This window comes from Prionailurus viverrinus, chromosome B2 (assembly GCF_022837055.1).
Source record: "Prionailurus viverrinus isolate Anna chromosome B2, UM_Priviv_1.0, whole genome shotgun sequence".
In the NCBI taxonomy this organism is placed as follows: domain Eukaryota; kingdom Metazoa; phylum Chordata; class Mammalia; order Carnivora; family Felidae; genus Prionailurus; species Prionailurus viverrinus.
In genome coordinates this window covers 41,747,877-41,819,021 of record NC_062565.1, presented here as the reverse complement: position 1 = coordinate 41,819,021, position 71,145 = coordinate 41,747,877, and the positions used below count along the sequence as shown (strand labels likewise).

Here is a 71,145-nt window from a genome sequence, read left to right as displayed (position 1 = left end):
CGCATGAGTGGGGGAGGAGGAGAGAGAGGGAGAAAGAGAATCCCAAGCTGGCTCTCCCCTGTCAGCGCGAAGCCAGATGCAGGGCTCGAACTCACGAAACCATGAGATCATGACCTGAGCCGAAACCAAGAGTCGGATGCTTAACCGACTGAGCCCCCCGGGCACCCCTACACTGGTTGCCTTTGAGGAGGGCATCTAGGGGACTAGAAGGCAGGGGTGAGAGGGGGACTTTTCACTGTATACTCTTTGGTACTTTTTGAATTTTATTCTACGGATATTTCTCATCTATTTCACAACACTCTTGTCTTTAATTGGCCTGACATACTAGTTCTGGTGAGCCCGTGCTGACCCCTGGGCACCCCCTCCTTTTCTAAGCTCATGAACCATTCCTTTCCCAGTCTGCAAGGATCCTGGCCCAGGACTGCCCTCAGCTGTGTGGTTACAGATTCCAAACTCCTCCTCTTTGTGAAACTCAGAGGCACATTTCCCTGCACCCAGCCCTGTGCTCTGAGAATCCTCAGAAGACCCAGCGGTCTTGTCCAGAAGCTTCTCTTGTACCTGAAATGTGGTTTTATGGGGAGAGGCTCCCTGCACACCCCAGGAGCAGCTGGTGGGGAGGGGCTCCTCCCACCTCCAGGGGCCCCTGGGCTTCTCTTGCCTCTCCCAGTGTGGCCCCATCTCTGGTCTCTGGCAGACTAACAATACAGCCCCGGGAGCACCATTACGTAGGCCCAGCCACAGCCCCTTCCTGCCCTGGTCTCCACGGGCTCTGATCTTGGCCAAACAAGCTTGGGTTGCCCCTCGTATCTTTCACAAAGTTCTGCCTATCTTTATCTACCAGGCACCATGGTTATAGGCTCACAGCCCTGTCTCGTATTTGGCCTTCCCTTCTCTCTGTTCGGACCTTCTTAAAACAGCAGCCCAGCAAAGAGCCGACACGCCGCCCACTGATCTCCTTAGCCACCTCCCTTCTTTCTTCATCCCTGGGACACAGACAACCCTGTGTGTGATTGCACAATCTGATGTACATTTTGGGGAGCTTCCCAGCCCTCTTGAGACATCTGTCCCTCCAGAGATTCATGCCATGGAATCCTTCCTATCTTGTCGCTGAAATATTGGCAGACCGGTTTGGAAAATCTTACTACGGGCCCGTCTGGATGGTGCAAAAACCTCCCGGCTTCAGTCTGAGCATCTCTCAGCCTCTTCCATCCATTTTCCACACCAGAACCTTTCTAAAATCACAGCTAACCATGCTCCTCCACGGCCGAGAGCCGCTCAAGACTCTACAGGGTAGAATCCAAGTCTGCGGCCGGACTTGCAAAGCCCACCATGGTCTGGTCTCTTACCACGTCTCCACCTGCACCCACCTCTACCTCCCTAACTTCATCCTTTAACTAAATATCTACCTGTGCACACTTCCCTGGACACACTATACTATTCACATCTCTGTGCTTCTGTTCCTGCTGTTCCTTCTACCGAGGTTGACCTTCCAACGGGTGTTGATCGGGGTGTTCAAGACCTCGTTCAGGGATCACCTTTTCCAGGAAACTTCTCTGACCCCTCAGGTAGGGCTAACTCTGCTCCTCCTGTGGCTTGTTGCATCCCAGGCCCGATCTTAGCTCTTACTAAAATGAACTGTATTTTAGCCAACTGTCATTCCACTCCACCCCTTCCTCCAGAAACCCCACCTTTCAGGTGGCAATGTATCCAGGCCCCAGGGGTGAATCAAGGCTCATCTAAGCTATCGCGAGCACCCTGTTCCCCCACCCCCATCTGACCCTCACCTTCCCCATCCCCTTTGCAGCGTTTCCTTTTAGTCCTGGCCAATGAGACACAAGAGGTCATTTTCTGAGGGGGGTTCTGGCAAGCACTTTTCTTCCCGGATAAAAATACAGCCCTTTCTCCTTGGCCTTTTTCTTTTCTCCCTTGAATATAACTGTAGGAGGTTCCGTAACCGCCATCTTGCGACTGTGAGGCTACAAGCGCGTGGACAATAAATGTGTTGAGGAGAGCAGAGCAGAAAGCTAGAAAAAGCCTGAGCTTTTGATAACATCACTGAGTCCTTTCACCAAACCTGGAGCCACAGCATGTTATGGGGGATGCTCTAGCCGGAGTCTGTCTCCATGGCTATATGATAGGTTCTGGAGGTCAAGAACGGCGTCTTATTCCTCTTGGTGTTCCCAGAAACTAACACAATGACTCAAAAAATGATGGTCCAGGGGCGCCTGGGTGGCTTGGTCGGTTAAGCGTCCGACTTCGGCTCAGGTCATGATCTCACGGTCCGTGGGTTCGAGCCCCGCGTCGGGCTCTGTGCTGACCGCTCAGAGCCTGGAGCCTGTTTCCGATTCTGTGTCTCCCTCTCTCTCTGCCCCTCCCCTGTTCATGCTCTGTCTCTCTCTGTCTCAAAAATAAATAAACGTTAAAAAAAAAAAAATGCTGGTCCAACTGAACTGGACCAAATTCTGTTCCTTGACTATTCTGAATAAGGGGAGGTTCACTTTTATCCCATGTTTCCTCAATCACTGCCACTCTGCCAATGCAATCCTTTTTCCTTCATTCACTTCCCTCAATCCTCTGAGAGATGAAGTGATCCCCAGCACCAGTCAAAACCTAGTCAGATACCTGGCAAGGCTTCACAGATAAGGTGCCCACCTACTGTGTCCTGCCCTGGGCCAGGTGGGCACTGTGTAGCAAGAAAGCACCAATCCCTGCCCTTCTGCTGTCCCTACAGGTAGGGGACAGGGCACCCTGTCAGCACTGACCAGAAGGTCACTCCTTTCTGGAGTCTGGACCCGATCCAGACGGCTTCAGGGAAGCTCATCTTCACTTTCTTTAGGAACAGAAGTTCTTTGAAGGCAGAAACCTGGCTTTCAGGATGGACCCCAGCCTACCCAGTTGCAGACCCCTAAGTAACAAAGAGGGCACTGCCTCAGCCACCCCCAACTACACTACCTACTACTCTGCCTCTCACTGTGTTTGGCTCAGGAAAATGTGAAGTTCCAGAATGGACTGCCAGCCCTGTGCCTCAGTCCGGCTCGTTATCAATGGAATCAATTGTTTAAGGTATAAAGCATAGTTTTTAATTTTTTTTTTAATTTTAATTTTTTTTTCAACGTTTATTTATTTTTGGGACAGAGAGAGACAGAGCATGAACGGGGGAGGGGCAGAGAGAGAGGGAGACACAGAATCGGAAACAGGCTCCAGGCTCTGAGCCATCAGCCCAGAGCCCGACGCGGGGTTCGAACTCCCGCACCGCGAGATCGTGACCTGGCTGAAGTCGGACGCTTAACCGACTGCGCCACCCAGGCGCCCCTTTTTTTTTAATTTTAAAGAGAGAGAGTGTGTGCGTGTGCGTGTGTGTATGTGTGTGCAAGCTGGGGGGAGGGGCAGAGGGGGAGAGAGAGAATCCCAAGCAGGCTCCACACCCAGTGTGGAGCCCTCCATGGGGCTCGATCTCATGATCATGAGATCATGATCTGAACCAAAATCAAGAGTTGGATGCTCAACTGACTGAGCTACCCAGGTGCCCCACAAAGCATAGATTGTTTTTTTTAAACATTTTATTTTTATTTTTGAGAGACAGAGAGAGACAGAGACAGAGAGAGAGAGAGAGAGAGAGTGCAAGTGGGGGAGGGGCAGAGAGAGAGAGAGGGAAACACAGAATCCAAAGCAAGCTCTAGCCTCCGAGCTGTCAGCACAGAGCCCGATTTGGGGCTTGAACCCACAAACCTTAAGATCATGAACCAAAGCCAGATACTTAACCAACTGAGACATGCAGGTGCCCCAAGCATAGTTTTTAAAACTAATTGGGGATGCCTGAGTGGCTCAGTCGGTGAAGCGTCCAACTTCAGCTCAGGTCACGATCTTGTGGTTCGTGGATTCGAGCCCCGCATCGGGCTCTGTGCTGACAGCTCAGAGCCTGGAGCCTGCTTCGGATTCTGTGTCTCCCTCTCTCTCTGCCCCTTCCCCACTTGTGCTCTCTCTCTGTCTCTCAAAAATACATAAATGTAAAAAAAAAAAAATTAAACTAATCGACGCCGAGCATTTAAACCACTGATAGCATTTCACATTGATCTCCGAGGGCTCCAAATACGTGTACTAAATACTAAACACGGACTTCGTCTTCTGGTAAAACATAGCAGAGAATGTCACCCCAGGACAGCTCTCTACCTTTCCCGCCCAGGGGATCGCCAGCGTGCCTGTCCACTTCTGTTCCCACAGCCAAGCCATGTGTGTCCCAAGAGCCACTGTGTTTGTCCCCAAACCTGTTTGCCAGTTGCTCTTGTTACTGTAATTACATAATTTGGTTTAAATACAACACAAAACAATGAAAGAGGACTGTGAAAAGAAAGAACTTTCTTGCTTTCTCAGAAATCCAAGTTGAACGCTTAGGAAAAGTCTGCTAACACGAACCGCTGAAAACATTACCATCGAGTCAGACGTGAGAAAGTCAGGCCATAAAGAGTGGGGCTGGCAGGCCAAGCGGTTGGGGGTGCTGAAAAGCTGGAAGAATCCTGCCCTTGATCGGTTCTTAAGAGGTGCGAAGTTCTTGCACTATTTTAGATCAAAACTGGAACCCAAAGAAGACAGAGTGTCACCAGGTGGTTTATACAGAAAGAACATTCAAGGCTCAGGAAGGCCTGTGCCCAGGGGAGGCCTCAGCCACACATCCAAAGGCTAGCAAATGTTAGCACATCCGTAAGTCTCCAGTGAAAATGAAATATTTACCCTGTACATGTCTATGATCCCTGTTCTTTTTTAAAATTTTATTTTTATTTATTTTTGAGAGAGAGAGAGACAGACCAGGAGCAGAGGAGAGGTAGAGAGAGAGGGAGACACAGGATCCGAAGCAGGCTCCAGGCTCTAAGCTGTCAGCACAGAGCCCAACGTGGGGCTCGAACTCACGGACTGACTGCGAGAACACGACCGGAGCCAAAGTCAGACTGAGCCACCCGGGCACCCCACTATGATCCCCGTTCTCACAAGCCAACTACAAGCCTTGATGGTATTAGGTGTTAGGAGGGCTTCACTGTGCCAAGTGTAAATCCTATAGCACAGGACTTAGCACTCTGAGCCTCTGTTTCCTCATGGATGACATCCGACCTGCCTCAGACGGCTGTGAAGATTAACTAGGAGAGTGATGTGGTTAGCCAAGCACCCAGCACATAGTAAGCACTCAATGCCAACCAATGAAGCAAGCAAGAAATCTCGGAACCACTCCAGGCAGCTCCCTCTCCGACACCTCCCAATGCCACCCAGCTGAGCCCCGGAGAGCCCGCTCTGTCTGCTCCTGAAAACCCCCTGACTCTGTCCTAGGGGCTCCATCCCCACAACAGCTACCTACACCACATCCTCACCATCTCTCTCCTGGTAGACAGCACCAGGTCCCCACCTAGTCCTGCTGCTTTCATTCTCCCCACCTCAGAGTCCAGCCTCCTCCAGCAACAAGAGGGATGTTTTTAAAACACAAATCTGGGATGCCTGGGTGGCTCAGGTGGTTAGGCGTATGACTCTTGATTTCGGCTCCGGTCATGATTTCACGGTTGTGAGTTCAAGCCCCGCATCAGGCTCCACGCTGAGTGCTTGAGATGGAGCCCGCGTGAGATTCTCTCTCTTTCTCTCTCTCTTTCAAAATAGAATTAAAAAAAAAAAAAAACCGACAAATCTGATCATGTCACTCCTTTATGTAAAACTCTCCAGGGGCACCTGAGTGGCTCAATTGATTAAACGTCCCACTTCGGCTCAGGTCATGATCTCGTGGTCTGTGGGTTCGAGCCCTGTGTCGGGCTCTGTGCTGACAGCTCAGAGCCCGGATCCTACTTCAGATTCTATGTCACCCTCTCTCTCTGCCCCTCCCCCACTCATGCTCTGTCTCTCTCTGTCTCAAAAATAAATAAAACATTTAAAAAATTAAAAATAAAAAAAAAACCTCTCTAGCAGTTTTCCAAACTCCTTAAAACAGCTGAGAAAGCCCTATATGGATGCCTGCATGTACACACGCACTCAAGCACACACAGAGCACTCCAGCTGCAGCAGTCACCTGTCGACGCCTCAAAAATGCACTCTGCCCCCTCCTGCCTCAGGACCTTTGTACATACTGCCTGCCACCTAGAACAGTCCTTACCCCTCTTGACCTGGTAAATGCCTCCTCATCCTCCGGGCCTCTACTTAAATGCCATTTTCTCAGGAATAGTTTCTCTTTCAGTTATACAAAAAAAAAAAAAAAAAAATGTTTATTCAGCACCTTCTACATGCCGGGCACTATTCTAGCCATTGGAAATATAACATATGCAAGACAGACAAAATCCCCGCCCTCATAAAGATTATTTTCTAGTGAGAAAGAAAGATAATAATTAAATAAATAATATTTTCAGACAGTGGTAATAAAAGCATCTGTTCAAAATAGGATTCATTTTATCATCAGAAGAATAAATTATTAGAAAAAATGATTTATATTTGGGGCACGTGGGTGGCTCAGTCAGTTAAACACCCGACTTTGGCTCAGGTCATGATCTCATGGTTCGTGGGTTCGAGCCCCGCGTCGGGCTCTGTGCTGACAGCTCGGAGCCTGGAGCCTGCTTCTGATTCTGTGCCTCCCTCTCTCTCTGACCCTCCCCTGCTTGAGCCCTATCTCTCTCTCTCTCTTAAAAAATAAATAATAAACATTAAAAAAAAAGAAAAAGAAAAGATGATTGATATTTTTATTTGTTTAAGAAAATTAAGTTTCAACAATATATCAAAGGCATTTATTTTGATATCTGTCAAATACACGGTATAAAAATATGCACACATACATGTGCATGTAGTAATGTCACAATGACTGTCAAAATTTAGTTCTAGAATGTTGTTTCTGTTCGTGTAATTGTGAAAATGTGACTGCTGTGTTCCCCCAATCAAAAAGTAAAATCAGGGGCACCTGGGTGGCTCAGTCGGTTAAGCGTCTTCAGCTCAGGTCATGATCTCACGGTCCGTGGGTTCGAGCCCCGCATCAGGCTCTGTGCTGACAGCTCAGAGCCTGGAACCTACTTCAGATTCTGTGTCTCCCTCTCTCTCTTTGCCCCTCCCCTGCTCATGCTCTGTCTCTCAAAAATAAATCAACATTAAAAAAAATGTTTTTAAGTAAAATCAAATACAATGGCACTGCTCGTGGGTATACACACGTGAACGCACATCCCTCAAAACCGAAATGCAGAGCCCATCATAGGCCACAGGCCACAGAAAGGTACGCCAGACTTAAAACCTCACACACACGCAGCCACAAACGCACAGAGGCCAGGGGCCAGGGTGTGAGCATTCCCCAAAAAAGGCTGGCCCTCCCTGCCCGAGTTATGGTCGCCAAGGGGGGCAAATCTCTCTTCTCCTAAGACATCATCATTCAGATGATAAGCAGCAGCTGGCCCTAAGTTCTCCCCCCACTCCCGACAGTTACCCAGCAACCTGACCCCTGGCAGAGGCTGAGGTTAAATTAAAATAAAGAGAGATCAAGGTACATTGTAATTTTGTGGTCACTCTCCGCTCTGGCCTCCACGCAGCCCCCAAGCCCAGCAGCCCGCTCCGTACCCACCCCATCACCAACACAGCCCGCCTCACCCACCACACTCGCGCGTACACACGCTACATGCTGAACACACGCCTCGTGTAATCCCCCTCCTCCCCTCCCTGCACTCACACTCGCGAACCACACTCTCTTACACAAGCCCATCTCACACACGTAGAGATGCAGTGCAGCTACCAGGCATCGTGAGAGACGGGAATAACCCGGGCTCCCCACCCTCCTCACCACTCTCTGAGTGCTCTCTCTCCTCACCACTGCCTGAAAGATGTGACTCACTGCTCTTACAACCAGAGCCAGCTGTGCAGGGCGCCCCGGCCCCAAGCCAGCCTCCAAGTCTCCCCACTGTTGTCCACTGGCACCTGACCTACCTGCCACACTGCCCATCAACATCCAAAGAAAGGCCAAAGTCTTCAGGGACAAGGTCCCTCTTGAGCGAGGCAGGGCAAGTCACAGGATCTGAAGTGACGTCAGGGGACTTGAGACATCAGGAACCCAGGGAGGATTGAACCCTGGGCCGAGTGCACAGCTGACTGCCCGGGTCCATGGGGGCCTGGCACCCCTCGGGCACAGCTGACCGTGGCATCGGTGCCTAGGAATGGAGGGCAGTGGGACAGGCCACAGAGGAGCCTGCCTCATGGCCACTGGACTGAGGGATGGGTCCCAGGTATCAGGGATGGTTCTCCACCCTCCCTCCAAGGCTTGGCTTCAGGGGGCCTCTGGGAGTAACATCGATGCCGAGGAAAGGCACCTGCTGGCTCAGCCAGTTGAGTGTCCAACCCTTGATATTGGCTCCACCCAGTGTGGAGCCTGCTTGGGATTCTCTCTCTCCCGCTCTCTCTGCCCTTCCCTCATTCTCTCTCTCTCTCTCTCTCTCTCAAAATAAATAAATAAACTTAAAAAAAATGCCTAGGAGATCATCAAATGAGTCATATCAGAGAATGTCTGGAAGGAGACACGGCCAACACCCATTCAGAATGCCTAAGAGTCTTCTCCCTGATCCCCTGGTTCCAGAGAACCAGGCAGCCAACAGGACCATAAGAGCAGGTGCAGAATGGTCCAGGCCCTTCTGTGAGAGAAAAACAGAATTGAGAATCCATGATTCTGTGACTTGGGGCAAGGGGATATGGAGGTGGAAGAAAACGGAGAGTGGGAACCTTGCTCTAGCCGCAGCCCCTCTTGACCGGCCACCCCAGCCCGCCCAGGCCCTGTCCTAGCCCAGCCTCAGGATCCCTTTATTAAGGGTTGGGAACCAGCTTTTTTACCTCTTGTGGCAGGGTGGGAGGAGACTAAGCCCCAACTGTGAAGCAGAACGATGGAGAACAGGACTAAACAGGCGGGGGAACCGCAGCAAGAGAAAATGAGGGTAGAGTAAGGAAGGACTGCCTGGTCGACAAAAGACCCTTAAATTCATTCAATTAACAAATAGCGACCGAGTACCAGTTCTGCACTGGATACTGTGCTAGGTGCTAGAGCCACAGAGACGTAGGGAATGTGTTCTCTGACCTCAAAGACCTGAGACTATAATAAAGTAATAATAAGACCCAGTACCTGTATCATGTTTATGATATGTTAAGCCCTATTCTAAGTGTTTTATGAGTCATCTGATTCTCATAACCAACCTTCTAAGCTAGATACTGTTATGACTCCCATTTCAAAGACGGCAAAGAAATCGAGGCCTAGAAGGGTTAAGTAACCTGCCCAAGGCTGCACGGCCAAGAGGAGGATTTGAACGAGGTCCAGAGTCTGTGCTCACTGCCATCTTGCTCCCCCCACTCCTGATGGCCACCTCACAGCCATTCTCCATGGCCCCGGGAGCCCCTCATCTCCCACCATGCCACCTCCATCCTAAATCATGTGTCACGACAGATTATCCTCACCCTTTCACCAGACACACACAGAGCACTTGCTGTGGGTAGGCCCTCTGCTGGTGCTGGCCAGGCCCACCTCAGCCAGGCTGGGGCCTGACCCCTAGGGAGCTCTCTGGTTGGTGGGTGAGGTCAGCCAGGTAGTGTGGCCGTGAACACAGGGAGAAATAGGTATGGAACACTCTGGAACCCCAAGCGAAGGAGCCAGCACCAAGCATGACAGCCTCAAGAACAAGGGTCACTTGTGAAACTTACAATCTTTTGTGCATCAGGGTGCCTGGTGGGCTCAGTCGTTAGAGCATGTGGTTCTTGACCTTGGGGTTGTGAGTTCAAGCCCCACTTTGGGTGTAGAGATTGGTTAAATAAATAAACTTAAAAAAAAAATCTTTGGTGCCTCAAAAGACACTGTCAACAGAGTAAAATGGCCACCGACAGAATGGAAGAAAATATTTGTAAGGCACATATCTGATATCTGATAAGGGACTGATATCTGGAATATATAGAGAACTCCCCAAACTCAACAACAACAACAACAACAACAACAACAAAATAACCCAATTCAAAAATTCAAAAATGGGTAAAGGACTTGAAGAGACATTTCCCCAAAGAAGACATCCAGATGGCCAAAAAGCACATGACAAGATGCTCAACATCAGTCATCCTCAGGGAAATGCTCATCAAAACTACAGTGAGGTACCTCCTCACACCCATCAGGATAACAGCTATCAATTAAAAAAAAAAAAAAAATGAGGGGTGCCTGGGTGGCTCAGTCGGTTAAGCATCAGACTTCTTCGGCTCAGGTCATGATTTCACGGTTCATGAGTTTAAGCCCCAAGTCGGGTTCTGTACTGACAGCTCAGAGCCTGGAGCCTGCTTCAGATTCTGTGTCTCCCTCTCTCTCTGCCCCTCCCCTACTCATGCTCTGTCTCTCTCAAAAAAAAAAAAAAAAAAAAAAAAAATGAATAAACGTTAAAAAAAAATTTAAAGAAGAGATTCTCCCCCTCTCTCTTCCCCTCCCCCACTCACTCTCACTCCCTCTCTCCAAAACAACGAATAAACATTAAAAAAAATTTTTTTTAATTCTGTCTTCCTCTATCTCTCCCCCTCCCCCCTGCTCGCTCTCTCTCTCTCTCTCTCAAATAAAAAAATTTTAATGACAAATACCGTATGATTCCACTTCCCTGAGGTACCTACAGTAGTCCGATTCATAGAGGCAGGAAGTAGAATGGCGGTTGCCAGGAGCTGGGGGCAGCGGGGGCAGGGGACAAGGGGCGCTGGTGTTTCACGGGCGCACAACTGCAGTTGGAAAAGACGAAAGAGCTCCCGAGGAGGACGGTGGTGATGGTGGCGCAACGATACGAATGTACTTCGTGCCACCGAATCGTACGCTTTAGAGTGGTCAAGACAGTCAATTTTGTGTTAAGTGTACTTTCCCACAATAAACAAAAATTAAGGAAAAGAATCAGAGGCCAAGTGTAACTCCAAAGCTGGCGAGGCTAAGATGAGAAAGTTCCCTGAGGCAGGGCCGGTGCCGAGGCAGCGAGAGGCCGCACAGGGGGGAAGCTGAGTGAGGCAAGGCCTGGTCTCTGCCACCAGGCCCTGGCGAGGCTCTGGCCGCCTCACTTCCTCGCTCTGGGGCTCAGTGTCCTCATCTGTCTAGTGGGGTTAATGGGACTTGCTCTGCCGTGCCCATACTGTGGGTGCAAAGGGCTTCAGAAAGGACAGGCTGCCTGCCGGCCTGCGGTCTCTGAGCCAGCCGCTAACGGTTAAAAGCCACAGGCAGGAATCTGGTGGGAGTCATTAGATTTCAATGCCTGAGAAAAGACGAAAGGGGTCATGAAGAGCTCTAGGAACCGTGAGTAGGAAAGAGCGAGCTTGAGGTGAAGGCTTCTCAGAAGTAGAGACAGCCCTGTCTGCCCCAGGCTTTCCTGTGAGGGTCATCTTCTTGTCCATCCCCCTGCCTCCTCCAGGCTTGTGCTACGGGACAGCCCCTCAGAGCCCCTGCCTCTGCCCCTGGGGAGCCCCCAGGCTGCAGGGAGGACACAGCCACATGCAACCGCGGAGCCCAAGGCAGTGACAGACAACCCAACATAGCTGAGCTCAGGGCCACTGGATTCCCCTCACTTCCCACCCATCCTCGCAAGCACTAACAACTGGGGTTATTGTGACCCAATCATTCTCTTCCTGTGGCTTTGTCTTTTTGTGACTGGCTTAGTGCCCTTAGCAAAATATCCTCAAGTTTTATTCACGTCGTAGGGTGTGTTAGAACTTCCTTCCTTTGGAGGGCTGAATAATACTCCATTGCAAGCATAGACCGCGTTTTGCTTATTCGTCCATCCATTTCCAGGCTGGATGGGGCAAATCATGAAAGTCTTCTGGAGGCTTGGCTGAGCCAGCCTGCTGGAGAAACAGCAGGGCCGCAGCCCATCACCCACAGTGGCTAAAAGTACAACACTTTGATGCAACACAGACCAGGGGTCGAGTCCTGCTCTGCCCCTGGCTCTTTGTGTGATCCCAAGCCGTTACATAAGCTCTCCCTTATCCACTCCGGTAAACGTGGGGGGTGAGATTTGTCCCCTTCTCCCGGGGCTGTTGGAAGGATGACAAACGAATCTACGTATATCCCCGGGGCCCAACAAAGGGTGGCCCTTATAATCAATATTATTACCCATGATTCTGCTTCTCAAGGCTGGGGGGTGGGACAGAGATGGAGAATGGAAGGACTGGGGTGTTGCCAGGTCAGGATGGAGTGATGTTGGGGTACCTTCCGAGTGTGTGGGACACGAGTACGTCTGGTGGTTGGGGGTGAGGGGCCGGGAACTGCCTAGCCAAGGCCTGACCTCCTAAGGTTCCAAGACGTGTTCTTCCTTCTCATTTGGCTAGAAGACCCCCCACCCCTACAGTGGGAGTCCTAAGCCCAGCAGGTTTTTCCTCTCCCAAACTGCTCTTCTGCCAGAGCTGGGGGGAACAGCACCCTGGACTTTACCCTCCCTTTTGGGCTCACAAGTTCCCCGGGCCATCTGCCCTTAAAGGCACACATGGCCCAAGGCCAGCCAGGAGAGGAGGAAGCCCCTGAGAGGATGTGTTCAAAAGCACCACCATCCTCTTCTTCGGGTGTCACCCCAGGCCACCCCTTTGTCACCACCTCCCACCCATGCTCATAAACACTGACATCTGGGGCTATCGGTGACTGGACAGGTAACCATTAACCCCAAGAGAAGGTCCTGGCCCTTTAAGGCTGCCCTGGGAAGAAATGACAAAATCACCCCACTGGACTTTGTGCCCTGAGGCTGCTGGGGAAAACACGGCCTGGGAGCTGCACGCAGCCTGCTCAGGCAGGCCCACAGCCAGGAAGTCCCTTCCCCTCTCCCTTCCTCTGACAGGTTTGCCCTCTGCTCTTGAGACATGGGGACTCTGCTGTGCACGCAGGTCTCCGAGAGGCATCTTCTCTCTGATGGGCATCCTCTCTGCCCCAATCACTAGGCTTCGTTCGTACCCCCACCTCCTTCCAACAGGTATCTCAGCCTGAGCCGTCCTTTCGATGACCATTGACCACTGTGCGAGGAGGGGACCCTGGTAAGGACCACCCTATCTGGGCCCAGCACCCAGTCCAGAGCCTGAGTGCAGCCCGGCGAAGGCACTGGCCTAGTGAAGACAAAGGGAGCTGGGCGATCTCTGGGAGAGAGCGCGGGTGGGAGTCGGAACACTTGGATTCTGGACCCGGTTCTACCCTGAGTCACTGTCGGGCCTCAGGAGTATCTCTGCCCATCTCTGAGCCAGCATGTCTGCCTGCAGGGGACGGGCCCTCTCATTGCTACTTGTGTGTGTGGCTCCAGACGGAGCAGGGGTTGCTGATACAGGATATGACCTCCATTCTCCTCCTCTCCATGAACCAGGCCCCCAGTCGGGTCACAGGCTAACGGAGATGGGCAAGAACTCTCTTAAACAGCTTACACCAAATGAATGGTTATGTAAGAATCTTTTAAGGGCCTACGTGCCGCCTCCTCGGGGAAGCTTTCTCGGACCGCCCCAACATTTGGTTCCAGCGCCGAGGACTGCTCTGATAAATATCTCACCTCTTTGAGGTTAGGAACTATATCACCTCCAGCTCTGAGAACCGGAGCCTACTATCGAAGGCTCTGGCCAAACATCTTTTGAGTGAAAAACGAATAAATATCAATGGTTTTTATTTTTTTTTTTTCAACGTTTATTTATTTATTTTGGGACAGAGAGAGACAGAGCATGAACGGGGGAGGGGCAGAGAGAGAGGGAGACAGAATCGGAAACAGGCTCCAGGCTCCGAGCCATCAGCCCAGAGCCTGATGCGGGGCTCGAACTCGCGGACCGTGAGATCGTGACCTGGCTGAAGTCGGACGCTTAACCGACTGCGCCACCCAGGCGCCCCTCAATGGTTTTTAAATATCAGCGCCACACACAAAAGGAGCCCCAGATCTGAGTCATGATATGCAGGTTGGGCCAAGACAGGCCCAAGCTCTTTCATTCAAAAGCTGGGTGACCTTGAGAAATAATCTGACCTTCCTGGCCCCCCTTTTGGCACAGATCCCACAGGCCAGTTAGTTAGTAAGCATCAGTTAGTGGTCTGCTGTGTGAGCGGCACTGGGGTTGGGGCGGTGGTCAGGGGGCCACATGAGAGAATTAGAAGACACGGTCTCTGCCTTCACAGAGCTCGCTCGTGGTTGAACATACATCTGAAATAATAGCAACAGTGAGTAGAAGTCAGGACAGGATAGACAGGCAGACCAAAGGTAGGAAGGAGAGGATGATAAGAACAGGGTGGAAGTAATCCCAGGAGGTTTCCTAGAGGAGGTGAGCTCTGAATTGTAGACCCAGGATACTAGTCTCATTCCTCCATTCACCCTTATTGGTTCAAACAGACATTGGCACAAGACGGGCTTTGAGGATACAATGGTAAAACAAACAAACAAACAAACAAAACACTGCCTTCCCACCAGTAGCTTACAGCCTCACTAGGAAGCTGGCCTCCAAACTCAGGTGACCACATAACCTGAGATCTGACCTGACAGATATATAAACCACATGCCACAAACCGGAAGAGTGGGGAACGTCTCAGAAGGCTCAGTCTGGAAGAAATACCCACCAAACTCTGCTCAGTAGAATCTGAGCTTCTAAGGGAGCAAGAGACACAGGACAGCAGGAACCTTATAAGGCAGATAAAGTTATTGAGGACCTGTTGTTTCTCCGGGTTCTTGGTGACCTCACCTTTGACCAACAATTTCCTGGCACCGGCTCAGGCTGCCAAGGGGGTGGGGGTAGAGGGGGAGGAAGAGGAGGGTAAACAGCAGGTGAGGCCAAAGGTGGCTTTGGAAGGCAAGGGGCACATTCCGAAAAGTCTCCCCGGCCGAGGCCGGCAGCAGGAGCCCAAAGTCCGATAGCGAACCCACACCTGCATTCCAGCCATCTGAAGAGCCATAAATACCTGAGAACCCACCAGAAAGGATGCTTCCAGCGGCCTGGGAGTTGCTCCCCTCCCCAACTCCACAGCCCAGCTCCTGTGCTCCCCAAACACCCCTTTCTCCGGGAGGCCTACTGGATTCAACGGAAGGAACCAAGGATTTCCACCTGGGAGTGACCTCTCCCTACTCCACCTCCTCATCTTCTCCCTTCTCCTTACTCTCCTTGGCCCAGACTGCCAGGAGGAGACCGCCCCCCCCAGAGCCAGAAGCTGGGTTCCACGCCTGCTCTGCCACCCACAAGCTCTGTGACCTCAGGCCAGTCACCGAACCTCACCAAACCTTGTCATCTGGAAAACAGGGATGCTGACAGGGAACGCTTTCACGGGGCTTTTGGAAAGAATAAATGAGATAACGTACACGAAATAGAAGTAGGCATCATGATTCTAAAAGCTGGATGCTACTCTAGTATCACCCAAATGTCTAACTTACTGAGCAGGAAACGGGGCCAAAAGAGACATGAAAAGGTTAGGAAATAGGATACTCTCTCTTCTTCCTCCTCTTCCTTCTATTACGCATCTTAGTCAACCTCGCCTTCCAAATACGGGCTCCTAAACTTGAGGGGGCACAGATCCCTCGGAGAAGGCAAAAGCAAATAACTTTCCCTCCCCCAGATACATTCATTGGCACATCCCCAAGCCCGCGTGAGTAATTTCAGACGTTCGTTTGCCTCAGGTTGGAGATGTTTGCTCTGTGACAGACTAGAAAAAGAAACTGTCCCGGTCCTGAAGCCATGCTTCCATGGTCACGGCCCCAAGGAAGCAGGAAACGACAAAGGGCAAATCCTAAACTTGGGGGAGCAAATCTCAGCCAAAGGGTCCCCCAAAGCCAGGCCTCAAGGCCCTGGGAAGGAAGTCCTGTCTGAGCCCTCCTCCAAACTGCTCACATCCTCTCCCTACCCTCACCCATTCCCAATGCACAAAACCTCCCTGAGCTAGTTAATTCCATCTTGGTCCTTGAAAGTCAAACAGAATCTTAGAGACTATCTGTACAAACCTCTTTATCTTTCCAGACGCGGAATATAAACAACAAAAGATATACTGACTTGTTGGAAGTCACACGGATAACCAATACAGGAGCCAGGCTGAGGTAACCAGCTCAGTCCCACAAGTGCGCCCCGAGAACTTACCGTGTGCTCTCTGCCCTGCTGGCAGGGGTGGGACCACCAAGAGTTGATGAGCTGTGACTTGATTGGCCAGGCAAGCCTAAAATCCTTGGAATGAGAGCGCACACAGATTACCAAGCTCCTGACTATGTAAGAGAAGTTGCAAAATCCCTACAAGTTTAGCAAAGGCAGAGTCGGAACATTCGTTCGTTCATTCATTCAGTTAACAAATACGTATTGAACCCCAAACGCTAGACATGAGCATGTAGTGGTAAATCACCCAGACGAGGTTCCTGCTCTCCTGGAATCCTAGAGAGGGAGAAAGACAAGAAACAAGTAAACAAATAAAATTAACTTAGCCAGAGAAACTAAAAAGTGACATAATTGTGGATGTAAGTGATATTGTCAAGAGGAGGTGCTCAGGGGAAGCCTCTTGGAGGAGGTGATATTTGAGCCAAGTCCTAAAGGTGAGGAGGAGGCATCCATGCAAAGGGGTGGAGCCAGAATGTTCTGGAAGGAGGGAACAGCAAGTGCAAAGTCCCTAAGGCAGACATGAAACTGATACGTTCAAGGAACAGAGGGATCAGTGTGTACAGGAGGCGAGAAGGGCCTCGAGGAGGAAGCGGTGGTCAGGAGGCAGGTGAGGAAGGCAGGCTCGAGTGTGGAGGGTTTAGGCAGAGAGACAGCATGATCCCACGTGTTGTGTCAAAGCTTATCCTGGCTGCCGGGAGCAGCCAGAATTGGAGGCACCGGAGAGGAACAAGGCAGCCACAAAACCCAGGAGAGATGGTGGGAAGAGTGGACAAGTGACGGAAATATTTTTGAAGTCAAACGGGCCCCAGGATTGCTGATGGATTTGGATGTGGGGATAAAGCAAAAGCGGAGATCAAATACGAAAGCCAGGCTTTGGGCCTGAGCGACATGGGGGCGGCAGGACCATTTGCAGGTATAGGAAAGTCACAGGTTACAAGGGAAGCCAAGGGTTACCAGTCATATTTCAGGAAAAAAGCTCAATGTCCTTTGCTCGCAAACCTGTTCCATTTAATGTGCTATATAACAGTGAGCCCACATGACAACAAAAGGTAGAGCCTTTTAAAGAATTCAAAGGAGGTTGTGACTGAGGATGGGGAAGAAGAGGCCTGGCTCTGAAAAATGGCCAAAATGGCCAGAAGTGTATCCATCACAAGTAGAATTTCAAAATTGTTTTCCTTCTGGGTTTTCCACACCGTGCGGCAGGCGGCCAGGCCTCCCCCTCGGGCCAAAGGAGAGGGGCAGTGGGGCTGGCAGGACAGCCTCATGCCTGGTGTTTGTGGTTCTTTAACTCTTGCTCGCCCTCTCAGCCCATTTTCGTGTTACACAAGTGCAATTATTTGGATTTGGGCACGGTTCTTTTTTATAAGCCAAGAGCTTCTTTTTCCTGGAAAAAACTACCAGCTGGGATCGAATACGAAACCACACTCTCGGTGCCACCTTCTGAGGGAGACACGGGCTTTAGACGCTGCGACCAGAGCTCCCCTGGGGAGCCTCCTGCGTTGCAGGGCGACGCTGACCGTCTCCCCTTTGCTTGTTCGTGCAGACCCCAGAGAAAGGCGACAGATTCCTCCTCTAGGGATTCTGGTTGGGAAACCCAGCCTCTTCCTCCGCCTCTGTATCTTGTAAGGCCCCATTGAACCCCAAACCTAAGCCCTTGGGGTCTGGACCAGCCCATCTCAGCCCTGTCTCAGCTCTGCCTGAGGCCTCTGCTGACCCCGGCCACATCCTTCCTCTTTCTACCCCACCCCAGTTCCTCCACTCCACATGGTCCTTGTCTACTTCTGACTGGCGTTGTCAGATGGTCTTCCTCATGTGCCACTCTAGCACTAGGCCACCTCCTCCAGAAAGCCCCCAGGGGTTAAGGCTGATGCCATCATCAACCTGGCCATACAGTTTCTGGCCTTTTTCCCCCTCTCTGCTGTGTGCACAGATGTGTGATCATCCTGGAGTGTGTGTGTGTGTGTGTGTGTGTGTGTGTGTGTGTGTGTCTGTGTGTGTCTGCGTGTGTGTGTGTGTGTGTGTGTGTACAGGCCTGGATGAGTATGTCCCCCACTCAGAATGGGGGATTCTTAAGGGGCTTCCGAGTGACCGATGGATACCCCTCTATCCTCTTCTGCAGGAATACCCCCCCACCCCCACCCCCCATAGGGGCCTGTTCCTGGTCACTGTCCTGCCTTCCTACTCTCCCTGGTCTCCACCTCAGGTCCCTTCCATCAAATATTTACTGAGTGCCTACTCTGTGCCCAAGAGGTGCCAGGATCACACCAGGGAAGAAGGTAGACAAGGCCCCAACTCTCGTGGAACTGTTATTCCAGGTGGGGGGGACAGATTATAAACAGAGACACTGGTGGGTGAGTGGGGATAAGTGATAGAGGCAGAGAGAACAGGTCCCTCCAACAGGGTAAGTGCTAGTCACTCCCTCCACAAAATGAGCACCTACTATGTGTTGGGTGCTGCTCCAGGGACTTCAGAGATACATCAGTGAACGAAACAGACGGAGATACTTGCCCTCATGGAACTTAAATTCTAGTTGGCTGCGGGGAGACCGACAACACATAGTGCACATAACAAGTAAGTGCGTTTTGTAATGTGAGAGCATTAGGAAGGGATCAACGTTTAGGCAAAAGGGTAAGGTAAGAGATGGGGGGCGGGGTGGGTAATGTTGCCATTTTAAACAGGTGGCTCAGGAGAGGATTCATTTTGAAGGCGCTGCTTGAGCAAAACCCTGAAAGATGGTGAGGGAGTAAGTCCTGTAGATATCTGGAGAAAAACATTCCAGGCAGAGGAGAAAGGTCGTGCAGAGGTCCTGGTGCAGGAGCAGGCGAGATCTGATTGAAGGACAGTAAGGAGGCCAGTGGGGTTAAAGCAATGGAAGGGGAGGAGCTGGAAATGGAAATCAGAGAGGCAGCCAGTCCCGGAAGGGATCATGGAGGTGCTTGAGGGCCACGTGAGGGCTTTACTCTGAGGGAAATGAGGAGCTGCCGCAGGGATTTGAGCTCCAAAGTGACAAGATCTGAGCCACCCTTTCCTCGCTAAAGGGTGTAATTGTAGAAAGTGATGGCGGAGGAGGCTGCTGCTTGAGGCCATGAGGTGAGTGGGTTTCTCCAAGGAAGAGCATCTAAGCCGGGGTCTGAGGGACAGAGAATGGACATCCTCCCTTCCCCCCCTTCCTCAGTCTGTCAACCCGAGAAAGCCTTCTGCTGTCGAACTGCACCTCTCTCTTCTCCCTTCACCCCTCCTTTCTGCTCCTCATCCTCTCTCCCTCCCTCCCTCTTTCCTCCCCCGCCCCCTCGCTGACCCTCCCTCTGTCCTCATCTCCCTCCTTCTTCTCCTCACCTCTTTTTATCTTTGGCCTCACCCCATGGGGATGAGGGCTTCCCCCTTCCCAGAGTTCTTAAGAAACAGTTGGAAAAAAGCACTCGGAAAGGCTGCCACAGGCCCTTGGCGGGAGGGAGGATAGCAGATTACAGTGTCTGGTCGTGGCTGCTCACCCTGTAATCAGGAGGGTGTCTCAGGTGGACGGAGACCCTGGGGCATGCCCTGCCAGGCCGAGACTTCCCATCCCCAGTCTGCTCCTCCCCAAACCCGGGATGCTGTCTATGCCCCACACTGTCTCATCCTGTGGCCCAGGCCTTAGGATCAAGCGGCGGGTCAAGGCTATGGAGTTTCTGACACCGTCTAAGGGCAGGGGCAGGGCAGGGCAGGGCGCCGCTGAGTGCTGGTTCCACAGGGGCGGGGAAAACTCTCTCCCATTAAGAGCAACCCTAACCCTATACCTCGGGGGGAGCAGGGACAGCTCGGTACAGTTCCGCCTCTGTCCCCCTGGAGGACCGCTTGGGCGGCCAGTGGATCAAAGATGCAGGGGGAGAGGAGAGCCCCACCACAGGGGCCCAGCCTCCAAGCTCTGACTGGGTGTCCTCTAGGAAAGGAGACTCACAGTGTCCGCCTCCCGGGTCACCAATCTCTCCAGGAACAGGCCCAGCTCTTCTCTGCTATCATGTGCCACGCGTGGCTGTGGCCTCCAGCACCTGAGTCATCTGTGACTCATCGGCCTCTGCCCTCGGTCCCAAGAGGGTTGGGCCGGGTGGCCTTGGCATGGGGATGGTATGTATAAGACCTGTCCAGTGTCCCTGGTACAGGCCTGTCCCTGCCCTCCCTGCCCCGAGACAGAGATAGCCAGACCCCTCACGGAGGACCCCCATCTGCTCACAGAGGACCCAGAGCAGCTTGTACTGGACCCCTTCCGCCTTCACACGCACACACACACACACACACACGCACACGGTCACAGTGCCTTCCCACTCACGCATGTGCTGAGTGGACCCACATCCCCCAGAGTCTCCATCTAGCCCAGAGCACATGCCTGGGAGTTAGGGTCTGCAGTTACTTCCTTGTATGACCTCAGGAAGCATTCATTCCCTTTTTCAGGCCTCAGTTTCCTCCTCTGATCTGGGACTCACCAACCTCCAACATCCCTTCTAGCCCTAAATCTAAGGAGGGATTTTTTTTTTTTAATTTTTTTTCCAACGTTTTTATTTATTTTTGGGACAGAGAGAGACAGAGCATGAACGGGGCAGGGGCAGAGAGCGAGGGAGACACAGAATCGGAAACAGGCTCCAGGCTCTGAGCCATCAGCCCAGAGCCCGACGCGGGGCTCGAACTCAAGGACCGCGAGATCGTGACCTGAGCTGAAGTCGGACGCTTAACCGACTGCACCACCCAGGCGCCCCTAAGGAGGGGTTTAATGAAGTGATTTCAGACCTGTAGTCAGCCAGCGATGGGGAGAGCTAGCAGGGTGATGGTGGGCATGGCCGAGGGAAAGGACTCTTCCCTGGCATTCTCCAGACCATACGGCTCCTGAGGCTACAGGCAAACACTGCATACTCTTTGTCAAACCAGCCAGCTCAGAGCCTCCAGGGCCCTGCTGTCGCCACCGTCGCCACCATCCTAAGGAGAAGGATCAAGGAGATAGACTTCCACAGGCCTCCCCCTCAAAATGGGCTTCCATGAAGGCAGGGCTAGGTCTCCCCCTCAAACTGGGGCTCCTTGAGGGCAGGGCTGTGTCTCCTCCCTCAGACTGGGGCTCCCTGAGGGCAGGGCTGTCTCCCCTCCCTCGACCCAACTCCAGGCTCTATTCCCGTTCTGCCTGTTTTACCCTAGGTGCGTTGGCCCCCAGGATGACAGCACCCGCGGAGATAGAGGCAAGCAGGGATATAACATCCTAGCAATCTGCCAGGTCTTTCCCAACTTCCTCCTGTTTCATCCTCAACTTCTCCCCCAGAGTATGGGTCACACCTGGATATTATTCCCCAGAGGAAAGACAGAGCCGTGAGTTTCAGAAAGCCAGAGATTTGTCAGCACAGCAGAGGGTCCCCAGGCCCTCACCCTCTGTGTCCTGTCCACCCACCCAGACCCCACCACCCCTGAAGAAGGCCCCTCCCCCAGTCCCCAGGAAGGGGTTAATGAGTGTTAGGCCTGGTAGGGTGGAGGGAAGTTGGGAAAGCTAGGGAGGGAGCAGTGTTTCTCCATTTGGCCAGAGCTTCGGTTTCCCAATACAGTATTACTGTTGGGCAGAGACAGGCAGCTGGGCAGGCTGAGGATTCCAGTACCTTCTTCTGTGGCATTGGCCAGGGGACCAGATCAGGCCCCTGAGGGCTCTCAGCCGGGAGATGACCTGGTCTCTGGGGAGCATGGGTCTGGGCCCACAGACGCCAGCAGGACGACGGCCGCCCAGGAGAGTGAAAGAGAGCCCAGAGAGGGGGTGGCCAGCCAATCTGGCAATCAGGAGGTAGAAAAGTAGCAGACATCCACTTCAGGGTCTCCAACTGCCCTTGCCACCTTCTGCCACAATACCTTCTAAGGTACTGTCTTACCGACATTTTGTTTTACCATAATACATCCTACACTGCGACGCCTGAACACATACGAACACACGTATTTCAAGAGTTTCAACAAACAATATCTACCCTTACTGCGTGCTAGCCTGTCTGCATTTTTTCAATTCTTTTTTCTTAAATTTATTTATTTTGAAAGAGAGAGGCGGCGGGGGGGGGTGGAGCACGGGGGAGGGGCAGAGAGAGAAGGAGAGAGAGAGAATCCCAAGCAGATTCTGTGCTGTCAACACAGAGCCCAATGTGGGGCTCAGTCTCATGAAACTCAAAATCATGACCTGAGCCGAAATCAAGAGCCAGATGCTTAAACCTACTGAGCCACACAGGTGCCCCTCTGTTCTCTTTCAGATTTAAGAAAAAGCATAATACTGGTTGCAAACCACTAAAATGACCTCATGTCCCACCGACAGATCACAGTTTGCAGTTTGGAAAACACTACTCCAAGGTCAGCAGGCTAGATACCTTGCCATTGTACCTGTAGAGACATTGAGGCCCTAAGAGGAACCAGAGCCTGCCCAAGGTCGCAGGGCTGCTCTGTGACCTGGCCCCAGCCAGAGCTCAGTAGGCTCCCACAGCAGAATTTCCACTGTAAGCTTCCAGATCCCGGGGACTTCTTGAGACCACTGCCTGCAAAAACAAAGCCGGCGGAGAGGATTACCACTGGTGGACCATCAGAAGAGAGGAGATGGAGGTTTGCTGAGTAACGGGCTCTGCTAGGACTCCCCCAGGCCCCAGCACTCAAGACTCTATTGAGCCTACGGAAAGGGTCAGGCCTGGGGGTCAGTTTCAGTTCCTCCAGAGAATGGTCCCGATCATGATGGGGAGGAGAAACAGAGGCTCCCAGTCTGATGGGGCTGGGGGGCGGGGGGCGGGGAGTGGTGACACAAAGCCCCTCCCTCTCAGGGAGCCCCTAGTCTGAGGAGGGCCCTGCCTCTGCCCTCCGACAGCTCCTGATTTGTTTCACATGGCTTTCTGCGGGTAGAAATTATGGGCATCTCCAGAACAGGGACGCAAATGCAGTGTCTACACCGGGAACCTCACTGGCAAAGCCACAAGAAGGACGAGGAGGAAGGAGAGAAACATCAAAGCACCTGAAGGAATCACCTAGAGGGAAGTTTCCCGCCACTCCTTTCAGGGGGGGTTGCCAGACTAAGTACAGGATGCTCGGTTGGATTTGAATTTCAGACAATGAAGATTTAACCGAGCGTCCTGCGTTTTTATTTGCTGTGTCGGGCAACCCCACATCCAGGACTGACGTGGCATGAAAGGGCCAGGCTGATCAGGAGGCCCAGGTAGGACTAACGGACAGCAGGAGAAGCTGAGGTCTCCAGGTACCCGGTACTGTTCGGCGGGAGGGGGGGTGGGGCAGAAACGAGAGTCCCTTAGAACCTTCTCAGCTGCCAGCAGGCAGCCCTCAGACCCGTAAACACCCCCAGCTTGAGTAGCCGCCTCCCCTCCCTCCCTCAGAAGTGTGGCGGGGACACAGAAAGCCAGGAAGAGCCTTTGGAGTGGGCATGTGGTGATGGGCCAGGGAGCAAATGGTTTCCTTCATTCCTTCTCGGCAGCTGCACCAGGCCGGTTGAGATAAGAGAGTCTTCGGGGAAACTTCCTTTTAGGCACAAACCAACGGCTGGGCCAGGCACACCACCGGCATCTGTGGGCAGTTTCTCTGAAGTCATGGGGCCTGGGGGAGGGTTTTACCAGCATCACGCTGAGCTCTTCCCCCCCACCCCCGCCCCGCTCATGTCTCTTCTGCCCTCCTTCCTCCCTGCAGCCCCCAACACGCCTCCCTCCCCCACAGTTTGGGCTTTTAGTATGGCCGCTAGAGTTGGGCAGTGCCAAGGGTGTGGCCGAAGCAGCCACAGCCAGAAGGAAAGGGGGTGAGCCCACTGGCCTCACCAGGAAGGCATGCCCTGATGCTCTCATAACCTCTTCGGGCACAAACATCCCCTCTCCCAGGCCCGGGAGCAGAGCTAAGGGTTGGGTCCCAGGCCCTGCTTGTCCCCCGTTACTAAGAGGAAAGGAAAAGCTGTTTCTGTCTTCCCTTGTGGGTTTCTACACGGGCTGTTTCCGCATTCCATACGGACCAAGGGAATAAATCATCTGAAATGCTGAGCCTCGTTGGGTTCTGTAGATGAGCCTCAAGGAAGCAAGCCCAGAAGTTGCACCCCCTTCCTCAGGGAGCACCCGGGCACTCACAACATGCCAGTCACTCACCCTTCCCCCAGGGATCACATTTCTCTGATCCTTAGGTGTAATGGTACCGGTTTTTGTTTTTTAATTTTTATTTAATGTTTATTTATTTTTGCGACAGAACATGAACGGGGGAGGGTCAGAGAGAGAGGAGACACAGAATCCAAAGCAGGCTCCAGGCTCTGAGCTGTCAGCACAGAGCCCGACATGGGGCTCGAACTCACGAACCGCGAGATCATGACCTGGGCCGAAGTCGGAAGCCCAACCGACTGAGCCACCCAGGCGCCCCAAGTCATGGTACCTGTTTAACAGACAACGACTAAGGCTCAAAAAGGTAATTTTGCCCTGTGACACGATTTAGAGGCTGTCAGGGTTGGAGCTATGTTTTAGGTTTGGGTTTTCGACAGCGGGGACACAGAATTAGCAGCTGGGATTTGAACCCAGGCGGTCAGGCCAGGCAGGACCAGAAGTGACCAGGCGTTATCAATTCTGTGGCTGCCAGATAGAGGGTTATTAATATCCATGAGGTGACTATTGCAGAATAGTCAGTCGCTCCCACAGGACAGCTCTGGGTCACAGAATTAGAGCCAGGTCAGCACCCCCCCTCCACCCCCCAGCCCCACAGGGGCTCATCCTGAGAAGCCAGATCCCTCAGCTGGGCCTCACAGCCCCTGCCCTGGGAGCCCTTACCCAACCAGGCGGCCGCCCCGTGACTGGGAGGGGTGACCCCTGTCACACTTGCATGTGTGCGAGCCTGTGGATGTGCTTGTGTGGAGGAAGACCTGTCTAGCCCTGGGTGAGAGGATGCCTCGAGGGTGTCCTGCCAGCGGAAGGCCTTCCCCCACCGATCCTCAGCACGCCCTAAATGCAGGCCCAGCCACCCTCTCCCTTTCTCAAGCCGGATGAAGGGGAGGAAGGGTAGATTCGCTGGGAGGGAAGCCTAAGGGAAGGGAGCAGAGGGAACTAGAGTGGGGATGCAGGTTCCTTTGTCAGAGGCAAAAAGAGCCTCGAACCGTCTCCCTGAATATTTCCCCAGAAGACATCCTCCTGCGGCCTCCTTGGGAAATGGAAGCTTCCAGCTCTGAGAGTCCCAGGGAAAGCCTTCCTCTCCCTGCCCCAATCCCAGAGGTCTTTCCCCATACCTGTACCACAAACCTTGTCCCCCAAAGATCCTGGAACAACAGGACTGTGATCTTGGGGTGCTTCTGAGATGGACCCCCGAGAGCCTCCTCCACTGTGGACCCCTCAGATGTAAGCTGGGAATGGTTTGAGAGCAGCCGGCCCAGGCAGCCCTGCCTCAGGCCTCCAGGTTTTCTGCCCAAAGCCCAGCTGTGTAGAGAAGGGTGGACACAAGGCGTCCTCTTTCAGACTGGAGGCTCTTGGTGTGTTTGGGGGGACAGGGCGAGAATGGCCTTGTGCTCTGGTCCTGTTCATTGGCTTATTAATTTCTCAAATACTGATGGCATGCCCACCTTGTGCCTGGCCCTGGTTTCAGAGCCACAGGGCATCATCCCTGGCCAGGAGGTCTCTCTCCGCACCCTCCCTCCCCTCAGGACAACCCAGCTTCTCCACTCCTGGGCTCTGGGCTGAATCTGCCCTGGCTTGCCTCACTCCTCAGTGAGAGAGGAAGGCCCTAAACTTAACAAAGATCGGTATAAACCCCAGCTATGGGATTTCAGTTTAAAATTTTAAAAGTGAGGAGGGAGAAAAACAACCAAATTATACCAAAGTAGGAACTCAGAGAAGAAAAGGGCATTGATGTGGGGACTAGACATAACAGCATAATTAGAAAGACCGGCTTTGAGCACAACCTTGAGCACTATATTAGCTTTCACACATCAACACCGCCTCACAATGCCGGTGTGATTGTCCCCATCTTAGAGAAGAGAAAGTTAAGGCCCAGAGAAGAAATTTAGCCAGTGGCAGACACAGGATTCTAACCTAGATCTGTCCAAAGTCTTGGTGGGGCTCAGGGCAACCCAGATGGGCTCTGCAGAGGCACCAGGCAGGGCCTCACAGACCATCACTCCGTTGCCTCAAGAGACTTCCAGTCCTACGATGATGGCATAGCTGTAAACAGGGTGGGGAACAGGGACACTGTCTCCCTGCAGCCTGAGGAGGTGGTGAATGGGGTTCTCAGACCTCCCCAGCAGAGGAGACAAGCAGGGCCCCAGGAGGAGGACACAGGCTGGCTTCTGTCCCACTTGGAGCCAGACCCAGAGGCTGACAGGGGATGTGTGTCGGGGCCCAGGCTGGTGAGCTATGCTCGCCTCTTAACAAATGGGAAGAGAAACCTTGTGGGACTGTAAACGTGTGTTGGGAGAAGAGAGAAGGAGAAGGGTGCAGGCCCCGAAAAGAGCTCCTCAGACACGGATACCCGGTGATTCCAAACATCTACCAGGCCAGATGAAGGCAAGGGAGTGCCTTCTTGAGAGTGGTTTCCATCTTAATCGACAACGAAACGTCTGCTGGAAGGGCTTCTGTCTCCTCCCTGAGACCAGAAGTTCTGTGAGGACAGGGCGCAACCTGAGGGCAAGGGCCATGTCACCCCCTCAGACTGGGAGCTACCTGAGGGCAGTACTTTACTTCTTTCATGAATAGGCTACCCCCCTTCCACCCCGCCACCATCAAAGGCAAATACAACCGGGGCACCGGGATGGCTCAGTCGGTTGAGTGTCCAACTCTTGATTTTACCTCAGGTCATGATCTCACAGTCTCGTGAGTTTGAGCCCGGGTCGGGTTCTGCACTGACAGCATGGAGCCTGCTTGGGATTCTCTCTCTCTCTCTCTCTCTCTCTCCCTGCACCTCCCCCATTTGTGCTCTCCCTCCCTCCCTTCCTCTCTCTCTCTGTCTCAAAATAAATAAATAAACTTTCAAAAAAAAAAAAAGGCAAAAACGACCTTTTAAAATCTGTTTCAGATCTCAGCCCTCTTGTCCTGAGGAGACCCAGGCCCCGCCCTCCTTCCATAGGCTCCTAGGCCTGATGGTTCCTTTGCCGTTGAACGACTGCTCCCCGCCGTTCGAGCTCTTCCCCCTTCCGATTGGCTTCCATCCCTTCCTCTGCAGATGCTCAGCCAGGTCCTATCTTTGCCTTGCATTTTCCCTTTCCAGGCAGATTATAAATATTATAAATATTTACTGATTCCTTCCCTCCCCTCCCCTATTTCCCGAGTCCTGATGGATGATGTCCCGTGGATGTGGCTGAGTTGTCTCTCTCCCAACAATTCTGAGTCCAGCCCTGCAGGGCCTCTCAAGGATCACCTCCTCCACCCCCCATCTCTAGGCTGGTGTTATGCTAAAGCCACCCCTAGTGAAAGAGAGGTCATTCTATACCAGGCACAGCACATATGCCTGGTATTCCATAAATGCTTGAGGATGGGAGGGAGAAAGGAGGGAAGGGAAGGAAAAGATGCCACAGGTTTTTCCTTCAAATTCCTCATGCTTCTCTCTCAGCCTGTTCTTCTTATCCTCTAGCCTCTCCCCTCATGCTGTAGATGAGGCCCACTTTCTCCCAGTGAGATCTCATTAGAACTGACTTGCTCTCCTCACCCCCAAAATTGGACAATACTTTGTCCTGCCTGGGGCAGCACTTGTCCTGACTCTTCCCACCAGGCTTCTTACCAGGGCAGACCCCTGGTCTCTGATTCTGTTATATCTACATCCCTCCTTCCTTGAACCTCGCTCTACCCCCTGAGACCATCACACATACCAATAAAACCCTATGGATAGGAACGGACAAAGGTCCAAGCACTAGGATGTGATGGTTTAGTTGGATGATTTATAATCGCTAGGTAACACCCATCCCAAAACTTCACAGCTTGAAACAGCAACAGTCCATGTATTTGTTCACAACTGTGTACATTTGGGCAACAGATGGTTGTTGGCAAGAGCAGCTCCCTTAAGCCTAGAGAATCCAAAATGACCTCGCTCATATGTCTGGTGCCTCAGCCTGGGGTGGTTGGAATAGCTGGGAAGCATTCCTGCCTCAGCCTCTCTCTGTCTCTCTGCATGGCCTTTCTCTCCAACATGGTAGTTGGGCTTCCTTACAACATGGCGGCTGCCTTCCAAGAGGACAAAATGGAAACTGTAATGTCCCTGAAAGTCTAGGGCTAAAAGTCCAAGAACAGCTCTTTCGGCACATCCTCCTAGTCAAAGCAAGTCATATGGCCAGCCCAGATTCAAAGGAGGAAAACAGACTCTACTTCTTGATGGGAGGAGCGACACGTGTGCACAGGGATGGGAAGAACAGTTGGCAGCCATGTTTGCACACAGGTCACCATAATGGTCTTAACATGAAACTGATGCAGAATCACCAAGGTCTGTATAAATCTACCCAGCTTCCTTGCAGGACGGAAGTGGATATGTCCAGGGAAAAAAGTGGTCAGGCCAGAGGGGAGGGTGTGAATCCCGAGGGGGAGATGAGCAGGGATAGCTTGGCACTGGGCCTTCCTCTGGGGTGAGGGATGAGCAGGTCTTATACAACCGGGGGATGCAGTATTTTCATTTTATCCTGCTTTTCCCCATAGTCTATTTAAAGACTGCTTCTCTCCTCCAAGGCTGCATGTTGCAATTTCTTTCGTGCTTAGGTTTCGGATCTTCCAATGACAAGCCCCAGCCCCTAGAGACATCTCTTGCCTTGCCTTGCCTTACCACACTTGGGGAACTCTGGATTTCAGCCTGGGTTTGGCCACCACCACATCCTCCCCCTGTCCCACTTTTCTTCTGGCTGTTTGTATTCAGTCTAGACAATTCATTTTTATTTGTTGATGCTCTGCCTTAGCCTGGGGCAACCACGGTGTGGTGGAAAGAGCACTAGAATTGGAGTCAGGAAAGCTGGTTTAAATTCTGGCTTGACCATTTACTGGCTGTGCATAAATTCGGGCATGTTATTTACCTTCTCTGAGCCTCCCGCTTCCCATCTGCTAAGCAGAAATAATGAGCCCCATCTCCAGGGTGGCTAAAAGGAGGAAACAGTGCCTGGCATTGACCAACAGGCCTCTGTCCCTAATCCCTACCATCTACTCTGAGTCTCCTCCTTGCCCAGCCCTGTTCACGTCTCTACCTGTCAGCCCCTCCACCAACCACCCCCACCATTGCTGGCCTCACTCACCTCCACAGCCTTGGTATGAAACCCTCAGTCACCAGGCCTCAGTTCTGCAGTCACTTGAAAAACGTGAACTGAGGATGAATTATGTTCCAGGCACTGTTCTAGGTGCTGGAGGTACAATGATGAACAAAACAGACAAAAGTCTCTGCCCTCGAGTGGCCTGCATTCCAGTGGGAGTGGCGGGGGGTCAGGGGGAAGGCAGACAAAAGAGAAAGTAAATTTTAGAGCCATGTGGTCCAAAATGGTAGCCACTAGCCACATGTGTATATTGAGCCCTTGAAATGTGGCTGTTCCCAACTGAGGCATGTGATAAGAACAAAATACACAGCAGATTCAGAGATTTTGTACCACACAAAAGTGAAATCTCTCCTTAATAATTTTTATATTGATTAAATGTTGGAATGGTATTTTTAGATATGTTGGGGTTAAGTAAAATATATTTTTAAAATTAATTTCTCCTGGGGGTGCCTGTGGCTCAGTCAGTTGAGTGTCTGACTCTTGATTTCGGCTCAGGACATGACCTCGTGGGTTCGAGCCCCACATCGGGCTCTAAGCTGACAGTGCAGAGCCTGCTTAGGATTCTCTCTGCCCCTCACCTCCTCTCTCTCTCTCTCTCTCTCTCTCCCTCCCTCCCTCTCTCTCTCAAAAAATAAATGCCCTAAAAAAAGGGTGTGTTTTTTTTTTAAATTAATTTCACCTGTTTCTTTTTAACTTTTTCAATCTGGCTCCTAGAAAATTTCAAATTACACATGTGGCTCACGTTACAGTTCTACTAGACCTCTCAGTTCTAGAGTAAGGGAGAAGATGGCACACGCTGTAAGAAAAAAGAAGGGATGGTGAAAAGGAGCATCCAAGTGCAGAGTGAGGAAGGGGTGTTGATTGTAAACGCAGTGGTCAAGGTAGCCTCACTGAAAAGGTAACAAGACTGAAAGTAAGAGAGCCACACGTTGCCCCATCTAGGAGAAGAGTGCTCCAAGAAAAGGGGACAGCCTGTGCAAAGGCCCTGAGGTGGGAGAGCGCCTGCAGTCTGAGGAACAGAGAGGCCAGTGTAGTTGAGCTGAGTGACCAAGGCAGATCAGAAGTCATAGAGGCAGGGAGGTAGAGGCTGCCCGGAGAGTACAGGGCCTTTTCAGGCTGTTGTGTAAACTTTTGTTTTTTCCTCTGAGTAAAATAGAGTCTCTGCAGAGTTTTGAGCCAAATGGTGACATGATTTGGCTCACAGTTGAACAGGCTCACTTTGGCTGTTGTGTGAGAATCAACTTAAGGGGGGGGCGGTGGTGAGAGGAGAATTGGGAGGCCAGTTTAGAAGGCTCCAGCAAATATTCACTTGGGATGACAAGAGCCTCTATCACACGGGGCTATGGTGTGGATTCTATGTTAACCAATGGAAAAGCCGGCAGGTGTGATGCGTGGCTGCTGGACCTAAAGCTCTGTGGGTCAGGGGCCTTGCCTTCTGTCTTCCTCACAATGGAGCCAGGAGAGGCAGAAGTCACCACCACCCCCTCAGCACCTCCCCCTGGAGGGGTGCAACAGCCTCCTTTGGGCCTCCCTGCCTCCTGACCCACTGCTGGGGTGCTCCTTTTAAAACCCCTCAAATGCTGCTCATCCCCGACAGGCCAGAGCCTCTTGGCATTGCAGAATCCCTGTAAGCTAACCCTGCCCCTCTCCTGTCAATATCCCTCACCCTTATGCACCTGAGTCCCCTCTCATACCTTTGCTCATACCATCCCTTCCTCCTGGACCATCTACTTCAACCTCCCCCCCTCCCTGTTCTGTCTTCTCCTGCCCATTCTTTATGGGGCTACCAAGAGGTCAGGTCAAGAGAAGACCCCAGATTCAGCCAAGCTGGATCAGATGCCCGCTCACGTCTTATGTATCTTTCTACTGACAGATTTATAGACTGTTTCTGTGACTCCTCGCCCACCCATCCACCCTCACCAGATCGTTGAGGAGCAGAATCATCTTATTTATAACAGCATCCGTGCCCCTAGTGTGGTAGCTGGCCCAGTAAATACGATTTGAAGGAATAAAAGAGAGGCAGGAGGAAATGGATTTGGTAGCATTGCTCATAAATGCCAAAGACCCAGACAGCTTCTGCCCTGGCCAGGACCGCAGGAGAGAAGGGCCTATGCAGCAAGACGGGGTGGGGAGTCCTCTCAGGAACAACCAGGGCTGTGAGTCCATTTCCCAAGGGCTCAAGGAACTCCCGGACCCTCTATGTAAAACTTAACAACACCGTGGAGTCACAGGCACCCGTGAGCACCCCCTTACCACTCCCTAGCCTACTGCAGCCAAGGCCACATAGCCAACTCAGCCCTCTCCTGTCCCCCGGGGCAGTAAGCTCAGACACATGGCCGGTTCCTTCCTCAACCAAAGGACCAGGCCTGGATCATGTGATTCCTGAAGGCAGCACTGCTCCCGGTAGGCCCTTGCTCCTGTCTAAGGTGCTGTCTCTCCGTCCCCCATTTCAGAGCCCATCCCCCCCACATCATGGCAGAGGGTGAACGGGGTCCCCCAGGACCAGCTCAGCCAGAATGGAAGCACCCTGGCCCCCAGCACAAGATGGGCCACGCCATCGCCTACCTACCTGGGACCCTTTTCCCAGACCTAAGACAAAAATGCCACTTTCCCCAAGGGAGGAGGGAAAGGGGGCAGGAGGGAGTCCAGAACAAGGACCCAATGGAGAAGGAGAAACCAGGAGGAGCTTTGAGATCAGAATTAAATTCTTTAATACAAAATGCTTTTTTTTAAGATATATCTGTATTTCTTTGTTGTTGTTTAAAAATAAATATGTACTACGGAATATCTCGAAAAACTGTACTAGAGACAAAGATGTGATGTTAATATCTTTTTCCCACAATTATTACGGATAAACAGTAGCACCAATAAATAAATGATAACAAATATTAAAATTAAAAAAGGAGAGAGATTTAGTATGTAGAATTCTCTATTTTTTCTTGTTTTGTTTTTACATATAAAAAACAGAATAGCCATGTCTATTTTATCAGAATCACATATATACATAAACATATATATATATATATATATATATACACAAAAACGCAAGTTGCCAAATATATATATAGTATGTAGATGTATATTGAAACCTTATTTCAAAGGAATGTGTGGTGGGGAACCAGGGAAAAGGGGAGGGCAGAGCTGAGTGTTAGCAAAATTAAATATCTGTTCAGGACAAGCTAGTGACTGTCCCCGATCAGGGAAAGAGAGATTGGAAACATGAATTTTATACACAAAGACCAGTACAAATAAGAGTACAAGAGACAGCAAGAAGAGATACATCTCATAAATAGTTGAAATTAAATATTAACCAAGAATACTGAAAAAAACCCTACTCTTTAATTAAATTAACTGTTTTAATTTCTAATTAAAAAGGGGTATTAAATAAGTATCATATATAAAACGCTTTCTCTTTTCTCTGCCTCCACGGTGGGCACGTGGATCCTGCCCTGTCTCTCTGTGCCGCGGGAAGGGTCGGGTCTGGGGACAGAGGAAGGTTAACCACTCACACACACACAGCCAGGTCTCCTGGGGTGGGGGGGGGGACAGAACTAGTGGTTTCAATGGTCTGAGGACATCAGGCCCTCCTGGGCTGCACCCGGGAAGGGCAGGAGGCCCTTCCCTTGGAGGACAAGCTGTCACCAGGCGGCCCTTCCTCCATCAATGTCTCTCTTCTCTTCGCCAAGACATCTGTCAGCAGCCTCCTGGGCATCTCAGAGCAAGTGAAGACGAGGTGAAGGCTGCCCAGTCTCCTGAATCTTGCAGGCAGTGCCCCTGGGGGCAAGATGCCCGTGCAGCATGTGGAGAGGATCCCCAAAGTACAGCAGTGTCCTGAGGCTCCCCAAACTCCTGGTCAGAGCCAGCGTCCTCGTCCCTGTACCTGTCGTCTGTCCATGTGATTCGGGGTAGAGGCTTAGGGCCAGGGCTGGGTTTGTCGGTGTTCCCAAAAGCAGGCCAAATTTGCCCCCGTGCCCTGGCCATGCACGCTTCTGGGCAGGGGAGGGGACCCTGGCCTGCCCGAGAGGGACCAAAAGATCATGCCAGAGTCTCTCCTCCCATCCTCTTCCCTGTTGGGATCTGGGTGGGGACAATCTCCTCCCAACTCAAGTCCACAGCAGTCAAATACATCCAGTGAAGACACCAATAACATTAGCAATGTTAATTTAAAAAAAGAATATATATATTTTATATATATATAAAATATATATATTTATTTTTATATATATAATATATATATATATAAATGTATGTATGTGGGTGGGTGTGTCTACAGGAATCCCAGAAATAAAACTCTCTAATCTTCCGGGCTTGGTGATTTAGCAGCAAGAAAAATAAAATGGCGATCCAATTCCAAGAGGGACCGTGCTTGGTCACCTGCCCGGGAATGCTTCTGCCGGAGTCTCGGCCTCCGGACCCAAAGTGCTCTGCGCAGAGTCTCCTCTTCCTTCATTTCAGGTTTCTGGATTAAGGATTGTTCTGTTGACGATGATGGCGGTGTGGTGGTGGTCGTGGCGGCGGCGTGGTTTCTGTGTCAGTCGTTCTGTATCAGTCTTTCCTGGTGAGAGGTCTGGTTCCCGAAACCCTGAGGGAGGCTCCTTCTTCCAGCCCGGCTCACCGCCTGGGCTTGTCACATCTGCGGGAGATGGGAAACAGAGGCCGGGGGTTAGGGCCAGGCGAGGGGACGCGGCGGTGAGGCAGGCAGCCTCCCCTTCCTGGGAGCCCGAGTCCCTGCAGCAGAGAGGAAGGTGAAAGCATCGTTCTGCCCGGAGGAGCCCAGCGTTGAGGGGAGAGCCAGCCCCTGCCCACGGAGGCCCCGCTGGAGCAGTAGCTACGTCCAGACTCCCATCTGCCCTCCAGAGCTTACAGTCTAGTCGAGACAAGACAAGGACGAGGGGACATTTCATCACAGGCAACAAATGAGCACGAACTAAAGAACAGTCCCTACTTGACATTTCAGAGCTAGTGGTGACCAAAGTTGGACCGAGTTAGTCAACAAGGAGTCCCCGCAGAAAGAGGGGTTTCAGCTCTGCCTCTATGGGGCTGGTTTGGACAACAGAGTGGGGAGAGGACCCCAAGCAAGGGGTGGGGCTGCCCCCAGGAAAGTGAGGCTCCCACGGGAGCGGGAGCCAGAGAGGCGGGGAGGGACACATCTCCCATCACCACGCCCTCCCCTCCAGGCTCCGGCTGCAGGCCCCATCTTTCTCGAGCATGTTGGCAGCAGCAGGCCTCAGGTACCGGGGTGCCCCTCCTTTCCCATGTGCTGTGTAATTGATGGTGGGGGAGAGACGATCATCGACTGTGAAAGCTCCTGTCTAAGCAGAGGGGACGCCAAGAACTTTCTCGTCGTGCCCCTGGCTCCTGGGCTGATTATCTTTTACCTTCTCTACTATGAGAGATCACAACTGGCCCTGCCCTTCTGAGAGCCTGGGAACGAGGATCCTAAGCCTCCAATTTGGGGTACTGAAGCTCCCCCTTACAGGGGAGGGCTCTAGAGGTTGGGGTGACTTCTGTCAGCCCCCAGGTCACTTCAGACACCCCATCCCAGACATCTCTCTGCAGAATCATCACCACAGAAATCCTAAAATGACAAGTCCCTTATCTACCTTGAGGCCCCCTGGGGGATGTGGAGACCCCTCATCAGACCCTGGAGGTGGGCAGAGCCCAAGCCCAGCACTCATATACACTTCCTGTCTTCACCTACTACCAAGACAGACAGAAGTCTGCACAAACACCCCAGGGCCTCATCCCCAGCGCCCCCAGAACATCCACAAGCCACACGAGCATGGGGGTGGGGGAGGCAAGCACATTCTAAGAACTTTGATAATGGAACATCTGGACTAGCTGGGGGTACCCTGACCCTGCCCAGGAGTCCCCATAAGCCCCCCACTAGGTGAAGTTTACACTGGCCCAGAGGGCTCCCAGCCTTTGTGCCCAGGCCGGACTGGTACAAGCTCCATTCAAGGCATCAAGATTGCCAGCCAAACTGTCAGGGCTCTGCGCTCCTGACCTTCCCCCCTGAACTCAGTCATATATTCACTTGCACACTTGCCACTTTCTAGGTCCTCACTGTGGTCAAAGGACAGTGGTACAGAGGCCTGGAGGGTTACACACAGGTGAATAAAAGCCAGGCCCTGCCGTGAGGAGTTCACAATCTAATGTCAGGAAAGCGGGCATGCCAGGGCGCCTGGGTGGCTCAGTCGGTTAAAGCGCCCAACTTTGGCTCAGGTCATGATCTCATGGCTCACGAGTTCAAGCCCTGCCTTGGGCCCTGTGCTGACAGCTCGGAGCCTGGAGCCTGCTTCTGTTTCTGCATCTCCCTCTCTCTCTGCCCCTCCCCCGCTCGCACTCTCTCTTTCTCAGAAATAAATAAAAAAACATAATAAAAAAAAAAAAAAAAAGGAAAGTGGGCACGTCCCACCCCCCACCCCATCCTGGGGGCATCTGGAAATATGTGGGTTGTTTGAGGCTGTCACCATGACTACTGGAGTATGGAAGGTATCTAGTGTCCCCAAATGTTAAATATCTTAACCACCCTAAACCAACAGCCAGAGCCTGTGCCCTCTGGGACCCAGTCTAGGAGGGACTCAGACCTGCCCCTATGAGAGACACCGAGGGGATGAGATGCCCAGCGGTGCGGACTCCAGAGGGTGGTGGCAAGGCCCCCGAGAGTGTTTGCACTTGGTAGACGGCAGCGTCCCCCGCACCAGGAAGGGCCCCCGATACTAGCAGCAAAGGTAGTACTAACGACATCAGGACCAACAGCCACCACAGGACGCCTCAGGACCACAGGACACAACACTCAGCCTGCGTCCACACCATCACATTAAGCCACACCAGCCTGCCCCCTCAGGCAACCAGGGCCACCTCTGAACAGGCCCTCCCAGGCCAGGCCAGCACCTGCTGCCCACCACAGGGGCCTTGCGAGCAGAGAAGGCAGAGGTCAGTCACCAGGCAGGCAGCTAGAAGCCGAGCAAGCAGCTGGCCCCTCTCAGATGCGCCCGTGCGCACTCTCTCTCTCTTCCTTTCTCTCCCGGTCTCTGTGTGAAGCCCCTCTCTGACTCGCTCCCCCTCTGGGAACCAACCTGCAAGTACGTTCGTTTAACTCAAGCTGCCTCGCCTTGCAACGCGAGTCTGTGTTTTTGCAGGAACATTTACACGTCTGCGGATCTTGTACAAACAAATGCTTTCTCCGCTCTGAGCAAGGCCCACAGGGACTGCAAAAAGGCAAAAGGAAAGACATCTAAGCTAGAGCATCAGCAGAGAGAGAGAGAAAAAAAAAAAAAACCATGCAACACCCCCTAACAGTCTGCAGCTACGCCCCCACCCAGCTTGTTGGCCCCCATACCCTTCCATGCCCTGGAAGGATCCAAGTGCTGCAGCAGAAGACAGAGAGAGCGGCGGAAAGAGGCAGCACCGGCTAGGAAGCCTGCCTGCAGGAAGAGGCAGACATAGATGGGCAGAGAGTGCAAGGAGAGGGCCACCATAAGGGGACTGCTGTCCCCTGGGGACAAGTACAAGCCTTGAGCCACAGGGCCCCCAACAGCCACCACCCCAGAAGGAGCACACATTGACTCTCCACCTGCTGGCGACAGCAATCTGAGCCGCCTTCTCCCCGTGCGAGGACTCACGCCCAGGCCCCTCCACCAAAGGTGGGCCGAAGTGGGATATGTCGGCAGGCCAAGCCCGGAGGCAGCGCCCACGGCCAGGCCACTGGTGACCGAAGGGCCCACCACAGCCTCCGACCCAGAAGAAGAGCCTCCAAACCGACAGGGAGGTTTCTGTGGGTGCCGTGGGTTCGACCAGAATAGGGGGCTCCCCTCCAGAGGCCCCAAATCCACGAGAAGGGGCTGCCATATGGTGCCTGACCCCACCCTCAGATGACAATACACTGCCTCACATCATTCGCGCCCCTTCCTCGTGCCACGTCTGCCCTCCCCACCACCCTCAGCTTCCAGACAAGTGCAGAAGCCTGGAGCAGTGGAAACCAGTTGGGTGAGCAGGCACCAGTGCCTGGCACCCGTGCCAACGTGGGCCCGCCACCAGTGCCCAGTGGGTGAGAGAAAGGTGGTGCCCAGCCAAGCCGGTGTCCCCTCCTTGAATTCCCCCAGGCCCGCTCTGCCCACCTGCCCACCCCGACCCCGGACCAGCACCACCACCACCAGGTCTGGCCACTGGTGCCAATTAGTGGAGCGAGAGTGAGAGAGAGACACTGGGGGGAGAGGAGGAGGAAAGCCGGGAGAGGAAGGCAGGGGCAGGGTTAGGGGGTCCTGCAGGCGGGACTCTGATCGGGGGCCAGGGAGGCTGCAGGCAATGAGACAGCGGAGGCACCACGTACACGCTCCAGGATTTATACCGGGATTTCTTGCGCTTTCTTTTTTGCCCCTTTCCCTTTCCTCGAACTGATTTTCTGGAAAATAAAAAAACAGAGACAGACAAAGAGAGAGCGAGGGGGAAGGGGAGAGGAAAAGAAGCAGTGAGGAGGGCACACTTCCCGGAACGAGGCATCGGGAGGCTAGGGAACTCCAGGAAAGAGCTTGCGCACGAACACGCACACACAGGCTGGGGTAGCAGACACTCAATGGCTCCTTCTTCTCGTTTTGGCCACCCTAGGGTGGCCAACCCAGCCTCCGGCAATGCTTGGATGGGAAGCAGAGGCTGGGTGGAGGGCACAGGACCCACAGGCCTGCATGCTCCTGGCAGCTCCTGGCAGGGGACAAAGCCCCCTGGGCAGGATCTTTGTCCAGAACCCTGTGCAAGTGTGACCCTGAAGGTCGGGGACTGTAAAAGGTAGGCCAGAGTTTGGGGAGGGCAGAGACTTGATGCGATGGGAGCAGGGGTGGGGGGTGGCAGGCTGTGCTTCAGGCACCTGCCTTCATTTCCCAGTGCAACAGCAAAGGGGTCCCTCCAGGGGCCCCGCCTCTGCAAATCCCAGCGTGGGGCGGGGGGGGGGGGGGGAGCTACATTGGAAGCTGGCACAAGACCAAGGGCGGCACATGAAAGGCGCCAGCCTGCCCAGCCATACCCTGGGCCGAGAGGCGGGGACGGGTGCCCTCAGAGCCCCAGGCAGGCGGTAGGGTGGGGTGGGAGTTAGGGAGGCATGGGAGGAGGAGCCTGGGCGTTACTTGGCAGGGAGTTCTCTCCCCAGCCTGTCAAAGCCTGCTACACCATCTCACCAGACTCTCTTCCGAGCCCAGGCGAGCCCCCCACTCTCCCTGTGGGCAAAGCAGGCATTTGGGAAACCGGCAAGGGGGGCAGGCTGAAGCCTGTCCCCCTCAAGGGAACCAGCACTCTCCACACCTGCCAGGCCAGAGGATGCCCAGAATGTCTGCCACATGGGGAAGCAATGAGGGGAAGGCACTGAGAAGAAGGGCCAGACTATTCCCTCCAGGAGAAAGCACTGGGAAAGGGGAAGGTCTACACACACACACACACACACACAAACTCACTCTCTCTCGCTCTCTCTCTCTGAGCCTGCTCTCCCAAACCACTGCTCTGGTAGCCACAGCAATTCTGGAAGTTGGGGACTTAGGGAAGAGGTAAGGGGCAGGGGCCTAGGAGTTTCTATGTCCCTAGAGCTTTGGGGGCAGACAGGATGGTGAGGTGGGGGAGGGAAGGGCACAGGTGCTCTCTCTCATTCTCTTTCCCTGCAGGCCTGCCCCCTTGCCAGTTGCTCACCCAGTTTTGAAGCCTCACTGCCCCCAGACTATGCCCCCCTGCTCCATCCTGACCCAACCCTCCACACTGAGCAACTGGAAGCCTCAGAAAATGACCAACATTCAACTCACTTCTCCCTGGCCAGGAGGGCTGAGTGTCTCTGGCCTGCCTCACTGCTACAGGAGGGCATCACCAAGGAAACATCTCAGCCGGACCCAAGTCCAACTGCGCCACCACAGCAGCCGCCGTAAGAGGCCGTTTCCCCTGGCACACAAAAGGTCTCTCTGTCACCTACTCCCTCTCCCTGCGGTGGGTGATGGGAGACTAGAGCAAGCCAGGGACCCAGTGTCCACACTGCCCCCTGACACACCAAAACTTCAAGTCCCGGCCAGGAATGACCCGGAGACCTGGAATGCATTGTCTCTTCCAAAGGAAGCTCCAGGCTCCAGGCTGGGTTTTGTCCCTAATTCTAGAGACATAATCCTCGAGTCTGCTCAATCCCACTACTACCACCACAAGTCCTCAGGAGACCAACTCCCTGACCCAGTGAAGCCATCAGACCCCCCCCACCGCCCCCCCCACTCCGACAGAGGAAGCCAAGAACCCCAAACCAAGATAACGGGCCAAGGAGAGGGAGAGGAGCTAAAGTCATGGCTACTTACTTTTCTTTCGCTCTATCTTTCTTTGGTCTGCAGCGGGCAGAGAAAAAGAGAAGAACAAAACAGAGAAGGGTTGAGATGGTGATGAGACCAACAAGAAGAGTCACATACTACTATGACATATCAACGCAGTTTTAATCTCTTGACGCAAACTAACGCATTTAATCCTGCTAACGATGCTATGGGGTACCTAGCGTTATTATGCCCGTTTCCAGATGTAGACACTGAGGCACAGTGAGGTAAAATTAAAGTCGCCCAAGGTGCCACAGTGGGAAGGTGGACATGGGCCAACACGTGGCACGTGCTCAACCCCGCCGCCACGTGCTGAACGAATGAGCCCGTGACCCCATCCTCACCTGCATTCACATTTGCTATGCTGTAGGAAGCTCATCTCCCCTATGTGCTGGCCTTGATGAGGTTTGATCCGCATAATCTAGAGGGAAAGGAAGCAGATCACAGAGGTTAGTGACCCAGCCAGCCATACCCAGATGGGACACCCCATGGCTCTTGCCACTCAGCACCCAGGGGTTCTACAGAGCAGGGGTGGGGGACAGAGGTAGGAGGGACCAGGGGCTCCGCCAGAAAGAGCCTCGGGCCCACCCCAACGTCCCCAACCCTGCTGATCTCAAGGAGCCCCTGTTCTTCTTGAGGGCAGACATGGCTGCACGGGTTGGCCAGGCTGGGAATTCAGGTCCTGGGTTCTCACCGGTCCCAATCCCTCCCCTCCTTTTATTTCCTCTAGGCTTTACCCTCATCCCTGGTAGCTACCCAAGAGCCACCCTCCCTGGGGTCTCAGAGCTCCCTCCCACCCTGTTCAAGCTGAGATGTGCCCTGTCGCTGCGAAGCACCAAACAACTGGCTTTTAAACCTCTCCATGGACCAGGCTCATCCAGCTTCCCAGATAGAGCCCCCAAAGAGGAAGGGCCCTCTTCCTCCAAGAGAGGAACAGAAGGCCTCCTGTCACAGGCGTCAGCCCCTGTGGGACTGGGGAATGTAGGCATCTTTCTCTCCAAAGAAAGTAAGACTCCCCCACACGTCCCTGCGACGGACTCAGGGGCAGGAGCGGAGCAAGTCACGTCTGGCTCCTCCTCTCAAGAGCTGCCCAGCAAAGGGCCTGGGACCACCTGTTCCCCAAGTCTAACCCCCCCTCCCACCCCCACTCCCTGCCGATGCCCACCTGCATGGTGATGTTGAATTCCTCCGTGGGCACACACTCCAGGCCCTCGTCATTGCAACAGCCCCCGCATCGCATCAGGGGCACGCAGGATGGCTTGAAGATATACTCGATCTCATCAGGGTACTCCTGGAAGATGTCCACCAGGGTCTCGATGGGACGGCAGTAGCTGCGCTGGTAGACATCCATGAACTTCACCACTGCGTGGGATGGGGTGACACGTGAGCCCAGCAGGTCACACGAGAGATGGCCGGCTCCTAACTCCGCCCAGCTTGGGAAGGCCGCCCCTCAGAGTGCCTGTGAGAGGTGCCCACTTTCGGGCCGGTCCTTCCAAAACTCTAACCTAAGTTCCTCCGGCTGTGGTTGGCATCCCTCACCTAAGCTTTCCACCATCAGCACTGATGAAGGCCTGGTTTTATTCCAAAGATCACACCAGGCTGTCAGGTTCTGCCAGAGATAACCTGCCACATGTGATCCCGCTGCCTCGCCATGACAGCCGAGCGCATTCTTGGGTCAGCCTCGATGCCAGGACATAGTTCGAGCACGAGTTTACTTGTTGAGGGGTGATCTAAGTTGCCCGTGAAAGGAGCAACAGCCAGCTTGGCAAACCTACTCCCCATTTTCCTAAGACCTCTGCCACACCACCCTCCACCCCAACAGCCAATTAATGAGCACTTATTATATGCTGAGCAAGGTGTGCAGTAGCCCATAGTTTTCATGGCCAACAATTCTCCCTGCACGACACCATCAGGTTCCAGTAGGAGGCCCATTTTACCAAGAGGGAACTGGAGGTTCAGAGAGGCTGAGTAACTCGCCCCAAGGCCACACTTCACTAAGTGTCAAGAGTTCAAATCAGTTCTGCCATGGAAGCCTTCCCAAGGCAAGCGACATCGTGTGAAAACAGAGGGGAAGCACCGCAGGGGGCGCTGTGCCACCTGCCAGACCCCTCCCCAGACGCAGGCTGGGAAAGCGGTAAGCATCAGCACAGGGCCTGGGCCGCCGGGAATCAGCAGGTGGCAGTGGGTGGGCACACTATGCAGGCCCTGCCAGCCACCGATAACCCCGCCCAAGAGGGCAAACTGCTTGCATCATGGAAAAAACGGTGCTGCCATTGCAGCCACGGAGCGTTTCTAGAAGCTGATCTGGAGGGAGAGCAGGGTAAAGACAGCTTCCCAGGCCGGCCGTGGAGCCTGGGGTGCACTGGAGCATGAAGGGGTAATTCTAGGCCACAGGGGCGGGGTCCTTGAGAATAGATGCAATCAAGACCTGGACTGAGGACTCCAAATTGTGGCCCAGGCCGCCACTCTCCCTCTCTCCCTTTCTCTCTGACACACACACACACACACACACACACACACACACACACACACCCCACAGTAATCCTGTCCCTGAAATGTATTTCCCCTGCACAGGAAGAAGGAGCAGCACCCAGGCCATGAAGTAGTCCAAGCTCAGGCCATGACTTGGTGTAACCTTGGGCCAGTTCCTCCCTCTCTGGGCCTCAGACTGCACATCTGTGTAAATGGGTTGGCGGGGGGGGGGGGGGGGGGGGGCATGTTTAAAGACACTGAGAGCGAGGCTGAAATGTGGGGTTTTGTCTTCCCTTTCCAGCCCTGTGAATAAGCATTCTTTGTCAGCCCAGGTGACAGTCTGGAACCTCACCAAGGCATGTGAAGGGCCACCCCCTAGCCTGCCTCTCCCAGAAACAAGCTGAGCCTCCTCCTCCCTCCAGAGGGTAAAGGAAGATGAGCCCCGTGGAGCAGGGTTGAGGGGCATATACACAATAGGTGGGTTGAAATTTGGGAGCTGAGGGGAAGGCCACAGTTGTGACAACAGCAGGATAGTCCCTGGCCTTGCCTGAGATCTACTTCCCCTATGCGGACAACAGGCATAGAATTCTCTCCTCCACCCTCAGAGGGGTTAAGGCAAAGCACCTTCAAAAAGAATGAAGCCCAGGGATCTGAAGAAGCCCTTTTCTAATCCAAGTCTATATCGAAGATGACTGAAGAATTCTTGACCCGACACTGTGTTATGGCTGGGGACACAGGTGGCCAGGTTTGGGGCCCCACCCAAGACAGGAAAGCAGAAAGGTCTGGCCTGGGCCGTGGGTTGCTGAAGCTAAAAAGACACAGGCGAGGAATTCCTTGGAAAAGCTCCCTGGAATCCCTAAGGGCCGTGCGGCGGAGGAAGGTAGAGGGGAGAACCTCACCCAAATCCTTCACGCCCCAGCCACTGCCTCTAAGGAAAACCGTCCCACTTCTGCACAGGCCATAAACATACGTCTACTCCAACATCAAGCTGTCTTGCTTTTCCTTATTTCTTGAAGACAATCTTTTCCCCAAGCAAACAAAGACCATTTGCTTGCCTCTCCCAGACCACAGAGACCACCGAGAGACCGATGGCGGGTGGGCACACACTGGGAGCCAGGAGCTGTGAGTGGCACAAGCTGTGGAGTGGCTGGGAAGCAAGGCCCCGGGCCAAGGAAAGAGCTCCTGAGGGAAGGAGGCAGAACCGGCTGGGCATCACCACCTGCCCAGGGAGTGCAAACACTGCCCCTGGCCACTACCCTGGGCCACGCTGGATTTGGGTCAGAAAACGCGCCCCAAGGAAGACCCCAGGGCCTTCTCTCCTCAGGGGTGGGGAGCAGGGGGAGTGGCATCAGGCATTCCTCCCCCAGGCTGAAGCAGAGGCTGCATTCAGTGTTGGGGGAGAGCCAGGGCTTCCCTGGAGAAATGGGAGGGTCCCTGCTCCAAACCACAGAGGAACAAAAGGCAGGCGGACTCTAGTTGGGCAGGGGGCGGGGCACCTGGGAGCTACAGCCAGCCCTCTGCTGGCCCAGGAGGGAAGTTCACAGCACCTAAACCTATCCCACCCAGAGGGCAGAGGAGATTGTAGGGCCTTCTCTCCACCCGCTAAGGAATGCAGACTGTGGGGAGGGGTCCTACGAGGTGGGGCCCCCCTGCACCTCCAGCTCACGCACAGCTAGTTCGCTGGACAGCAAGGGTCACAGCCCCCTCCACAGAGGCCCCACAGGTGTGATGCAGCTGGGTTGGATGTGACAGAGAATACCCATCCTCCCCTGAGGGCAGGTGGGACAAGGGACACCTCCCTTGACACCGGGGATCTTTGAACACTGCCTTCCTGGTCTGTGCTCACGGCTGCCTCTCCAAGTAAAATTTTACTGGAAAGAGCAGAAGGAAAAGGCAACATGTCCTATTTGTAGCAGAGGCCTGACTTGGAAAGAGAGTCCTCCAGAACAAAGGGTTATTCTCATGGTGCTCCCCTCTTCCCTTCTTGATCCCCATCCCTGCACCCCTTCCTGCCCCCATAGCCCTGAAAGAAAGGAATTGGTCCTCCCCAGCCATCCGCTGGGGAGACAGGTACCCCACCCAAGAGCCAGGGGGACTCACCTTCGTGGGGTTTGTGCTCTCCATCTGCCATGGGTGCAGCCTGGGACCACTGAGGACAAAACAAAGAGCAAGACACGGGCATGAGCAGGATGCAAAGGCCCAGCCACCCGCCCAGGCAGCAGCCTCCGGCTTCTCCAAGGCTGCTGAGTGGAACAAGGCACCTGCAGGGCTCCCCACAGCACAGAGCATGCCCTCCACCCCTGCGCTGCTCTAATTCTGAAGGAAGAAAGAAACTAAGCAGATATTGGGGGGTGGGAAACTAAAAATACAGGAGAAAAACACCAGAATGCTGTGCTGTCCAGGTCCCCGCCCCTTCCCCACATTACCTCCCTCCCAGCTCCCCCCCACTCCCCATCCCCCGCCCACACACATCCCTGGCCACAACGGTCCATTGCTGAGTTAATTTTCTCAGACCCCTGACTCCCTGGTCCAAAGCCACGGTAAGTATTAAGGTCAAATAGGAGGACAAATTTGGACTGAGGCAGGAAGGAAAGACTGGGGGCGAGAAAAACAACATGGTGACCTTCTCTTGCTGACATGACAAATACCAGGGTGAGCTGGTGCTGGGGAGGGCGGGGGGGGGGGGGGTGCAGAGGAACGAAGGGCGCCAACCACCCTCCCCCATCCAAACTCCTCCTTCCTCGGGAACATTCAGCAGATATCCTCAGGTATATTCAGCAAACCCACAGGTTGTCTAGATGGTAAAACCAGGAAGGAAACCCTGCAGGAGGGGAGAGCCCATTGCTCCCAGCACACAAATCTCCCCAGAGCCTGAATGTATCTCCAGAGCCCCAAGCCTCACACTCCCACCTCACTCTCTGGTTTCTTCTCCCTCCCAGACTGAGGGGGGTCTCAAGCCCCTCTCACCTGGCTGTGCACTCTCCTCAAAGGCAGCCAGGAAAGCCTTCTATGCCTTAGCACTACCCAGCCCCTAGGGGGCCCCCTGCACCTCCTAGGCCCGAGGCTTCCCCTATCCTCCCCATCCCTCCCCACCCCCACGAGATCATTCCTCCCCTCCCCACAAGCTGTGAAGGTCAACAAGCCCAACCATGTGTACCTGACAGCTAGGAGCAGGCAAAGGCTTCTCCCAGCCCTTCAAGGAGGCCTTTGGTTCTCACCAGCTGGCCACCTCACTTGCCCTTCTTTGGGGGCAGATCCCCAGCAGCAGAACTGTACTCCAGCCCACGGAACTGCAGACCCCCCTGACAGAGCCTCACTGTCTGTCTGTCTGTCTCCTTCCCACACATCCCCAGGGCACCCCAGATCCCCCAGCCTTGTCCCTAGGGCCAAGGTCAGGTAACAGTTTCCAGGATCCCAGCTGGATAGACTTCCATTGCAGCTCTCCCTCAGGGACCCCCTGGAGTCTCCACTTTGCCTCTCACCCATCCCAACGATACCCTCTGGTTTCCTTCTGCCAATGTTCTCTCTATGTCCTCCGCTCCTCTTGGGCCCCAATGAGGAAAGGGGACAGAAACTTCTTAACCCCCTCCAAGGCCAGGGGGCACTGGGAGGGGTGGCTCTAGGCAGGGAGAGGCCAGGTGCCCTTCTCTGGGGGCCTCTGAAGGTCACAGTGTGGCCAGGCTGCCACTCCTCCCCCTCCCCCCCCCCCCTTGGAGGCCTGGAGCCAAGGCCTTTGTGCCAGGGTCTGAGGAACTCAGAGTGGCAGCAGGGACCCCAGCCCATTTCCTTCCTTCTGCCCCTCTCCAAGGGGACTCTGGCTGAGGGAAGGTACAAGAGAAGAGCATAAAAGGACCCCTTCGGTGACTTTGAGAAGCAAGTTGGGTGGGCAAGTTTGGAGTTCCAAAAAACCACCTGCTCCTGCTCCAACACCCCCCATTTCACCAGGACAAAGTGTGTTTGCAAGGCTGGCAGGAGCTCCTTCCAAAGGTGCGGGGAAAGCTGGTCCCACACTATCCATATCACAGCAAAATTTAAGCCATTTTTCCAAAAAGTGTAAAGTGAAGTGGAATAATGACACTATTTAATTCCTCCCTTAGCCCATCCCCATAAAAGCTAAAGGCACAGCTCGGAAGTGTGGGGGAGGGGAGCAAAGCAGACTGTCACCGAGTCCGGACTTTAGGTAGTCTGACAAAGCACCAGGGTGGGCCCTTGCACCCCGACCTCTGACAGTGATCATCCTTTCCCTGGCCTCTGGGGTCAGAGGCGGGTTACACGGGTCTTCTCATCAGAGGGTAGTGAAAAGTAGAAAGGTGGCAGGGGCTTCTCTCCACTTTAGGGAAGAAATGGGGAAGGGGTGTCAAGAAATTTCCTCCTAGCACAGGAGAGGGCTAGGGGCTGGGGACGGTGGGGGGGGGGGGGGGGGCTGGTTCTCCAGATCCTCTGGCTAGGGATACCTCGAGAGGTCACCTTCCCGTGGAGGGCCGGCGGGGGGAGGGGCACCGCTCGCCGCCCCGGGCTCCCCGCTCGGGCCGCCGAGGCTCCGGGAACACGCGGCCGGCCAGGCCCGGGCTGATGTAATCGGCTCCGCGCCGCGCGCGCCCGGCCGGGCGGGGGAGGGCGGGCACCGAGCGGGACGCGAGCGGGGACGGGCGGGGGTGCCTTGGCGCAGGTGGCCCGGCGGAGACCGGGGGTCCCTTCGGCAACCCACCCCGAAACTTTTCTCAAACTCGTGGCGAGGGCCGAAGAGATCGAGCTGCAGTGACAGCAAGCCCCCTCTCTCGCCCGCGCCCTGCCCCCTCCACGCTCTCAGCCCCCCCTCGGTCCAAGGTCTGGGCACCCCCCTGCCCGTTGGGCTCCGGCTCCCGCCCCCGCTGCCCGGACTTCCAGTTCGTCGGGGACCAGCGGCCAGGAGCAAACTTCAGCCGCCGGCGGCAGCGCAAGCCCAGCCCCCTCGGCCTCCTCCTCCGGCTCCCGCCCTCCGCTGGTCGGCCCAGATCGTACGTGCGGTGACTCTGGTGGGTGGGCAGGGCCCGCGTGGGCGGTGAGATTCTATCCTGGTGCCCTCCCACCTAGCGCGCGCCCCCTCCCCCTACACGTACGAGGATTGAGGGGGTAGCCGCGCGCCCGGTGCCCAAGGACCCTCGTAGGGTACGGAGCCCCCACGCGCGCGCTCGCACGCACGTCCCCAGCGGGGAGAGGCGCTCGAAGCGGCCCGCGACGCCTGGTGGGCACGGCCGCTTACCTTGGCATGGTGGAGGTAGAGCAGCAAGGCAAGGCTCCAATGCACCCAAGAGAGCAGAAAGTTCATGGTTTCGGAGGCCCGGCCGGGGCCGGCGCGGCTAGCGCTCCCTCTCCGGCTCGGGCTGCGGGGCGGCCCGCTCTCCTCGGCGCCTAGGCGGGCTCCTCTTCCTCCCGGAGCCGAGGCCCGGGCCAGGGCCTGGGTCGCGCGCGCGGCTGGGGCACTGTCTGCGCACACAGCCGCCTCACCCGTCCATGAGCCCGGCTTCCGAGCTCCGAGTCGCCACCGCGGCCCCCTCTCCTCTTCCTTCTCTTCTTCCTCCTCCCCCTCCTCCGACTGCGGCTCCTCCCGGCCCGGGCTAGCACTTCTCCCGGTTCCGCTCGGCTCGGCTGCCCCGGCGCGGACCACGGCTCCTCCGGAGCGAGAACAACCCAGAAGTTGGACGAAAAGTTTCACTGCAATGCCGCGAGCCCCGACCCCCTCCACCCCGCCTCCAGGCGCGGGCTCCGGCTCTTGCCCGCGGCTCGCCGCCGCGTCCACCCTCGGCCGCCGGCCGGGGAGGAGGTGGGCGCTGGGGCGGGGGGCGGTGTCTGTCTGTCTGTCCGTCAGCGCTGCTGGTCCGATGCAGGATCCCAAGGGGGAGGGCTCACGCCGCGCTCTGGCGGTCACCCCCAAAAGCAGGTCACTCACTTTGCCCCTGTCCCTGTCGTTGCTCGCTCGCCTGCGCGCGCTCTCTGACCCCGTCTCTCTCTCTCTTCCTCGACTTCTCTCTGGAGCTCTTGCTACCTCTTTCTTCTCTCTGCTGGTTTCCAAAATCCGAAGTGATTTGGAGAAGTAAAGGAGCAATCTCCCCAAACGGTCGGCCCGATTTAAGCGGGGAATGGGAAGCAAAAATAAATTAAAACGGGAAAAAATGTGGATATTTAAAATTGCTTAAGAAAAAAAAGAGGAGGGTAAACCCTGGATAAATGAATATCGAATTCCAGTGCGGAGACCTCTGGCTAGTGACCCCGCCGGTTCGTCCGCCTCGCCGCTGCGCCTCCCGACCCAGCGCCGCTGCCGCCGGCTCCACTCGCCCCCCGCGCCGCGGCCTCCTCGCAGCCCGGCTGCCCCAAGCCTCTGCGCTCCTCACCACTAGCGGCCGCTTAAAAATCAGACCCGGCTTGTCCCCGCCTGGACCCCGCCCTTGGAACGCCCTGGGGGCGGGGACAGGCCCAGTCTCGGCGCCTCTCCCGCTGCCCCGCGTGCCCCTCGGGCCTTCCCCTGGGACGTGTAGCAAAGCCTGCCCCCCTACCCGTAAAGGGGAAGCTCGACCCCCACCTAGGTTCACGGCCCGAAAATTACCCATCCGCCCCCCTTTGCCCAGACACACACACGCCCGCGTGGTATTGGGGGGAAGGGAACAGGAAAGTGAGGTTATGTGCGGACAGGGCTCGAGAGCTATTCCTTCTTTGCTGGGAATATTGGAGGGAGGGGCGTCGGGGCGGGCAGGGAGTCGGAATAGGGACGGGTGGGGAGAAGGACATACAGATATATTGGAATCCTGGGGTGACCCCTGGCCTTCTTCCCACTCCAGCACTCTCAGCCCGCCCCCCACACACACACACACACACACTCACACTGACACACGCGTCCTCACTCACACGCAGACGCTGCTCTCCCAAGTTCACCAGCTTCCCTGTGGTGGCCGAGCGCCCCCTAGTGACTACTGCCCGCACACCCCAGCTCTGGCTTAAGAGGGAATGGGCTTCAGAAAGAGGGTGGAGGGACACTACCCCTGACTCCCTCGTTTCTGACCTCCCTAACAGAGGCATGTTTGGGACTCGAAAGGACCCGTGTGCAGCGAGCCCAATGCTGGGCACAGGAGACATGATGTACCCATGTGGACAATGTGCCCATCTGGAGACCTCATCTGGCCTGCTGACATCAGAGTGAGCTACAGCCAACAGACTGGGGTGACTGGGGTCCTTTGGGAAGTGTCCAGGGAGACTTTCCTGGGGAAAATTATTTGGCACTAAGTTTGTGGGGCTGAAAATGGGAAGCCGTGTGGTTCTGGGGTTAGTCAGTGGCCCAGAGGAAAGAGGACCTGTTGGAGCCCACGTATGCACTGTGGAGTCTGGCAGAGCCCAAAGGGAGAGGCAGCCGGGCAGACAGAAGCCCTTGTTCCTGCTCTCCCCCCCAACCCCAGATGTTGCCAGGGAACTGAGGCCAGGGGGCTGGTGGGGGCGGATGGAGGCCAGGGCCTAAGTGATGATTCAAACCTACTCACCAACGCTAAGGAACGTCTGTAGGCCAGCTGCCCGGAGCTCCCACCAGGCTGGGGGCCAAGCCTTCTATCAGCCCCAGCCCAGGCTCTTAGCTCATCTTCTGAACAGAACTGGGGTTTCTCCTTGGTACCCCTAGACCCCCAGGGTCCCTTGCCTACTTCTCCCAGCTGGCAGCCTCTCTCCTCTTTCCCCCAGTCCCCCCCTTCCTTCAAAGCTCCCTTCTCCCCCAACTCCCCCGGTCTTCCCTGAGTGCTCCCGAGGCCCCCCACCCCACCCTTGCATATAGGAACCAGCCTGGAAAAATTCCTGGTTGGGCTTTGACCCAGTAGCTCCCAGGTTCCCCCCAGGGAACAAAGAGGGGGTTCTGATACCTGAGGGAAGAGAGGGACCAACCAGTCTCATTATGAATCCAGATCAGTGCCAGGCCCAGGGCTGATGTAGCCTCTGTGAGTGCCGGGGCTGAGAACTGGACTGTGACGGCATCCCCCAAATTGACCAAACGATCCAGGGAGGTTACTCAGCCAACCCCCTGCCTCAGCACATGGTGCTAGGTTACCTTTTTAGTAGCCCAATTCCACACGACTGGTGTCCTGATGCCCCTGTGAGCAGAAGGGCTGCCCACCCCCATCCCATCCTACCCTTTCCATCATTCATGCCTCCAGTCCTGCCTGAACCACCTGGCAGGCTCCCCAGCACAGGGACGAGGTCTCTTTCCAGTTAGGAAATGTTTATTTGCTGGCTCAGGGCCCCCCTCCTTACCTAGGCTCCATGCTCCAAGCTCTGCATGGAAGATAGAAGCGAAGCCCTTAAACATCCTCCTTCCAACCTGGTCTATATCTAGTGCAGCCAGAGCACAAGATGTGTGGGGGCTTTGGCAGAGATCCCCTCCCTCACCCCTGCAGAGCAAAGGAGCAGGCAGAGCCCAGGACAGAGTCTCCCAGCAGCACGAACAGGGGCTCACCCTGGTCCCCTCCACGGCATCCTTCTCACCTCAGCCTTCCCTGGCCCCTCAGGGGCCAGAAGAAGGGGTCATAGTAAAAGACCCTGAATTTGAGAGGAGAATGGAGGGGTTCCAAGGTGGAGGTGGGTGTCATTGTCATAATAATCCCAGGGCTCTCCCCAAACTGACCCAAACATCCCCCTTGGTGGTATTCAGCAAGGTGTGTTTCAGCTACCTATGTGAGATTCCCTCTGTGGGCTTGGCCCAGGGAACCAAGGGAATGAGGGGGCCGAACTGCACCCTGACCTGAGGAGCTTTTGAGCAGGTTTCATTGGGGTGGGGAGGGGGTCTCCCAGCCCCGCCCTTCATTTCAGAGACACAGCCTGGTGGTGACTCAGAGGAGGGTCAACTCTGGATGCTATCCCCCAGGGCGGTGTCACCAGCTTTCCCGACAATACGCTGTGATGATGTACAATACCCGGCCAGTGCCCACGTGAGCATCGCATTGAGAGCCCGACACACCTGGGTCGCCAAAAAAGGGGACGAAGCACACAGAATCAGGAATGCAAATCAACAATCGGCAGACCACATCCTGTCTCTCCAGCACCATCTCCTCTGACAGACTTCATCCCCCCAACATGCTCCCTCCACAGGTCGCTGAAGGGCTGGGAGTCCCAGGACACACTGAACCCCCAGAGAATCCCAAGCACACAGAAGGACCCAAGGTCACCTAACAACATGGGGGGGGGGGGTGAGGCACGGAGCAGAGAGCAGCCCAGACAGAGGTCGTGCTGGGTCCCCTCCAAGGGCATCCTCTGCCCCACTCAGAGGGCCCCACCTCAGGACCAGGGCAGTCTCAGCTATGGCTCTGAGACAGTTCAAAAGGAGCCAAAGAGGAAGGGGAAGGTGTTCCAGGTGAGGGGGAAGTGAGGAGAGGGGTGGGGGTGGGGGTAGAGAAGAGCGTGAAAGGTGGCCAGGAGCCAACAGTGGCCCCAGACAAAAGAAGTAGTGATGAGGCCCAAGGCACAATAGTTGTACTTTGTCCTAACGTCCTGTTACTCTGATGTTCAGGGAAGCTCTTGCCTGTGTGGGTGTGGGCGATTAACCTCCAAACCCTCGGATGAAGGGACAGAGCCCCTCCGAAGTGAGGAAACAAGGAGAGAAGAGAGTTGCTGATTCTTGCTGTTGCCCAAACATTTCTCCAGGTGGTTCCGCTGTGATGGAAGAAAGGTCTCCTCCCTCACACCATCCCCTGACTCCCAGACACCTAACCGGACACAGATCGGATCCACTGGAAGGGCAGGAATACCAACGTGTTGGATTGAAGGAGAGAGAATTGGAGTGGTTCCCTTCAATTCCCTCTCTCCGTTGGTAAGTCAATCTCTCTGCCTCTGTCTCTTTCTCCCCCCACCCCTCTCCTCTCTCTATCGCTAGGTCTTTCTCTACCACTATGTCTTGGCAACAAACCAATGGAAAGACAAAGCAAAAGCAAGGAAGAAGGGCCCCTTTCTCTCCCAACTTCGCGCCCCAATCTGGAGCTGGAGGTTTGACGTGGGGTCATGATAGGCAAGGATGCTGACTGGTAACGAGATTGGAGTAGAGAAAGCCCAAGAGGGTAACTCCCCCAGAGAAGTCAGTCTGAAAAGGAGGAGGGAAGAGGGATGGCGAGCAAGCAGGAGAAGGGGCAGAGGCGCGGGGCAGGGTCACCAGCGGCGGGGGAGCACGCCGGCCCACGCCAGTCCTGGTCCCTATCAGCCAAGTCTATGCTTGTCCTTTACAGGCCTCAGTTTCACAGCCCCTGGATGGCTTCTCCCTGCCAGCCCCAGACATGTTCACTTCCTGACACCCAGTCTTTGCTACCCCTCAAAATCTGGCCCCCATCCTGCCCATTGCAGCTCCTGTTCTTACACCCCCACTCAGTCTTGGAGGGGGTCCCTCTGCTGGGAAGAGTGGTGGCAAGAGGTGGCCACTAAGGTCCTAAAGCTGTACTCTCCCTTGAGACCTGGGCCCTGCCTGGGAGCGGAGCCTTGTCCCATCGTGGCTCTTTCCCGAGGCCGACCAGGCATCAGACACCGTGCTGACTATAGGAGATACAGGGACACCAGAGTAGGCAGTGGAAAGTGCAGGGCCTTTGGATCCAAATGGACACAAGTGGCACTCCTGGCTGCCATTCTTTAGCTGAGTGACCTTAGGCGAGTTACTCAGCCTCTCTGACCCACAGTTCCCCTCGTCTGTAAGGCAGGAGGGCAAATGCCTGCCTTGGCGAGTCGCTGTATGCAGACAGGTATCCACACAGCTGCACTGGCAGGTGGATTAGGAAAGAGGCCCTAAGAGAGAGGCACAAGGTGCTATGAAGGCAGAGTTGGCTGGGCCCTGGGGCTACAACAATGTGGAAGGGGCTTTCTGTCTGGAAGAACCACAGGGTAAACTGAAAATAAAAACTCTCTGAGGGGGCCGCTGTAACTGCTGGGAGTAGGAGAAGGCTTCCTGGAGGAGGGGACACTTGAGTGTAGATAGAAGAGCAGGGTTTGGCCCGCTGAGTGGACAGGGATAAAGAGCAGGCAGGGGAAGTGAGGTCTGGAGGATTCTGATGGCTCACAAGGCTCTCCCAGTACTCCTCTGGGGGTGATAGAGACTTTGAGGCTAGGTAGGGCAGGGGATTAGGGCTTCTTCAGAAGCATTCCCAGCCAAAGCCCACAGGGACAATGCAGCTCCCTCAGGGGGTGAGCCCCACACTGATTTCCCCGCCCTCTGGGACAGGATGTCTCTGCCAGAGAATTTAAACAAACAAGGAGACACTAGAGGTAGGTCCAGCTTGCACATTTAGCACTGTTGTTGTTTGCCCAGGAGTGAGAGGAAGAGGGCAGAGGACACCAGCCCATGACAAGCACAGGGCCACTCAGCTGGGGCAGGGCACAAAGCAGAAAGAGGTTTTCTCCAGCTTTGTCCCCTCCCTACCCCCCAACAGGTGCCCAGAGGTCTCCTGTCTGCCTGTCACAGACATGCAGAGACCTGGAAACAGCACCAGGAGAAGTCAAGTCTGCTGCATGCCATGTGACCTTGGCCAAGTCAGTCCCTTTTTGGACCTCAAGATCCTCCTAGGTAAAAGCATGAGGTTATACTCCCTAAGCTTTAAGGCTCTGTTACAGCTCCATCAAACGCTCCAACTGAGATCACTGATATAAAATGTCACATCTTCCAGGGGGCTGTGTATCTTGAAAGGCTCCCCTTGGAGAGGACAATGCTTAATTCAAAGATGGGTGAAATCTGGGGCACAGTACCAAGTGGTGGAGAGGAGATGTGGTTCCAGGGAACGTCTCCAATCCCAGCAGGTAGGGAACTGCTTCCTCTCCTACCTGGGACACTAGAACCTCTGTCCTTTTTGAAAAGACACTGGCTTGGTGAATCCTCACTGTGAAAAGCCCCCACCAGCTACCCTGCCCCACCCCTACACCCCCATGGCATGTAATGGAAAAAGCCACACAGGCTGGACTCGATCTTGGTTCACCCATCCAAGCCTGGAGACTTTGAACAAGTCACATCATCTGCCTGAGCCTTGGTTTCCTCATCTGTGAAATGGGAGTTGTGGTGCTGTACCTCCCAGGGTAGTAAGAAAATAAATGGAGACTGTGAATATAAGCAAAGCTCCTGGTCTAAGGTAAGTATCACATACATGTTACTTCCCTTCCCTTTCTCTGTCCCTACCCCCATGAGTGAGCAAACTCAGAGAACACAAACTCACTATCATCTGACTAAAGTCAAACAGAAAAAAATTAGGGAAATGGGTTTATCCCATCTCCCTGTAAAGAAGAAAGGGCGCCTGGGTGGCTCAGTCAGTTAAGCATCTGACTCTTGATTTCAGCTCCGATCATGATCTCACGGTTCATGGGTTCAAGTCCTGCATCGGGCTCTGTGCTGACAGTGTGGAGCCTGCTTGGGATTCTTTCTACCACTCCTCTTTGTGCTCTCTTTCTCTGTCTCAAAAAAATAAATAAATAAACTTAAAAAAAAAAAAAAGAAGGAGGAGGAGAATGAGAAGTAGGAGGCAGAGAGAGAAGGAAGGAAGGAAGGAAGGAAAGAGAGAGAGAGAGGAAGGAAGGAAAAGAAAAGAAAGGAAGGAAGGAAGGAAGGAAAAGAAAGAAAGAAGGAAAAGAACAAAGAGAAAGGAAGGAAGGAAGAAAAAGAAGGAAAAGAAAAGAAAGAAAGAAAGAAAGAAAGAAAGGAGGAAGGAAGGAAGGAAGGAAGATGCCAGAGATGACTAGGGGTGAGGGATATGTCGGCTTCGTTCCTTCTTTAGCCTTTCTTCAGAGCAACTGTGTCACAGCCTCTTCAGAGCAACTGTGTCACCAGGTTGTCACTGAATTGGCTACACTGTGGGTTCCTGAGGAAAATCCTAGGGGGGGAGGTGGGGAAAGAGGCAGGTATCCCGCCTCTTAACAGGAAGGGTTCCTTCCCTCCTCTCCCAGTGACCCCTTCGCCCTGGGCCAGAAGCTTGGCCCATGACCCAAGCCACCCCCAGGATGGTTCACAAAGATAAAGTCAGTTAATGATTGGCCCCATGAGAGAAGGCACTCCCACCATCCTGCCTGCCTTCCCAGACCCAGAAGTGCAAGGCAGGCCACAGAGAGTGGGGGAGACCTCCCCTCAGCTTCCAGTAGCAGCCTGGCCTAATATCCTCAAGATAACCGGTGAAGCAGACAATTGGTCAAGAGGTATCCATGTCAGGAGAACATCAGACCAGGCTCCTGGGAGCCTCGGGAGGTCCTAAGAGACGGGGCGGGGGGGAAGGCTGTGGGAATGGGCAGACACAGCACACCCAGTTTTATCTGCCTTATTTATTGGAGTTTCACTTGAGATTTCATTGGAAGAAAAGGCTCCACTACTGAAGAAGTTTGAAAATCCCTTCGCCGACCAGATGAGCAAAATGAGGTCCAGAGTGGTCCAAAGCCATACAGCTACAGAGAGGCAAGACCTGAGCTCGGAATTCTTGACTCACAGCTTGGTGCCCTTTTTATTTCTCCAAGGGCTACTCACTCACTTCATCAGGGCAAAGCCCTGAGCCAGGCACCTCTAGGGGAAGTGGGGCTTCAGCCCCCAAGAGCTGACCGGCTAAATGGGGAGCCAGGCAGTGCCAGGGAGGGGTCCTATGCGTGTGGAGCAGGTCAGCTGCTCGGCCCAGGGTTTGGTTGTTTGCTTCTCTTTCCCACATGAAGGGGCTCCCTCATTCCAGGCAGCGCCCTGCAGAGGGCACAGCTGGTGTGAACCGTGCTCCCCTGGGGGCCCCTGGAGCGATGGTCCTGCCTACATCGCCCTGGATGTCAACCCACTCAGACCCATATCCTTCTGAAACACAGCTGGAAGTGTCAGCAGAGGTGAGGTAGGGCACGCTCCAGGCTGCTGTGTCTGCTGCTAGCTTCCCCAGGTCCCAGGACCTGGCCCTGCTCAACTCCACGAGGACCAGTCCCCACACCCCAGCTGAGAGTGGTGGCCAAAATATGTAACCACCATTTATGGCTCAGGCACTAGTTCACGTAGAGCTGGGGGCAGAGGCCGGGCCACATGTAACACCCCAGGGTTCTAGACTGTGGGGAGGTCCAGGGGACCCGGGAAGGGACTGGGGTAACCGGAGAGGCACACAGAAGGGTGGGGAGTAGGGGGGACCAGCTGCTGGAATCGCAGCTATTCAGACCAGACGGCCTTACTGGGGCACACCAGCCGAATGTCCTGCCCCAGTCCACTCTCCACTCTAGGCCGGAATGTACCGTTCCCAGCCGAGCACGAGGCCTGTCTGGGGCCCTGGTCTACCTGCCTCCATGTCTCCTCCGCTCCTGGGAAGACCAGGCCAGGGCTCCCCACCTTTCTGTACATAAATATAGTCCACACCCAACATAGCAGGGATGTCACCGCTCGTGGGCTCCAGCCACTGTTGAAAAAATGGCAGGCACAGCCAGCCCTAGCCCTCGGCTGGAATCCCAACCCCAAGTGCCCAGATCACCGACAGCTATAATTACTCAGAACATTTTCCTTTTCTTCCTCTCCCTCTCTTTCTTTGGATATCTCCATTCCTCTCCCGTCCTCCCTCCGTCCTTTCTGCCTGTCCCCACTGTCCCACGGAACATCCCGGACCGTCCTGTTGGCTGAGTGTTCCTGTATGCCTGTCTAAAGCCTCAGCTTCTCAGAGGCCCCTGCGAGGTTACTGCTCCCTAGCCCCCATCCACGGCTGGGGGAGGGGGGCAGGTTGGCCAATGGGGGACAAGGTAGGAAGATAGGCAGTCTTCACATCTCCGCAATTCCCACTGGGCCTCCAGGGACTAAGGGAGAGCCTGCAAAAGGGAGATTTCTGAGGAGATGGGACACCCATCTGGGTGGCACGGGTGCCAGCGGAGCTGGTGCGGCAACTTGAGAGAGCCACAAGCACAGTGAGGGGCGCCAAACCCCTTCCCCTAAGACCCCCCCCCCCTCACCCTGGGCATGACCTGCGGCTTGAAAGAGGACAGAGGTAAGTACAGTGAATCTTACTTTGGGGGGAGGGGGAAGCTGCTCCTCCCCCACTGTGTGACCCTCGTCCCCACCACTTATCCACCAAAACCTCTTCCTTTCTGTAGCTCCTCAGTTCTCCAAGCTGAAGGCCACAAGAACTAATAAACCACACACATATGCGCGCACACACACACGCGCGCGCGCGCGCACACACACACACCACCCCCACCCCCAACTCCACCCCCACCACTGCCACTACCACCCGAGACAGGGCCCCACAGAGAAGAGAGGAGATTTCCCAGAAACCCAGCTGTTCCAGGCAAGCTGACCTGGGTCATGGCGCCCTCCCCACCCAGAGCTACAGAGGCTGGGCGCCCCCTGAAAACTCTCTCCCAAAACCACCACAAGAGTCACCTTGAGAGCCCCTCATAACAAATCGCGTCTCTGAAGCCCTGCCATTAAACACCGCTGCTCCTTGAGCAGCTCCTTGGATATATATCCATGCTCGGGGCTGTGGCCAGGGGTCGCAGCACCTGAGTTCAAAACCAGGAAGTGTCACTGCCGTGCGGTGTGACCTGGAGTAAGGCACTGCCCATCTCTGGCCTCAGAGTGAAGGGGTGACTGATTTCTGAAGCCCTTGTGGGGCTCCCAGCCCATGGCCATAGGGGATGGGGAGGAAGCAGTAAGGCTGAGTGAGAGCTATGGACTCCACCTGTGGCCTCTGGGACTGAAAGGTATGGAGAGAGGACCAGGGAGGACCAGAGAGCACCGTCTGGGACCACCTTTTAAAGATGTTTATAAAGATTACTGGAACAGAGGTGAACAGGGAGACAGAGAACAAACTCTTCGGTCCGTTGTCTGACCAACAGCCCAGGTTTGCCTATCGCCATCAACCACAACAGCTGGGATTGCAACAAGAAAGATTTCAGTTATATGAGCAGAGGCCCACCAAACTCATCTTCTCTGGGGGATGTATGGCATGATAGCCGTGGTATGTTTATCTAGAGACTTCTAGGCCCATTCCTGGCCTGGATGAACTGTCAGGGAGTGGGAGAGGAAGCAGGAGAGGGCGAGACAGGGTGTCAGCTCCCAGGCACCCCCTTTGCGAGATGGGTGGGGTACCCATGCTTCCAATCTGAGAGCTGAAGTGAGGGAAGGAATTTGTCAGGGGTGTGGTGGGGCCGAGAGCAGGGCAGCAAGGGAATGGAATGAGAAGGCTGTCGAGTGGCAAAGCAAGTGTTTGTGGGAAATGGAGAGAAAGACCCTTCCTGGTGGGAGGGGATGAGAGGGAGCCTCAGCCCCGGACTCCGTGCCCTGGGCACCCCCAGCCCCACTCCGGGCACAACACATCCTCACTGGGGCAGGTCCTGCACTGCCACTGTGACATCAGCTTAGGTAGAGGAGCAAAGAGCCACAGTTTGAGTAGAGATGACACCCACTGAGCCTGGACCAGGCATTGGGGAGATAAGGCTGGGGGCGTGTCCACAGGACAGACTGTGAGGACAAGGCCCCTTCCTTCCCCCGAGAGTGCTGGGGTGCTCAGGCCAGACCTGCTTTTTCTCTGGGTGTCATCCCACCTCTCACCTGGGGGCAGCTGGTAGACCATGAAAGTGTCTTCCCTTGCTCTCTACTTGGGCAGATCGGACAATTCTGTGACTCATGCCTCCTCCTCTGTCCTGCACCCAGGAATCTCAGGGAACGGATGCTGAAAAACCACCCAGGAAGGAAGGCCCTTCCTCTTTACTGCAGTGAGGACCGGGGAAGGGGAAGGATGAGCAAGAGGGTAGGGCCAAGCCCCCCCGGATACCTCAACCAAATAATGGACAATTTGAGGTGAGGCCGGGGTACCTTGATGTGAGGAGATGTGCTGAGCTGCCGATGATTTATGCCTGTGTATTACAAGGAAGCTGGGTCGGCCCTGCCCAGTCCCCTCTGGAGGCCCGGGTCCCCAGCACCCAGTCTTCCAGGCTGGAAAGGCCAGCCAGGCTGGCTCTCCCCACATCACCACTCTCTTCCTTCTCTGTCCGTCCTACCAGAACAGGAGTTGAAGATTTCTCCCCCCATCTTCCCACACTCTGTCCTCACCAAGCCACCTTGGACACACTCCTCACCCCTCTGCCCCTCCTGGCCTCATGCTCCTCAGGGGACCCCTGGCTATCTGAGGAGTTGTCTCCACGCCTCCCCAGGGATGGCAGGGGGAAGCCTCCCGCCTCTTTAAGGCTGCGCAAGGGGAAGGTGAAAATGGAGAGGGGTCATCCTGCTGGGCTGGCTGGGTACAGGCTAGGGAGCTTCTTCTCTGGCGTAAAGGAGGAAGGACCCTCCACACACAGACAGAGGTGGGAGGCCTTGAACCTCTTTCTCCTGAGCTGAGAGCACAAACTTGCTGGGCATCTTCCAGCAGTGGGCTTCAAATGAAGCTGCGTCTGATTGTGGACACCTTCCACACATTCTTAGAGGCCCAGGGCCCCCTCCTCAACCAGGACCCCTCCTAGGTACCTCACCCAGTGCCACCCCAAGCCTCTAGAGGGCGCGGGAGAGCAGTGCTGGACTCCCGGCCCCTGGGGCATACCCATGGTGGCTCTCTGAACAGACCCCTGGGACCAACCATCTGCCCCCTCACCCACTGCCCCAGGGGAAGGCGGTGCCCCGCTAGAGACTGCAACCTGGCATTGGAGAGTATGGGCCAGGCCTGAGAGGGCTGATGCTTAGAGGATGCAGAAACCAGCTGGGCCTGGGGCACGCTGAACAAGGATGGGTTTGAACAGTGGAAAGATTATCTGAGACCAATCTGAGATTATCCCGCTGCTCATTTGGGGACAGAAAGGAGAACAGTGGCCTGGGCCCTGGGAATTCCCACCTGCCCTTGGAATAAGGAGGGGCTTCTTGGCCCACACAGCAAAGCTGCAAAGCCCCCCACCCCCTTGCAGTGTCAAAACTAGGGTAAGGCTAGTGAGGCAACTAGGACACAAAGTTCAAGGTTGGCCCTGACAGCGGGCACCTTCTTAAATACTTCACCCTGTCACCTCACTCCGTCATCTCAGTCCCAGCCCTGCCCTCTGAGCGGCCTGTCCTGGGGACTAAAACCACAGGAATATTTGAGGCAGAGGTAGCGTAGTTGAGCAGAGGGGTTACTTTGTCACACAGGACCCCTCAAAGGGAAGAACTAGCCCTTAACTCAGCTAGAGGGGAGGGGAGCAAAGAATGAAAAGAGAGACAACTGTCTGTTGCCTGAGCCTGGGCCCCTGTGTGGGTCTGTCTGTGTCAGTGTCTGTGTGTATTTGTGCATTCAGATCCCATGTGGGTCTGCCAATTTCTAGCTATGTGTCCTTGGGCAAGTTAGCCAACCTCTCTGAGCCTCAGTTTTCTTGAAAACTTGTGATAATAGTACCTACACCTATCATAATACCTAACAAGGTCAGAGTGAGCATCAAATGAGGTCATATATGCAAAGGGTATAGCATAAGCATCTGGTCTGCACTAAATAAATGTTGCTAGCTATTCCCAGTGTTATTAGTAATATAATAGTGTGTAGCCCCAGTTTACTTTACAACCTTCTCCCCATTGCCTACACACACACACACACACACACACACACACACACATCCCACTCTAGTCAGACAGGTCTTCTGACAGCCCCAAACGCACGTTGCTTGTTTCTTCATCCCAGTCTCGCCAGCCATGATATCTCACCTCTTAAAATAAGACTTTCTGGAACATTTCCACTCAGTAGTCTCCCCAAAACTCCTATAGCATTAGCTGTCTGGCCCTCACAAGCTTCATGTTGTGGATCAATGCTGATCATTTAATTTTGTGAGGGAGTCGTGTGTGTGTGTGTGTGTGCGTGCACACACGCATGTGTGTCTCCAAGCACCCTTACATAGGAAGAACTATATTTTTCCATGATCTGTACATCCCACACCTCAGCCTAAGGACTAATACAGACCTGGAGGCGTAGACATCCATACGTAGAGTCCCTGAATGATGATGGTAATAATGGTAAATGCTGCCTTTGATTGCATTCCTACTACGTGCCTTATATTTTTTCTCGTGAATCCCCACGTGAACCTTGTAAAATTACAGCTTAGAATTTAAGTAACTCGCCTAAAATCATCCAGAAAATAAACAAGAAAGCTGGGATTTAAACTCAGGTCTATCTGGTTCCAGAGCCTACACTCTTAACCACTGTGGTTTAAAGAGAAGAATGAACCAAAAGCCAGAATTTCCTTTTTCTGATCAAAGATGGAAATAACAATAAAACAAGGCGGTACTAGAACTTTAGTCGAATGTTTTCAAGATTTCAAATTAGAGTCCCCTGGGGTCAGGTCCCATCACACATTGTTCAGAGTGAGGCCAGAGAGCCTCAGTCATCAAAGAAAGAGGTACCAATAGGGTTAAAACAATATTCATCCCAGAGTGAGTCAGAAAAATCACTTACCTTGATTGATTGATCAATCACCAGAATGTTCCGGTTGACCCTAGCTCTATTTCAATTATAGGAGAAACTTTTATTGTTTTTCTCTTCGTTGGTCAACAATTAAGCATCTTTTTGATAATTAAATGGACAACATTTAATTACCAATATTTGCTGGTCAGTCAGCAAAGACAACATGGAGTAACCACCAGAAGACCACCCACCGGCTGATTTTCACATATGTTTCATCAATTCCCAGTTTTTTGTGATTTTTTTTTATTTTAATGTTTATTTATTTTAGAGAAAGACAGAGTGAGAGCAGGGGAGGGGCAGAGAGAGAGAGAGAGACAGAATCCAAAGCAGGCTCCAGGCTCCGAGCTGTCAGCACAGAGCCCGATGTTGGGCTCAAACTCACGAACCATGAGTTCATGACCTGAGCTGAAGTCGGACGCTTAACCGACTGTGCCACCCAGGCGCCCCGAAAATGGGGATTTAATAAGACCACCAACCCCATAGGACTATGGCAAGCACCTAATGAGGCAACATGTGTAGGGCTCGATGGCTGACATGGAGTGAGTGCATGATACACATTTGGAGCTGTTAGTGTTGGCATTTCAAGCTGGGTAGAGGGGGCCAGATTCTGAACCCCACTTTGACTTCAGAGAAGCAGCATCTCCCAACACCCCTTCCCTCTTGCCTACCAGGATGCACGTCCCAGAGAGTCAGAATTCTGCACTCTCTTGCCCCTCCAATCATACCTCAGCCCCCAGAGACGTAGAATCATCAAACCCCATGGCCCAGAAGGTAGTAATAGCTCATCTGGTTCAACTTTATTTCTTCTGAAAGGGAAGGCAGAATCTTTGGCAGCTCAAATGGCTTGCCCTAAAATCATGTAACATTTACTTCCTTTAGTGAATTGACCTCAGATTGCATTGTACACCAAACAAGGAAATCAATCTCATAACTTGGTGCCACACCCTGTTTGGGACCCAAAAAAAGGTGTTGTTATTACCTGCTTACTTTGCTCACTCCCCTAGTTCACACATCTTGGCACTAAACAACTTTTGGTTATTTCCACATACTATTCCGTTCCCCAAGATGAAGTCTTGACATCATTGAGGAAATTTTTCAGTGCAATAAAGGTTCTGAAGGCAGCTCATTTGTTTATTTGTTGATTCATAAATTTGGTAAATATTTATTGATATCTTCTTACATACCAGGCCCTGCTCAAGGGAACGAAACGCCACAGTAAAGCAAACTCACACGGTTCCTGCCCTCTTGGAAAGTATAGGTTAGCACCTGAGCAGAGCACACCTGGTCTGTTCTTTTAGTATGATTACATGGAATTGGAAATAATTAAAGCCTCTAATAATGGATTAAGGGACTTCCAGGAAAAGATAACCTCCTGAACACTTGTGTCCACTTCACTCTTTCCTGAAATGCCACTAAAGCAAAGTTAAAGGCTCTCTACATTTTTCTTTTCATTTGATTTTGCTTTTTAAGGCATACACCCACAGGGACGGGAAGAATGGGAGAGAAGATAACAGCAACAAAATCTTGGAAGCTAGAAAGCAGGTGGTGGGGAATACCATAACCACCTAGTCTACACCCTAGAATTTCTAGAAGGCTCAGGAAATAGTGATGGCAGTTACCTCTGGAAGTGGGAGTTGAATTGAGTAAATAAAGAGGACTGTTCCAAAGTGTTTTTTAAAAGCAGTCAGATTCTTTCCTCAGATTCTTTCCCTACCTCACACAGCCAGGCAAAGGGCTCTAGGTTTATTCCCTGGTGAGGGGGAAATGGAAGGTCTTTGGACAAGGAACCCCAGGACACTGAGAGCAGATATATCTTACTGAAAATGTTCACATGGTGGATGCTGGGACCCAGGCCCCCTGGAATACCAGAAAACTGGCCTTTGTCTTCCAGGCAGGAAACCGGAGGGTGCATTTCTGTGGAATCTGACTAACCTGAAAGGAAGAAAAGACCCAAGATACTAGCATAAGAGGCTTCAAAATGAAATATGCAGTCAGATCACCCTAATGTGAGGCTCATAGATGACAAACTAAACACACACACACACACACTCTTAGAGTTCCCAACCAGCTTTTCAGACCTCAATACAGCATATTGGTATACTATATGCTAACTAATTTGGATGTAAATTTTTAAAAAATTAAATTTAAAGAAGTAAAAAAAAAATAAAAATAAAAAATAAAAATATGAATGAATATACAATAAAATGAGAGGACCAGTTCAGGCAATAATATCCAAATAGTAGAAGAAACAGAAAAACTAAGGGAAATATATCATTAATGACATAATATAAGAAAATTTCCCAGAACTGAAGAACTGAGATCCAAGGGCAATGGATAATCGCTTTTAAAAGTATTATTTTTAGGGACACCTGGATGACTCAGTCAGTTGAGCATCCAACTCTTGATTTTGGCTCAGGTCATGACTGGGTTGTGGTGGGATTGAGCCCTGCATCAGGCTCTGCACTGGGCATGGAGCCTGCTTAAGATTCTCTCTCTCTCCCTCTGCACCTCTCTCTCTTTCTCTCAAAAAAATAAAATAATAATAAAGTATTTTTTAATTTTAGTGTCAAATTGTTCACTACTAATATGAACACAATTGATTTTTGTATATTTATCTTGTATCTTGTAACCTTACTAAATCCATTTCTTAGTTTTAGTAGCTTCATTGTATATTCCATCAGATTTTCTACACAGTTGGTCATGTCATCAGCAAATAATGACAGTATTACTTCTTCCTTTCCTATACGAATACCTTGTATTTCTTTTTCTTGCCTTACTGTACTGGTTAGAATTTCTGGTACAATGTTGAAAAGACATAGTAAGAGTGGACAATCCTGTCTTATTACTGATCTTAGAGGGGAAACATTCAATCTTTCACCATCATAGGTTTTCTTTTGCAGAGGTTCATTATCAGGTTGTGGAAGATCCTTTCTATTCCTGACTTGCTGAAATTCTTTTATGAGGGAATGCATATTGAATTTTGTTAAATGTTTTTCCTCCATCTATTAAGATGATCATTTGTTTTCTTTTTAAATATGATGAATTATATTGCTTGATTTTTTTAATGGTACTAACCTTGCATTCCTAGGATAAATCCCACTTAGTCATGATGTATTATCATAGAAAGTAGGAAAGAGTGAGATTCAATTTCCAAATATTTTGTTGAGAATTTTTGCATCAATTCTCATGAGAGATACTGATCTATGGTTTTCTTTTCTTGTAGTATCTTTGTCTAGTTTGGGTATCAGAGTAATGTTGGCCTCATAGGATGAATTGGAAGTATTCCCTCCTCTATAATTTTCTTAAAAAGTTTGTGTAGAATTGGTATTATTTCCTCATTAGACGTTTGGCAATACTCATCAGTTAAGCCATCTGGGCCTGGAGTTTTCTTGGTGGGAAAGCTTTAACTACAAATCCAGTTTTTAGGAAATACATATAGGTCTATTCTGGTTATCTATTTCTTCTTGAGTATTTTTAAGGAATTTGTTTATTTTATGTAAGTTATGGAAATAATTGGAGTAAAACAGCTCACAATATTCTTATCTTTTTAGTACCTGTATCATCTATAGTGAAAACGCCATTTTCATTCTTGATATTTGTAATTTGTGTGTTCTCTTTTTTTTCTGATCAATCTGGCTAAAGGTTTATCAATTTCATTGATTATCTTGAAAAAAACAGCTTTTAGTTTCAGATTATTTCTAATGTTTTTCTGCTTCCTACTTAAATTTTCTTTATCTTTCTTCTGCTTACTTTGTGCTTAATTTGCTGTAGTTAAAGTTTTTAAAATTTATTAAAAATTTTAAACGATGAAACAAAAGTAGTGCAAGAAAAATTTTTCATCTATTTTGTGCTGTGGAAGAACCTTTGCATTTCAAAAGCTCCCAGTAGGTATAAAAACACATCCAATTATTCATTCATCAGATATTTATTGAGAACCTACTATGTGTTAGGCACTATTCCAGGCATTAGATATAGAGTAGTGAAGAAAACAAAATTAATGCCCTCACTGAGCTTACTTCCAGTTGGAGAACACAGGCAATAAATAAGTGGACAGATACATATATAATACATCAGGTGGTGATAAGTGCTGTGCAGAAAAATAAAGCAAGAGATTGAGATGGCATCAGCAAAAGGCTGTCTCTGTACAGAAACCTGAAGGAAATAAGGCAGAAGGCCACGGAAATGTCTGAGGGACAGCACCCTAGACTGAGAGAATAAGTGCAAAGTCCCTAGAGTTAGAACATGCTTGTCTTTTGAGGGAAAGTAAGAACGTCTAAATGGCCAGGGAGAGAGGTAGCTAGGGGTCAAAACATGTGAAGTCTTGTTAGCTGCTGTAGAAACTTCATATTTAATTCTGAGTGTGGAAGGAAGGATTCTAAGATGGCCTCCCAGCAGTCCCCAACCCTGGTGAACACTATAATCCCTGGATGGTGAGTCTGATCTCTTGCACTCCTGTGATTAGCTTCTGTTATATGGCACAGTTGACTCCAGAAATGGGAGTTTATCCCAATGGGCCTGACCTAATCACAAGAGCCCTAGAGAGTTTTCTCAACAACAAAAAACAAATAACCCAATTCAAAAATGGACCAAAGACTTGAAGAGACAGCTCTCCAAAGAAAACATACACACGGCCAATAAGCACATGAAAAGACGCTTTACAACACTAATCATTGGGGCCGTGCAAATTAAAGCAACAATGAGATACCACTTCACTTCCATTAGGGTGGCTATTACCAAAAAGAAATTTTTTTGCAACAGAAAATAAATGTTGGCAAGGATGTAGAGAAATTGGAGCCCTTGTGCACTGCTGGAGGGAATGCAAACTGGTGCTGCCACTGTGGAAAACAGTATGGAGGTTCCTCAAAACGTTAAACACAATTAATCATATGATCCAGCAATCCCACTTCTTGGTATATACCTGAAAGAATTGAAAGCAGGGTCTCAAGAAGATATTTGTACACTCGTGTTCATGGCAGCATTATTCATAATAGCTAAAACATGGAAGCAACCCAAGTGTCAGTCAATAGATGAATGGGGGCACCAGGGTGGCTCAGTTGGTTCTGCATCTGACCTCAGCGTAAGTCATGATCTCACAGTTTGTGAGTTCGAGCCCTGTGTCAGGCTCTGTGCTGACAGCTCAGAGCCTGGAGCCTGCTTCAGATTCTGTGTCTCCCTCTCTCTCTGCCCCTCCCCCATGCTCTCTCTCTCTCTTTCTCTCTCTCTCAAAAATAAATAAACATTTAAAAATTTTAAATAACAAAAATGAACTACTGGGACCTCATCAAAATAAAAAGCTTCTGCACAGCGAAGGAAACAATCAGCAAAACTAAAAGGCAACCGACAGAATGGGAGAAGATATTTGCAAATGACATATCAGATAAAAGGTTAGTATACAAAATCTGTAAAGAACTTATCAAACTCAACACCCAAAAAACAAATAATCCAGTGAAGAAATGGGCAAAAGACATGAATAGACACTTCTCCAAAGAAGACATCTAGAAGGCCAACCGACACATGAAAAAATGCTCCACATCACTCATCATCAGGGAAATACAAATCAAACCACAATGAGATACCACCTCACACCTGTCAGAATGGCAAACATTAACTCAGGCAACAACAGATGTTGGCGAGGATGCGGAGAAAGAGGATCTTTTTTGCATTGCTGGTGGGAATGCAAGCTGGTGCAGCCACTCTGGAAAACAATATGGAGGCTCCTCCAAAAACTAAAAATAGAACTACCCTACAACCCAGCAATTGCATTACTAGGCATTTATCCAAGGGATGCAGGTATGCTGTTTCAAAGGGACACATGCACCCCATGTTTCTAGCAGCACTATCAACAATAGCCAAAGTATGGAAAGAGCCCAAATGTCCACCGATGGATGAATGGATTAAGAAGATGTGGTATATACATACAATGGAGTATTACTCGGCAATCAAAAAGAATTTTTGCCATTTGCAACTACGCGGATGGAACTGGAGGGCATTATGCTAAGTGAAATTAGTCAGAGAAAGACAAATATCATATGACTTCACTCATATGAGGACTTCAAGAGACAAAACAGATGAACATAAGGGAAGGGAAACAAAAAGAATATAAAAACAGGGAGGGGGACAAAACATAAGAGACTCTTAAATATGGAGAACAAACATAGGGTTACTGGAGGTGTTGTGGGAGGGGCGATGGGCTAAATGGGTAAGGGACACTAAGGAATCTACCCCTGAAATCATTGTTGCACTAGATGCTAACTAATTTGGATGTAAATTTTAAAAAATAAAAAATTAAATTAAAAAAATTTTCAATAAAAAAATAGATGAATGGACAAGCAAATGTCTCTACACACAATGGAATACCATTCAGCCTTAAAAAGAGGGGAAATTCGGGGGCGCCTGGGTGGCTCAGTTGATTAAGCGCCTGACTTTGGCTCAGGTCATGATCTCACGGCACTTGAGTTCAAGCCCCAGGCTTGAACAGGCTCTATGCTGACAACCTGGAGCCTGGAGCCTGCTTCAGATTCTGTTGTCTTTCTCTCTGCCCCTTCCCTGCTTGTTCTCTGTCTCTGTCTCTGTCTGTCTGTCTCTCTCTCTCTCTCTCAAAAATAAATAAACATTTAAAAAATGTTTAAATAAATTAAAAAAACATTATAAAAAAGACTTTTTTAAGTTTTCAAAGAGGTGAAATTCTGTAATATGCTACAATATGGATGAAACTTGAAGACATCGTACTAAACAAAATAAGCCAGGGGGCGCCTGGGTGGCTCAGTCGGTTGAGTGTCCGACTTCGGCTCAGGTCATGATCTCACGGTCCATGAGTTTGAGCCCCTCGTCGGGCTCTGTGCTGACAGCTCAGAGCCTGGAGCCTGCCTCAGATTCTGTGTCTCCCTCTCTCTCTGCCCCTCCCCCCACTCGTGCTCTCTCTCTCTCTCTCTCTCTCTCTCTCTGTCAAAAATAAATAAACATTAAAAAAAATTGTTTTAAACATAAGCCAGGCACAAAAAGGTAAATACTGTCTGATTCCACTTATACAAAGTATTTAGAGTAGTCAAAATCATAGAGACAGGCAGTACTATGGTGGTTACCAGGGGTCAGGGAAGGGGAGAATGGAGCGTTAGTGTTTAATGGGGACAGGGTTTCAGCTTTAAAGAATGAAAAGAGTTCTGGGGATGGATGGCGATGATGGTTGCACAATGTTCTGAATGCGTTTAATACGGCTGAGCTGTACACGTAAAATGGTCAAGACGGTCAATTTTATGTTATGTATATTTTACCGCAATTAAAAAAAAAAAAACTTTAAGAAGACAAAAAAGCAAAGAGTTTTCTTTGGTCAAAGAGGAAGTCAGAGACCTACAGCATGAGAAGTGGTTGACGTGCCATGACTGCTGTAAGACGGAGGGGGCCGTGTGGCAAGGAATTCAGGCAGCCTTCAGGAGCTTCAAGCAGCCCTGGCTGAGAGCCAGCAAGGAAATAAAGTCTCAATTCTCAGTCACAACAAACAGGATTCTGCCAACAATAAGAAGGAGCTTAGAAGTGGATTTTCCCTCCGGAACCTCCAGATAAAAACTCCGTCCAGCCGGCAGCTTGGTTTCAGCCTTCTGATACCGTAAGAAGCAGAGAACCCAGCTACGCCATGCCAGACTTGGGACCTTCAGAACTGTGGGCTAATAAATGGATGTCGTTTTGAGGAGAGCTAAGTTTGTGGCCATTTCTTATACAGCAGACAACTAATATACTCAGTATGATGGGAAGCCACAGGTATATGCAGGCCCTTTCATGAGTTTTCCTTTAATGTCACCCCGATTAGATGGTAAACTCCCTGAAGGCATAAACCCAACAGTCTACATGTCCTTAACATAAGACTGGGCCAAGTGCCTAGTGGATCCCGGGGAACTAGGCCACAAATGGGCAAAACATTTTGACCAAAGGCATGCTATTTGGGAAAATTGTCTAGACCCTTGTACTGGCCACTTTGAAGAACCCCTGGTATCTGTAGAAGCTAGTGAAGAAAAAAATTATACTCTGTATATGCATGGTTTGCCTTCAGTCTTGCCCTCTTCTGGGGCGGGGGGGTGGGGGAGGGAATGACATCTTCAAATGCACTAGGCTGAAATAGAACACACCTTCTACCCAAACACAGCTCCAACAGACTTTCCCTTTCACTGCCAGCGACACCACCATCACCCAGGTGCTCAAGCTCTGGACCCTGGACTCACACCCAATTCCTTCCTCTCCCATCTTCCCCATAGCTGGAGTCCCGGAGATTCACTTTCCAAAATGCCTCTCCCAATGGCATTTTACGCCCAAGTCATTGGTCCCACCACTATCAGCCTAAGTAGGCCTCTTCAGCTCTCCCTTGAACCATCTCCTCTTCCCTGCCTCAAATCCTCCTTGTTACCTGTCTAATCTCCCTAAGAGAATCCTCGGCACATGTAAGCCCTTTCTCTGAAACCTCCACAGATTCCTCACTGGTCACTCAGGTGGGCTGAGTGTCCCACACCAGGCTGTGAGCATCTTGAGAGCAAGGGTCACGTGTCGGGCATCTTTGTAGCATCACTGGTGTTCCATGCGTGTAGAGGGCTATCAGTGATAATGGTCATGACCATGAGAATGTGGAGGCTTCCTTTTTTTTTCAGGTCAGAGAGGAGTTGTCATTCTCCGCCACTCTAAAGACTTACTCAGAAGCAAGGGGAAGCTGTGAAGCACATCTATCCTTTTCTCTAAACCTACTGTCCCAACCCCTCGCCACCAGAGAATCCTGAAGAACCGGGGCCCCCCATCCCAGTTACCCATTTATCAATATCAGCTATCAGATCTTTTAAAGGGGTTCCTTTCCCAAGAGAATTTGCAATTTAACAAGGAGACAGTCTTAAAGAAAGCAAATGTTAATTGGTGGAGTTTCAAGTATCAGCTGGTGGGTGGAGGGAGATGTTTTGATAGGGAATATAGAGCTTTGTTCCTGCATCCAAAAACACACCCCCGCCCATGTGGTAGGACTGATGTTAATAAAAGCATGGCATCGGACACGTGTACCTCCCCCTACAGCTAGGAACAGAGCAAGAATCCACAAAATGGACAGGATCCAGAGTAGGGGGCCGGAAGGAATCCCCAGTGAGATGACAGGAAATTTGTGAGACGCCCCATGCCCTGGACAACTTGACAGAATAAAAGAAAAGCTTCTCTCACTGTCTTCCCCACCTGAGGCCCCTTCTCCTGCACCCCTACGTGTCAGGCTGGCTTGGGGTGGGAGGGTGTCACTCAGTCTAGAAGCACAGGGAAGGCTACCATGGCTTGGTCATTTTTTAGGCCCCCAACCTCAATACCAACCCCAAAGAGAGTGGGCCGCTTTCCGCAAGTCCAACCCACCCCCTACTGAATGATGGAGAGGGTCTCTTCTGGATCAGGCAGCCTCTCCCTACTTTGTCCGATTCCTACTACTGAAGCCCAGAGGAGGGGCCCCCTTTGCAATGCTTTCCTCCCCACAATTGTAGCCCACAGTTTCCCCGGCCCAGAGGAGGGAAGCCTGTGTGCGTGTGTGCGTGTGTGTGCGCGCGCGCACGCACGTGTGTGTGCAAGTGGGGAAGGGGGGGGTAATGGAAAAAGGAGGAAGGGAGGAAGATGCGCGCAGCTGGGGGGCTGGCCTTCTGGCATCCTGGGGGAGTCTTCCTCCTTAATTGCTTGAGTTCTACAGCTGTCATCGCTAACGAGAAATTAAAATGCA

At 52.6% G+C, this 71,145-nt stretch overlaps 1 protein-coding gene across 1 annotated transcript; it reads right to left on the bottom strand.

Moving 5' to 3' along the window:
• Nucleotides 1–31,947: 31,947 nt before the first annotated feature.
• Nucleotides 31,948–48,229, bottom strand: VEGFA (vascular endothelial growth factor A; the record flags this gene model as incomplete). Its single annotated transcript, XM_047859326.1, has 8 exons — nucleotides 31,948–33,893; nucleotides 36,343–36,474; nucleotides 37,596–37,667; nucleotides 39,577–39,603; nucleotides 39,930–40,006; nucleotides 40,751–40,947; nucleotides 44,158–44,206; nucleotides 47,300–48,229. Coding segments are annotated over 8 exons (1,506 nt in total), but the record flags the coding sequence as incomplete, so codon positions are not given.
• Between the last annotated feature and the right edge of the window lie 22,916 nt (nucleotides 48,230–71,145).